The 72,089-nt window shown below is 37.9% G+C and overlaps 1 protein-coding gene across 1 annotated transcript; it reads right to left on the bottom strand.

Annotated features, from left to right (window-relative positions):
* Positions 1-24,519: 24,519 nt before the first annotated feature.
* On the bottom strand, positions 24,520-61,688 carry LOC114658938 (fibronectin type III domain-containing protein 7-like). Its single transcript, XM_028811084.2, has 14 exons — positions 61,501-61,688; positions 61,075-61,093; positions 58,417-58,674; positions 57,855-58,109; positions 55,790-56,050; positions 51,103-51,354; positions 50,198-50,452; positions 48,276-48,533; positions 43,133-43,399; positions 32,943-33,197; positions 31,462-31,722; positions 29,984-30,013; positions 27,403-27,436; positions 24,520-24,830 (listed from the first exon to the last, which is right to left on the bottom strand). The coding sequence occupies exons 1-13, from the start codon at positions 61,561-61,563 to the stop codon at positions 27,408-27,410; spliced, it is 2,463 nt and encodes an 820-aa protein (XP_028666917.1). The 5' UTR covers positions 61,564-61,688; the 3' UTR covers positions 24,520-24,830; positions 27,403-27,407.
* Between the last annotated feature and the right edge of the window lie 10,401 nt (positions 61,689-72,089).

Raw genomic sequence — 72,089 nt, 5'->3', positions numbered from 1 at the left:
ATTAATTTGATCTGTCTTGGCTACCAATGAGATCTGTGTGCTTATCTTGTTATCTGAGCTCGTGTATGTGAACGATGTCCTGTAAGGCTTAGTACTTTACTGTTAATGGGTTATTCTTGAAATTGTATGTACAGTGTAGTCAATGAAGAGAGCAACACAAGTTTAGGTTGATTTGAACTGAATCAAGGTGAGAGTGAGCAGAAGAGTGGGCGAGTGCGCCCTGTCATGGACTGGCATCTATAATAGAATAAAAAAAATGCATAAAACTTATTTGATTACCAGGAATTGAAATCAGGACAGAGCAACTCTTCTAACTGGAGGAAACCACTGAGCCACATGTAAGTAAATAAAGTAAACCAGATATATACTGCAGTACCACATTTAACTGGGAGAAAAGGCAGAAAAAAAAGAAGAAAAAAAAAACAAAGGGACATTTATTAATCAAATTACAATAAGATCAACCCACCCAGGCAGCAATTGTTCACACCTTTCCTGTGGGCATAGAAACCTAATTGAAGACAACTCTCTGGAGATGTGTCATCTGAAAGACAGTAGTCAGTTACACATCCTCTGTGGTTTGTTAGTCAGATTAGATAAAAAAGCGCCCACAAACCTTTCATTTTTTTATTTTCTAACACTGGCACTTCTCCCTCTTCAGAGATGCAACAGAGATTTGGGTTTCAAGCAAGACAAAAGATGTCCTGTAGATATAATCATTTTGATCTTAAATAATGTTTGTGCCAAAAAATGTTTCACACTTTTGGTTTGACTTAGCAAAACTAGATTTGAAAAGTATAAGCTGGATATTACATATTTTTCTTTATTTTTAGAACATTGGAAATTTAATAAAGGAAGGATACTTCAGTCCATCAGACTCCACCAGTATCTCATCCATAAGACCTTCTGGGTCTTCCCTTCATCGTCAAGACTTTGTTCCAGATTCCCACAACACTTTGAGAAGAAGTGCTTCGGTTTCCATCTTGATTGCACTTCATAAATTCCACTAGGTGTCCTTCAATGAGAATTGAAACCATTTTGTTGGGTGAGCTCTACCAGCTCAGTGCAGCATTGAATCGTGCTGATACCTCACAACTCCAGATCACCAGGGCCCATATATCTCTCCATGTCTACGTTAGGTTTTCCTTTCACATCCCAAAGTCTCTTGTGTTCGTTTAACTGGCAACTCAAAAATGATTATGTATGTTTTTAATGTTCCCTGGTGCCCTGCTTAAGGTGGATTGTGGATTCTTGCTTTCCAACCAGTTCTGCTGGGATAGGCTATACTGAACTATATTATGCAGAGTCACTAATGCAAGGAATAATGACCTTGTTAAGTATTACCCACTGTCACACACAAGTGCTTAGGGAGTGTATTACAGGCTCCTGTCGAGTAAGCAACAGGTGGAAAGAGTTTTAGTGTCTCACAGATAGCAACGTGTCTCTCACTTCTGCCCTAAGAATGGAGGAAGATGTCGTGGAAGACCAGTGAGGTCACTTCCACCCCATCTCCTGGAGATCCACCATTAAGAAGCAGCTCAGCCAGAAGTGAGTGTTCATTCATGATCTAGCTACCCTAGAGGAATGATACCCTCATCAGGAAATCTATACTTTAGAAAAGACCAACACAATGTGGCAGAACTTGCATGAAACTGGGCATCCATTGGGGACTCCAGCACCTTTTTTGCACTGTCTGTATTTTTTTATTCAAGAATGATAATGTCACAGTGAGCCTCAATCTTTACCAACATCTCTAAATACACCCTGGACAGGACCCGAGTCCATTAGAGCACATACTTGTGTACATTTACAGTAAGCACACACTGGTTCAATGTTGACATAATTTATTCCATATACACATCTTTGAGAAGGGTTGGGGGTACTGGATTACTTGGTTTGAAAGAGACCATTGAAGTGTTTGGATACTTTTGGTTTAGTTTCTTCTCTAAAATATCAAGTACTGTGAATGACTTGAAATTGTCTATGATAAAATGATCTTAACCCTGATACTCAATTACTGTACGTTTTATGACAATGTTATAAAATGCTTTGTGACAATAAATAATGTAAATGATCATATTTTAGTTATTTTAAAGCTCTTCCAATTTTGTACATGGAGAAAAACCATTTAGGAAAGAGAAGGACATGGAGACTCTGTTCAGACAGGGACTCAAACACACATCACTGGACCTGTGAGGCAATAGCACTGCCCTGCCATGACACACAGCCTAAAATATCCATTCACTTTTTCAACTGGTTTATGCCCTCTACTCCAGTAGGACTTTTTATGCTAGCTTACTCTGTTAAAAAATAACAAGTACTCCATATTTATATTTACAGTATATAAACCATTCAAACATGAGAAAGGTGCTATATAAATACAATATATTATTATTATTATTATTATTATTAATGGTGTGGAAGCCAGCCCCGGACACAGACAGACAGACACCTCCATGTCTCAAAAAGCACACGTTTATTTATAAAGAACGTTCATATCACACAGTGCCCCTGCACCAATCACCCTTCTTCTCTGTCCTTTACAAAGTCCTTCACCACCTCCACTCCTCTCCACAGAGCACTGTCCTCTTCCTCCCAACTGCAGGCCCTGAATGGAGGGAGGCGGCCCCTTTTATACACTCCCGGATGTGCTCCAGGTGCCTGATGACCGACTTCCGGCAGCACTCCCCAGTGTGGCGGAAGTGCTGCTCTTGCACCCGGAAGCATGCCAGGCATAAACCATCCCTGGTTTGTCAGCACATCCTGGTGTCCGGGAAGTGCTGTCCTCCAGGGTTCAAGGACCGGCCGGGTACCCAGGGAAAAGAGGCACCGCTCTCCCGGTTCCTCCTTAGTCCCGGCATCACGGGGGGGCAGAGCTCCTGGCCGTCTATGACAATGGTAATATGTATTCAGGTATTCAGCCACCCATTTGTGAACCCACCTAACTCAAATGGGAAAGGTGCTATATAAATAAAATATATTATTATTATTATAATTTAGGACTTTATTACAAAAAAATATGAGTACAGAGCATGGGCTTGGAGTCCTGTGAGTTCATCACAGGAAACACTCAATTACAGATAGATAGATAGATAGATAGATAGATAGATAGATAGATAGATAGATAGATAGATAGATAGAGATCAGGGGTTGTGTACAGCTGCCCTAACCCCAACACAGACAGGCAGAACATGAGTTCCAGTCCAGCACACACATTTACTTACAGCCGGGGAGCGCTTTTCTCGGCTCCCCACAGCAGAGTATATAAAGCACAGCACAGTCCTCTTTTCCTTCTCTCTTTCTCTCTTCACTCTTCTTCCACTCCTCTTCCGGCAAACTTCATCCACTTCCTCCCGACTCTGGCTTCTCAAATGAAGTGAGGCAGCCCCTGTTATTCAGCTCCTGGAAGTGCTCCAGGTGGCTCATCCGTATTACCTAGAATCACTCCCAGGTGTGATGGATGTCCAATATAGGGCTCTGCAGTTCCCCCTGGAAGCCCACATGGAACCCAACAGGGCTGTACCAAACTCCAGATCCCAGCGTGCCGTGTGGGAATCCGTGGTGCCAAAGCTGCCCAAGTGGGTGGCCCTCTAGCATCCCCAGAGGAGGTAGTGCCTCAGAGATACTCTCTCCCCTGGACCTTCCATCCAGCTGGTGTCCCAACCAGGTAATGGCCAAAGCCACCCATCATGATAGATAGATAGATAGATAGATAGATAGATAGATAGATAGATAGATAGATAGATAGATAGATAGATAGATAGAATTATTATAAAGAGCCAATTTAGAAAATGTGAAAACATAAGAAATTTGACAAACGAGGAGACCATTCAGTCCTTCAATCTCATGTGTTTAGCTAATGACTAAGCTGTCCCAATATGTCATCCAGATCCTCCTTAAAGGTTGTCAAAGTTTCTGCTTCAACTCTACGACTTGGTAGTTTGTTCCAGATTTCCACAACTCTATGGCATAAAAAGTTGAAATTTGAATAAAAGCTACAGAGTCACAGAGAACAAATTTCATCCAGACAGTGACCATATGAAAACTCAAACCCAGACCCCTGGAGCTGTGAGACAACAGAGCTGCACTCCTGTGTCACCCATCAACTCGCACAGTTTAAACAATTTATGTCGACCTCAATATTTGGTTTCTCAGTTGAAGCAGGGCTGCATTCTGAGATGAGGTTGTGTGTTAACTTTGTTTTCGTCTCGATTTCCTCCCATCATTCAGAGTATGTCCAGATAAGGAAATTGATTATCAAATGGATTTTTTAAAATTAAAACAATGAGTGGGGACCACCTTTAGGTTTAATAAATGTCTTCTTATTCTGCTGGGATAGGCTGGAATGGATGGGCTGATCTTAAGTGAAAGATTCAGGATATAGGGAAAAAAAGAAAGAATAATACATTTAGATTGGATTAAGTGTACTGAAAGTAAGATTTGATAAAAAAAAAGTGAAGAAATCATCACTCGTCCATTTAATATTTCAGTAAATGTAAAGCAAATAATAAATGTATCATTTATTGAAGGCCTGCCAAATTGTTTTGCTGTGCCTGCAGCTTTATCTGTTTATTTGCAACACAAGAATGTCTCAAAGGGTGGACAAGCCAGAAAATCCAAAGGCCTTCAAAAGATAGAGTAACAGAAAAACAAAAGATATACAAAGAATTAGAACTCTTTGTCCACTGTGCAAAAGAATGTGTAACATGATGTTACATTTTAAAGGATGTAATAGCGAATATCTGCTTACAGGTTTCCCAGAGACATCCCGTAATTGTTACAAAGACTTGTCCTGATTCTGTCTTCTAATTGCCTCGGCTCACATCACATGTTTATCTTCCTTTTTGCTGCTCACCTGTGGCTCATAGGCACTAACTGTTATGCCTAGAAATGGTCCTCAAAAAATGATACTGATATTCAAGCGTTAGATGGTATAACAATCAGACCATACAGTAGGCTGTAACTGACAAGTGAGGAATGAGAGTTTGTGTCTCTGGGGGTATCTATCAAGGGTATACACTCCTGAAAAAAATATGTACTTTTATCCCACTGCCAATTGGTAACCCAAAAGCACGCATAGGTGCCGAAGGACTGGCACTTGAATGTCAGAGAAAACTAACTTCTTGAAGCAAAAAGCTGTTAAGACATGGGAAGGCAGCACTACAGGAACCTAAGTGAGTGTCTTATCTGTACCTCAAGAGTTGACCCGGCTGTGTCCAAATGGCTCGATTCAAATGACTCCTCCCCAGGCGAAGCAGCATAAGCTAATCATTTAGCAGTAAAATAGAAATAAAGACTAGTAAGTCTAAAAGATTGTTAGGATGGAAACTTATGTTAGGATCTTAAATTTTAAAAATACCTTGTTTGTTTCTGCAGTTTACAATGGGGATGAAGGATAAAAAAGGCTTAAGCTTATCAAGTACGTCCATTTTTCAAAGCAAGAATGTTATCGGATATTAATCTTGTGATTGCAAAAATATTGTAGAACAGTGTATCCACATCACTTCAGAAAGGAATATAAAAAAAAGTAAACAAATCATTTGCGTGATTCGGTCCTTTTAAAAGAAAACTGGCTTTGCACCTGATTTTGCCATTTGTTTCTCCCTACGTAGCACTGTGTGAAAGGCAAGAAATGGTCATCAGTCCATCACAGGAACAACTTACACACACGCACCCATTCATGCTAACCTGAAATCGCCATTTCAAATGATCTGTCTGGCTTTGTTTATGTGATAGAGAGAACATTAAGCAAACTCTGGGAGGACATGCAAACTCCACACTGGCAACGATCACTCACATGATTTAAACTCATGACGCTAGATCCATGAAGCTGCACCAGTAATGATTATTCTACTTTTTCAACCCACATAAGAGCTACTCATCTATACAGTCTTCAGAGTTAGCTAGTAAAACAACATTTCCTTTATCCACATTTCACCCCACTTCACTAGTAGCTACAGTGAAATGACTCACCTTAAATATGAAAGTGGAGTCGGCTTCAGTAATGGACAATCAGGAAAACGTTTTCTTTCCCTCATGGGCTGCAAGTAGTCATCCACACTGCAATCTCGCAAGTCCGCTTTCAGTAAGTCTTCCATTGGCATGTTCACATCAAATGAAGCACTCCAACCACTTTAAGGTATCGTGATTACCAGAAGGAAGTCAAAGAAGCTGTAAACACTTTGAATTGTTAAGTTTTTGTTTACATCCTGGATATGCATATAAAGGCAAAATTGCTGTGAACAGCTTCAGAGACATGTTCAGTTTTGTGCTGATCGACTTCATTATTAAAGTCTGAATGGCACCTACAACTGCAGCTGGGAGCAGAGAAGCGAACAGCAACTGTATTCTTACCTCAAGAAATTAGTTCCAAACTTATCCTTTAATTGTTAGGGAAAAAAATAAAGAATAGCTGTGAGTCACCTCTAGTAAATGAATCCAAAATGGATGGCTTTTGTTACATCAAGCCTGATGGAGCCTTCCACATGCACTGCATATTGAACTGTGACAAGACTGAATAATCTAACAAAGCGACATTCTTAAATACATTCATTTATATAACACAGTCAAGAAGCATTTCTGTTTACACCAATCAACATACAGATAAATGGTATAGTCTTCTAGCACTGGGGTTGCCAACTCCGGTCCTGGAGGACCACAGTGGCTGCATGATTTCATTCTATCCCTTTTCTTAATTAGTGACCTGTTTTTGCTGCTAATTAAATTCTTTTGAATTCATTGAAATTGATTTACTCTTGAAGACACAGACCCCTTTCCTTAATGAGCAGCCAAACAATAATGAGATACAAAATGAGCCAAAACAACTGGTGTCCATCATACAATATCTGAAAATAAATAAAGGTGAAGGTCTCAGGAACACCGATCTGCTCAAGATCCCAAAACATTTTAACGATGCTCTTAGAAAAGAGAAAATCAGCAATTTTGGAAATGTCTGCTATGGCACAATGAGAGCAGCAACAAGCCAAGGAATTAAAGAACGGGTTTAATTAACAAAAAGACTTGGTGCCTAATGAAGCAACTGGATGGAGTTTGAGGCCCTGACTTAGGTGGTCTTCTGTTGGCTCACTCGCTTCACATTTCATTTCTGTTTGGGTGCCATTTAAGGAAAGATATGAAGCAATGCAGAGGAACGCTAAAGAAATTCAAGTGAAACAAATCCTAAAAAACAAGTCAGTTACAGTGAATTCAAAAGAAGTTAATTCGCAGCACAAACAGGGCACTCATTAAAAAAAAGGATTAGAATGAAAACCTGCAGCCACAGTGGTCCTCCAGGACCGGAGTTGGCGACCCCTGTTCTAGCACACCTATGTTTTAATATTATCTAAAGATCTAAAAATAGTTAAGTAAGCAAATATCTGGTTCATTGATTAGGATTTATTATATGTAAATTATTATAAACACTGAGATTTCATTTTAGAGCTGGTCCCAAGCTGAATAAATGGGGAGGGTTGGCATCTAGAAAGGCCGTAAAAATCATACCGAAACTGCTATTGGACAAGTCTAGTTAAAAAAAAAAATAGCGACCCCATATAAAAATGGGAATAGCTATGTAAGAAGAAGAAGAATTTATTATTTATTATATAGAACAAAATAAAAATCATGAATGTTTCGTCTCATTGTTGTCTTGGTAAGTGTTCTGGGTACAAATGCTACAAAATGTTTCAGTTAATCAGGCAGTCACAGTCTGAAGCACATTATGAAATCATGCAGTATGTTTATCTCTTACATAACAGATTCACCTTCTTAAAAATATGAAAACACCCTTGGATTCCCAGGATAACAATGTAAATAAAGAGAGCTTTGAAATAATAATCTGGGGAACCTCCATGAAACAATGAGCTTGTCTTCTTACAGTGCAGTTCATGACTAAGGAAATATACCGAGGAGTGGCCTCCCGAGGGAGATATGCCTACTGAATGGCAGGTGTCAAGGAAACGTTTCCACACAATGCAATTCAATACTGTACTTGTCAAAATCATCACAGTAAGCAAAGTTAGATGGTAAAAACAATCTTTTGAAATTAAAATAAGGCCAAAATGAAAGCTAAATTTACCTCAAACTTGCAACATCAAAGTGATCACACCTGTCACTTAGCATGCAAGAAAAAAGTACAATTAACAAGTTGTATAAGAAATCAGTCTCTTCTATAGTGCATCCGGAAAGTATTCACAGCGCATCACTTTTTCCACATTTTCTTATGTTACAGCCTTATTCCAAAATGGATTAAATTCATTTTTTTTCTTCAGAATTCTACACACAACACCCCATAATGACAACGTGAAAAAAGTTTACTTGAGATGTTTGCAAATTTATTAAAAATAAAAAAATTGAGAAAGCACATGTACATAAGTATTCACAGCCTTTGCCATAAAGCTCGAAATTGAGCTCAGGTGCATCCTGTTTCCCCTGATCATCCTTGAGATGTTTCTGCAGCTTCATTGGAGTCCACCTGTGGTAAATTCAGTCGATTGGACATGATTTGGAAAGGCACACACCTGTCTATATAAGATCCCACAGTTGACAGTTCATATCAGAGCACAAACCAAGCATGAAGTCAAAGGAATTGTCTGTAGACCTCCGAGACAAGATTGTCTCGAGGCACAAATTTGGGGAAGGTTACAGAAACATTTCTGCTGCTTTGAAGGTCCCAATGAGCACAGTGGCCTCCATCATATGTAAGTGGAAGAAGTTCGAAACCACCAGGAATTTTCCTAGAGCTGGCCGGCCATCTAAACTGAGCAATCGGGGGAGAAGGGCCTTAGTCAGGGAGGTGACCAAGAACCCGATGGTCACTCTGTCAGAGCTCCAGAGGGAGGAAGGACTCTCAGACCTGAAGGACTCTCAGACCACGAGAAAGAAAATTCTCTGGTCTGATGAGAGAAAGATTAAACTCTTTGGTGTGAATGCCAGGCGTCACGTTTGGAGGAAACCAGGCACCCCTCATCACCAGGCTAATACCGTCACTACAGTGAAGCATGGTGGTGGCAGCATCATGCTGTGGGGATGTTTTTCAGCAGCAGGGACTGGGAGACTAATCAGGATAAAGGGAAAGATGACTGCAGCAATGTACAGAGACATCCTGGATGAAAACCTGCTCCAGAGCACTCTTGACCTCAGACTGGGGCGACGGTTCATCTTTCAGCAGGACAACGACCCTAAGCACACAGCCAAGATATCAAAGGAGTGGCTTCAGGACAACTCTGTGAATGTCCTTGAGTGGCCCAGCCAGAGCCCAGACTTGAATCCAATTGAACATCTCTGGAGAGATCTTAAAATGGCGGTGCACCGACGCTTCCCATCCAACCTGATGGAGCTTGAGAGGTGCTGCAAAGAGGAATGGGTGAAACTGGCCAAGGGTAGGTGTGCCAAGCTTGTGGCATCATATTCAACAAGACTTGAGGCTGTAATTGCTGCCAAAGGTGCATCGACAAATTATTGAGCAAAGGCTGTGAATACTTATTGACATGGGATTTCTCAGTTTTTTTATTTTTAATAAATTTGCAAAAACTTCAAGTAAACTTTTTTTACGTTGTCATTATGGGGTGTTGTGTGTAGAATTCTGAGGAAAAAAATGAATTTAATCCATTTTGGAATAAGGCTGTAACATAACAAAATGTGGAAAAAGTGATGCGCTGTGAATACTTTCCGGATGCACTGTAAATACAGTGTTAACTCTGCCACTTCCCATAACTATATTTCAGGTATGTGATTCTGCACTTTTTATGTATTCTTCTTGTTTACAGTATGCTTTTTTCATGTTTTTGCGATAAATTAAAAAATGTATGTTTGGACGGAGGTACAACACATCATGTCATTATCCTGACAGTTTTGCAAAGCACACCTTTATACATTTAAGTTTGTGGATTAAACCAAAACAAAACCATCTACTGCTTACAGTGAAAGAATATTTATTTCATTTGTCACATACAATTATACACACAGTGCAATTCATATAGAAATGCTTAGTTACAGAAGCTCAAAAAACATATATATATTAAATAAAAAAAAACATACACACGCACACTCACAAGAACTTCTTGCTTGGATAACAGAGCTATTGCAGTCAATCACAGGCTTGTGGGTGGCAGCACGATTGTCTGATCTGCTCAGTGCCACGTGTTTATATTTAAAGGCGTTAATATTTTAATAGAGCAGATCCAGCTTGCTTTGTCCACAAATAGAACATGCTGATAGATGTTTGTTGTTTTCAAAGTTCCCCTGGTGGAAGTCACCAGCATTCTATGGTCAGAATGATTCATCATTCAGGTGTGTAGTATATTGTGAGTTAAGGTTTTAAATAAAGTTGTTATGAACCAGATAACCAAGGTAAATATATGAATAGGTATGGGGAGAGGTTAGCAACAGAGAGTAATGGAGATGGGCGTCTTTTGTAAAGTTCTACTTCATGTGCTTTAATAAATCAAAAGCTTTTCTGAGTTAACCATCTGCCTTACGCTGAATCATTTACAGAAGCTTCCAGAGTGAATAAAGGATATTACAAGGTGTTGCTAACAGAGTAAATCATTTCTGTTGATAAGTGATCTTTACGCCTGTCCACAGTGAAAAACTGATGCTACTTTTCAGAAGTATACGGCTCTAGAGAGCATTTTTAAAAGTTTGTGTTTTCAGGGGTCAAAAACGATGGGTTAGTGTTGATGAAAGGTGAAAACGTAGACAAATGTAAGTGTTTTTAAATGAAAATGCATTAGTGTGGAGGTGGCCTGACTTGGCCCCATTTACACCTGTGTGTGTGTTCATCATGAACTATACTGGGCATTTTAGAGTGGTCCAAAAAAAGTTCTAACAGATCCAAGTTCTCCACAAGGCTAGTTTTACTCTTCATCATATTTATAACACCCAAAATTTTAATGAAAATAAGCATTTAGAGGTCACTCCATTTGGCAGTTTGTATGTCTTCTGAACTGAACAACAGAAAACTGTTCCACACTTGTAGGTCTACAACGTTAGCACTGTCTTTGATGAAGATGGAAATTGCTTGTGATGGTCTGTGCCCAGTTGAAGAATAAACTGTTTCTGCTCTTTGTCCTTTCTCAGTATGTCATCGTACTTTATGATGAAACCTATTCCTCTTTCAGCTGCATCATTCACTACCTTCACATGCTCCAACAGTTCACAAAGTTTGTTGAAGATTGGACCATCTGTCCACTATTTTGGTGGTTTCTTGAGAACTTTCTTTGCCTTTTCCCATAAGGACATCAAAGAAGGATGTTGTTCTTTCTCTTACCAGATCCTCCAACTTCAGATGTTCAGATTCATTTGTCAACTTAAGATGTTGAGGAATGTCTGATAATGGTGGCCACTGCACCATCTTTTCCCTTTTTCTGCTGAGACTTTGCTATCAAAAAGTGCTAAACTAGAAACTCCTACTTCCTACTAGAATGTTCTGGGAACTCCACATTAGTACCAGAATGTTCTCTGTTTCATAATTTTTATTGTTTACTAATCACTTAGCCTTTAGTAACCTGGCGTACTTATGTAGTAACAATTTAAAAAAATGGTTTAGAACTGAGCAACCTCAGTCTGCCAAAATTTCTTTGGTAAGCAAACTATCCATGATGGACAAAAATAAGCCTTGTGGAGAAATGACTCTACAAACATCAATGCTTTGCATTGGTTTGTGGACCACCCTAGCATATATCATACACTGGGGCACCTAATGCCTTACTGTGACTGTTCTCTCAAATGTATATCTAGCCAAATAAGACGTTTTCTTGTTTTTGTAATTTTTGTGAGTATTTAAAGGAGGAGAGGTGGTTGTTATTATTTGTTATAATATTTTGTGAGCTTTGCAAAAAGCTACATTTCCCCCTTGGGAGAAATTTATCTGCATTTCCTACAGTGGAAAGAAAAAGTATGTGAACCCTTTGAAGAGGTCAGTTTTTCTGCATTACTTTGTCATAAAAGATGATCTGATCTTCATCTAAGTCACAGATATGGACAAAAGCAATATGCCTAAGCAAATTAAGCAAATAACATATAAACAACTATACAATTTCATGTGTCTGTTGAACACACCCATCAAACGTTCACAGTGTGCTATAAAAGTTAGCGAACCCTTGGAACTGATAACTGGTCAGACCTCCTTTGATAGCAATAACCTCAAGCAAGTGCTTTCAGTAGCTCCAAATCAGACCTGCAGGAGGACTTTTGGACTATTCTTACTTGCAGAACTGTTTCAGCTCAACCATATTCTTAGGATGTCTGGTGTGAACGACTCTGTTGAGATCATTCCACAGCATCTCCATGATATTCAGGCCTGGGCTCTAACAGGACTACTGCAAAAGGCAGGCTTTCTTTCTTTTTTAAGCCATTGTGTAGTAAATTTACTTTGATGTTTAGGGTTATTGTCCTGCTGCATCACCCAACATGGAATATGCTTTAGCTGGCAGATAGCCACCATGATATTATCCTCTTGGATACCTTGATAAACTTTGTAATGTATTTGCCCCTTGATGGTGGTGAAACTGCCCATGCTCCGACATCTCGCCTGTTCAGTGTTTTGTGTATGGTAGAGTCGTGAACAGAGATATTAACCTTTTCCAGTGATTCCTTCAAGACTTTAGCTGTTAATTCATACCTCACTGAGCATTCTGCATTGTGTCTTTCAAGTCATCTTGAAAGTGCTCATTTCTCTGTGCTCATCATCTCTGTACTCATTTCTCTGGGGAACAGCCACAGTATGACGTTGTCTCCATGTATTCCCAGTTTGTCTACCTGTGGACTAGTAAATATCCAAACTCTTTGAAATTACTTTGTAACTCTTTCCAGCTTTATGTAAAGCAACAATTTTTTGATGGTAGATCTTGTGAGATCTCTTTATGGCAAGGCATCCTTCATATTAGCAGATGCTTCTCATGGATGGCAAACTCAAGATGTTTGCGTCTTTTTATTGGTCAAAGTATCTCTAAACCACACCTCCAATCTCGTTTCATGGATTGGACTCCTGGTTTGTTAACTCCTGACTCCAGTTTGCTTTTGTTGAAGTCATCGGCCTAGGGGTTCAGATACTTTTCCCAGCCTACAATGTGAATGGTAGTATGTACAAGAACAATACTTAATTAAACCAGTTAAGTGTTTGTTCATTATTGTAACTTAAATGAAGACCAGACAATATTTTAAGCCAAAGTTGTACATAAATATGGAGATTTAGAAAGGGTTCGTGTACTTTTTCTTGCCATATCTACCTACAGTGCATCTGGAAAGTATTCACAGCGCATCACTTTTTCCTTTGCTCAACATTTTGTCGATGCACCTTTGGCAGCAATTATAGCCTCAAGTCTTGTTGAATATGATGCCACAAGCTTGGCACACCTATCCTTGGCCAGTTTTGCCAGTTCCTCTATGCAGCACCTCTCAAGCTCCATCAGGTTGGATGGGAAGCATCAGTGCACAGCCATTTTAAGATCTCTCCAGAGATGTTCAATCAAATTCAAGTCTGTGCTCTGGCTGGGCCACTCAAGGACATTCACAGAGTTGTCCTGAAGCCACTCCTTTGATATCTTGGCTGTGTGCTTAGGGTCTATGTCCTGCTGAAAGATGAACCGTTGCCCCAGTCTGAGGTCAAGAGAGCTCTGGAGCAGGTTTTCATCCAGGATGTCTCTGTACATTGCTGCAGTCATCTTTCCCTTTATCCTGATTAGTCTCCCAGTTCCAGCCACTGAAAAAAATCCCCACAGCATGATGCTGCCACCACCATGCTTCACTGTAGGGATGGTGCCTGGTTTCCCCCAAATGTGACACCTGGCATTCACACCAAAGAGTTCAATCTTTGTCTCATCAGACCAGAGAATTTTCTTTCTCATGGTCTGAGAGTTCTTCAGGTGCATTTTGGCAAACTCCAGGCGGGCTGCCATGTGCCTTTTACTAAGGAGTGGCTTCCGTCTGGCCACTCTACCATACAGGCCTGATTGGTGGATTGCTGCAGAGATGGTTGTCCTTCTGGAAGGTTCTCCTCTCTCCACAGAGGACCTCTGGAGCTCTGACAGAGTGACCATCGGGTTCTTGGTCACCTCCCTGACTAAGGCCCTTCTCCCCCGATTGCTCAATTTAGATGGCCGGCCAGCTCTAGGAAGAGTCCTGGTGGTTTCGAACTTCTTCCACTTACGGATGATGGAGGCCACAGTGCTCATTGGGACCTTCAAAGCAGCAGAAATTTTTCTGTAACCTTCCCCAGATTTGTGCCTCGAGACAATCCTGTCTCAGAGGTCTACAGACAATTCCTTTGACTTCATGCTTGGTTTGTGCTCTGACATGAACTGTCAACTGTGGGACCTTACATAGACAGGTGTGTGCCTTTCCAAATCATGTCCAGTCAACTGAATTTACCACAGGTGGACTTCAATTAAGCTGCAGAAACATCTCAAGGATGATCAGGGGAAACAGGATGCACCTGAGCTCAATTTTGAGCTTCATGGCAAAGGCTGTGAATACTTATGTACATGTGCTTTCTCAATTTTTTTATTTGTAAAAAATTTGCAAACATCTCAAGTAAACTTTTTTCACATTGTCATTATGGGGTGTTGTGTGTAGAATTCAGAGGAAAAAAATGAATTTAATCCATTTTGGAATAAGGCTGTAACATAACAAAATGTGGAAAAAGTGATGCGCTGTGAATACTTTCCGGATGCACTCTATCTATCTATCTATCTATCTATCTATCTATCTATCTATCTATCTATCTATCTATCTATCTATCTATCTATCTATCTATCTATCTATCTATCTATCTATCTAATATAGTGCCTTTCATATCTATCTATCTATCTATCTATCTATCTATCTATCTATCTATCTATCTATCTATCTATCTATCTATCTATCTATCTATCTATTATTTAGTGCCTTTCATATCTATCTATCTATCTATCTATCTATCTATCTATCTATCTATCTATCTATCTATCTATCTATTTATCTATCTATCTATCTATTTGTTGTAAATATTGGGAAATACATAGAAGAGAGAAAGGTGAAGGGTTAAGAATTACAGTCAGCATCTTCCGAACCCAAAATAAGTGTGAGATGCGAACCAAAGACACTCGAGAATGCATTTAAATAGTAGTAAAGAGTAAGAGGCAACCAGTCAATGGTTAAGTTGACTGATATGTAATTAATTTTTTTACAGTTATCTTAAAACTTTAAGAGATGGAATGGCGTCAAACCCAGGACTAGTTCCTTCCTTTTTTTGATTTTCTAGGCAATGACTTTCCTCAACCCTGTAATGGGAAAAGCATGTTTGGAAAATTAATAAATAAACAATTTTCTTGGATTCTGTGTATTTGTATTGATATTCTGCTTTCTTTTTCGTCTTCTTAAATGCTTGGCATTGTTTGCAGTGGAATATATACAGTTTGTTATATACATTTCCATTGACTGATGAATTTTAGTTTTATGAATATGTTATTTTCAATGTTCTAATTTAGTAAATATTTTTTATGGACCTGTTTTTTTCCCATACATCAGTGGTTGTCAATGACAGTACACTAGTGCCCCTTGGTATACTTCCTTGTGCAGGACCGCAAGATGACTGAAAATAATTTTTCAATTGCAGTAAAATACTGAAATCACTGAAAAATCTAACTACAGTAGGGGAGTCAAACTTATTTTTTTAAAGTGAACCACTTCATCGCTATCCTTAATTTGTTACATGTGACGCGCAATAAATAATAATTTCCAAAGACCCCCATAACACTCATTTCATAGATAGTATCTGTATATAATTAAGCCAGAATACATTTACACCTGCCATTAAAATGTGTCTCCTGTGTCCACTTAAGTTAATCAACACAGCACAGAGCACCACAGCTACTTGGCCTGTAGTTAGATTAAGAATTAGCTGCTCCAAAAAGAAAATGTGAAAAGAAGGTGACATGCCACACTGCCATAATGAAATTTAGTGTTTTCTCATGATGACAAACATGTGGTTCTCCCATGTCACAAATGTGCTGCTCTGCTCACTTTTGAAAGCTGCACAGGTGACATGACTGACCACCAGTCCTCCCATAGCTCACCTGAATGCAGGCACCAGCCCACATGATTCTTTTGTCTTTTCCACTGACTTGATTGTTGTATGTGGAGAGAAAACTGTGAGAGAATAATTTTAGAAGTGACATATTTGTGCATGAAGTGTTTTGCTGTGCAGTGTATATTAAAGAAATACTTGGAATTTATCTTAGAAGAACAGCATGAACAGACTGCTGAAATGGTCAAGTAAATGAACAGAATGATCCAGGAAATAGATCAAGAAACTGGCTGATGTCATGTTCTTTCATGTCCCCAGTAAGATTTAACAGTTGTCACGTATACACATCCCTTAAGAGGGTAAAAGCTGAAATTAAGAAATGTAGATAGGACAAGAATGTAGTAAAATAAAACTTTAATTTTGGGAAATATAATCTGGCTATAAAACATCTCATGTCTTTTAACCAATCAGAGTAAAGTTCAGGATTAGTTCAGCACTGTTATGCATATTCAGTTGTCTATAACTTGAGTCTCCGTCTTTATTCTGTAGCCATTTGCTGACAATGTCTGCTCAGGGCACTGTCCCTTAGTAGACTGCTGTAACAGGGTGCTCGCTCTTCATGAGGAGATAATTAAAAACACATTGAACAAGTTTCCTCCTGCCTGGTTCCTGACTGAAGGAGGTCCTAGTTGAGGACAGATTTCTTTTCTTTAATATGTTTCCATTTTATTTCTTCCACAAAACACATTTGCATTTCCATTTGTGTTAAATGTCACTATCTCTGATAGAACCACTCTGGTGCTGGATTCAGGGGATTACAAAGCAACTTCTGTAATTAAGCTATGCAATAAAAGTCTACAGTACGGGTATCCAACTCCAGTCCTGGTGGGCCACAGCGGCTGCAGGTTTTCATTCTCACCGTCTTCTTAATTAGTGAGCCATTTTTGCTGCTGATTAACTTATTTTGCCTTCGTTTTAATTGACGTGACTCAGACTCCTTAGTTGTTTCTTTTTCCTTAATGAGCAGCCAAACAATAATGAGACACAAAACAAGCCGCCACATGAACCAGCTAACCTGAAAATACAGAAAGGTGAAGGTCTCGGTCATGTTGGTCTGCTCAGGTCACCAAAACATCATGACGGTGGTCTTAGAAAAAACAGAAAATCAACAGTCTGCTGTGGCAGAATGAGAGCGGCAACAAGTCATGATATTCAGTAACGACAGCAAGAATTGGCTTCTCATTAATAAACTGGTTGGAGTGAATTTGGCTGGAGATTGACGTTCCAATTTAATTGGTCATCTGTTAAAAACCTTAAAAACAGGACAATTAAAATGAAGGGAAAAGGAGTTCATTAGCAGTGAAAACTTCTTGCTGATTAGGAAAAAGGGTTAGAATGAAAACCTGCAGCCACTGCAGCCCTCCAGGCCTGGAGTTGGTCTACCCAGCTCTACCTTGCTGGTAATCCCACCTCCTCTTTTCCACCACCCTCGCTTATTGACTGCATTGCTGAAATTAAATCCTGGTTTTCTTCGAATTTTCTCAAATTAAACAGTGACAAAACTGAGGTTCTCCTCATTGGTTCAAAATCTTCATTATCCAAAACCAATAATCTTTCTCTTATTATTGATGACTTTGTTGTTTCCCCATCATCTCAGGTCAAGAGTCTGGGTGTCATCCTCGACAGTACTCTATCCTTCCAATCTCACATTAATAACATCACCCGGTCTGCTTACTTCCACCTACGTAATATTAATCGCATTCGCCCCTCCCTCACTCCTCACACCACTGCCATTCTTGTTCATAGTCTTGTCACTTCTCGGCTGGACTACTGCAATTCACTCCTCTTTGGTCTCCCGAATAAATCTCTTCATAAGCTTCAGTTAGTCCAGAATTCTGCAGCACGTATCATCACTCAAATCCCATCTATTCACCATATTACTCCAGTCTTGCAGCAGCTTCATTGGCTCCCGATTAAGTTTCGTATTGATTTTAAGATTCTACTATTAACATTTAAGGCCATCCATAACCTCGCCCCTCCATATCTGTCTGACCTTCTTCATGTTGCCATTCCATCCCGTAACCTTAGATCCTCTTCCTCCACCCATCTGACTGTTCCTCCCGCCCGTCTAACCACCATGGGGAGCAGAGCTTTCAGCCGTTCTGCTCCCAAGCTCTGGAATTCATTGCCTGCGGATCTCCGAAACATCAAATCATATTCATCCTTCAAATGTAAACTTAAAACGCATCTGTTTAAAATGGCTTTTTCTTTTTCCTCCTGATTATAATGGTTTTGTTTGGTTTTAATTTCTAGATTTTCTGATGTTTTAAGTTTTTTATAATTGTGTCTTTTATTTAATTATTTATCTATTTATTTATTTATTGTTGTTCGGTGTCCTTGAGTTCCCTGAAAGGCGCCTTGTATAAATAAAATGTATTATTATTATTATTATTATTACAGTGATTAATTCTTCATTTCAAAAATTACTTTTTATTTTCAGAAATAAGTCATTATTTTCTGCATAATTTTAAAGCCAAGTGAGCAGCTTTTATTATCAATAATATATTATCCATTATAAAGAGCTCTATAGGTGTCAGACAAAAATAAAATCAGTTTGAACGAATTATTAATCTGTTCAAATGAATTATTAACTTGCTCGATGAATTATGTAATTTATTTGAACTAATTATTTTAATTTTGTTATTATTTCAGTAGCTATTTATTTTTCCTGGTTTGCAGTTTAGTGAACCGGAAGAGTATAGCCAGCCAATAGATTCAGTCTATTCTATGCTTTTCAGTGCTATCATAGACTAGATTGGCCTTTAAATTTATCATTTCTTCTATTAACGTTTCCACCACTGACTCCAGAATATCATGTTCTCAGGGAAAATAAATCCATTCTTGTAACTTCCCCTGCATTTGAAACTCATTTTGGGACTCCTCAAAAGAACCGTTTCAACCGCAGTGTTCCTCCAGCTAATTCCTCTTCCAATCCACTGATTTTAACACACACTGTACAGTTCACTGAACTGTATGGGGCTCCATAATAAAAATTGGACTGCAATGTGGAAAAATAATAATAATCTGGTCAAACAAATTTATAAAGAAGGGGCTCTGTACTACTGAAATAAGAGTCAGGGAAAAAAGTAAAAATAATCTGTTCAAACAAGTTACATAATTCATTCGAACAAGTTAAGTACTTTGTTTGAACAATTTAAATTTTTTTAATTGTTTTTTGCTTTATATATACAGGCCACCATAGTATTTGATTAATTACTGGTTTCTATTTCACTGTTATAAAAAAAAATCTTGAAAAAAATCTTGGAAGGAGACGAGATGTGATTTTCTCATGAGAATGTTGGCGCGGTACACATTCAGAGCAGGTTAGAGATAATGGAAGTATGAAAATTCGAAAGTCTCAAAAAAAGGATAGGAAAGATCCCATTAGCACAAACAAACAGAAATTATTACTTGGTGAAATAGCAGAACAGCGAAAAGAGATCGAATATACTGTTTGGATTTAAAGTTTAAGCCAGAGACTTGTAGATCATCTAATTCGTGTTGCCATCAGGGAAGAAAAAAAGTAGTGTTTCTTCCCAATGAAGAGGTGTACCCACGTGAATTAAAAGATACCAAAAACGTTGGCGCGGTATACATGCAGAGCAGGTTACAGATAATGGAAGTACGAAAAAGGATAGTAAAGATTGCATTAAGTGCAAACAAACAGAAATTATTACTCAGTGAAATAATGGGACAGCAAAAAGAGATTGAATATATTGTTCGGATTTAAACTTTTAAGTCGGACACTTGTAGATCATCTAATTCGTGTTGCCAGCGACAATTAAAAGATTCCAAAAACGTTAGCGTGGTATGAAGTCCTGTGAGATAGAGACTTTTAACATGAGATTCTTTCAAGTCATGCTATTTTCAAACAAGACCACAGTCATCTAACCTCAGTCGAGTGAATGCTTTTGTCAGACACACTTCCTGTGCTCTCAGCTGTTATAAATTTTATCAGGACAATAATTTTATACGTTCTAGATGACACATCAACGAATAAGTGAAGAAGAAAGAGCATGGACAAACATTTGAAAACGATATTCACTCACAGACAGTTATACGTTGCGTTGTCACGATGAAAGTCAAAACACGGAATCAAAATTCAATGCGATCTTGAAGAAAACTTAATTCCAAATATTGTTTTTTCTAAAGTTTTAAAGTAAAAGTGAAAATAATGCATATGTAACAATTCCCATGAAGATAACAATCTCTTTAAATTGTATACCCGTTAACCAAACCCGGGGGTGGGCGAGCGAAGTGAGCAGGGGGCGGAGCCCCCTAGTGTCTAAAAAAATTCCAACTCATTGTAAGTTATGATTAAGAAATTCAGGTACTGGTAACCATAACTTTTCTTGGATACAAACACACAGGTTGTTTTTGAAATGGCTTCTTAGTTTTGTATTATGCTTTTTAAAATGCAAGCAGCAAACGTGATTTTGTTAATCAATGTTAAGTTCAAAAACAAGCACCTTTGTCAAGACTGCAGCAAAAGAACAAGATAGTAAATACCATGGCCAGTGTGGGGGGCCCTCACATATTCTCGTAGTTCACTGGGGGACTTTGGAGGAATGAAGGCTGAGATCCACTGCCATACAGGATTCTGGAGTGTCACATTGAATTCCAGCAGCATTAAGTAGACTTCATAAACTTAAGTTAGACTTCAGTCCATCTTTCAAGCACAGTCAGTGTAGTGTTGCTAATAAGCTAATCTGGGCATCTCTGGGATGAGGCAGGATACATAGGATAGGCATAGGAAGCTCACACAAAGCTCTCAGGTATTTCAACTGCCCACAAAAGAATTGCTTTAAGCTAAAAAGATAGTTATGGAAGTGCTAGAAAAATCTCACAGCAAATTAAACTCTTGATGTAGGCCAGCATGGTGCAGCACCACGAGCAGGATCACTACAACTTTATTTTCATATGATGACTTTGTATCACAAACCTTACAAATCTAACAAATTCTGAAACCAGTTTTTTAATGAGAAAATGGAGTGATTTTATTTTAATGTTATATGTTTATATTTCTGCGGTGGGTTGGCACCCTGCCCAGGATTGGTTTCTGCCTTGTGCCCTGTGTTGGCTGGGATTGGCTCCAGCAGACCCCCATGACCCTGTGTTCGGATTCAGTGGGTTGGAAAATGGATGGATGGATGTTTATATTTAGGGTGACACAGTAAATAATGGTGTTGACCTGCAGATCCAGTTTCCAGTCACTGTCTTGTTGGAGCTCTGCAGTCTTCCTGTGTTTACTTCGATTTTACTTAATTTGTTTGCTTCAAATTAGTTGACAATTCTAATCCTGCTGCCTAAGTGAAAACTTTGCGATTGACAGATATCTTGTCCACGGTTGGTTCCTGCCTTGCATCTGATGCTGTTAGGATAGGCTTCAGCCCCTGTAACCCTGAATTGGACTAAACAGGTTGACTGATGGGTGTTTTATATTTTTGGGATAGACTGCTGCCCTACACAGGGCTGCTTCCTGACTTGGATGCAATGTTGTCAGCATAAGCTCTGGCACCTTGGGGATCTGAAATGGATTGAATTGGATTAATATATTAGAAAAAAAGATGCACAAATCTTTTATTAAGGTAAATCTGTACATGTGTCCTTAGCCTCTCCTCTGAGAAGAGCATTGCCCAATAATGTATTGAAATGAAGATGTTCTGCTGCATAAAGGTAACTGCTTTAAATTACAAATGTTGTGCTACCCATCTAAGGTGGGCTGAAATCTAAGTAATCAACGTAGACTTCCCGTGTTAACATTTGCTTGTTCACCATACAATGTATATGCTTCTGTTTTATGTTATTTGGTATGGGATTCCCTGCATTGGGCTGGCGCCTGCCCGGGATTTGTTTCCTGCCTTGCGCCCTGTGTTGGCCGGGATTGGCTCCAGCAGAACCCCGTGACCCTGTAGTTAGTATATAGCGGGTTGTATAATGGATGAATGGATGGTATAGGATTCCTAAAATCATTGTTAATGTTTGTGATGTGCCACCTGTTGGAATGACAAAGACAGAGCAACTGCACAGACACACAGACATTTATTCTTTTATTAAGGTGGATATTATCCAGATTACTAGGACTGCATTTTTCCATTTAAGAAACATTGCAAAAGTTAGACCTTTTATAAGATGCTGAGAAACTAATTCACACTTTTGTTTTTAGTCAACTACATTACAGTAACACATTCTAAGTGGGCTACCTAAGGAAGACATCAATTTGCTGCAGTTAGTCCAGAATGCAGCATCTACAATCTTAATCAGAAAAAGAAAATCTGAGTACATCCCACCAGTTTTAGCTTTGTTACACTGGTGGTGTTGTTTAAGAATTTAAAAAAAAAAGATGCTACTTATGATATATGGCTTTAAACAATTTTGCTCTTTCCATTATCTTGGAGTGCCTATACCCCTGCATTCCAAGTCATAACCTTAGATCTTCTAATGGAGGTGTGCTTATTATTCTAAGACCCAAGCATAAAAGAAGTGGTGAGGCAGCATTTTGCTGTTATGCACCAAAAATCTGGAATACGTTACCAATTGTGATATACCAGGCTAATAATGTGGATCATTTTAAAAAAACTCCTAAAAACCAACATTTTTAATTTGGCTTTTTCATAGCTACATTTTAGCTCTACTCTTAAAAATCTAGATATTTAGAATGATCATACTCTTCAATAAATCTGCAATCTTTATTAATCTTTACTTTTCCGGTTCTTCCACGACTTGAATGAAGTCCTGTGCAGCTACCTGTGATGTCTGAATGAAAGCAGATACCCTAACTGTTCATGAGACCCACTGCATCGAATCCTTAAGAACGACTTACGAATGTTATGTTAGACACAGTGGAGGCTGGGTGGTCTTTTGGCCTGGAACCCCTTCAGACTTTGTTTTTCTCTGTAGTTTAAATGAACCTTACTTATTTTTTCTTTTCACCCTAGCAAACTGACCTTATCAATGGACCATCACTTAGAGACTTAATAAAACAATTCTATATTACAGGACTCCACTTGTCATAATTATATATCTGTAAGTGTGCATTATTTACTTTTTGTACAATATGCATTATTTTTCTTGTCTAACTTCTTTGCATGTAACTGTTTCTTTAATATTTAGTAAAACACTTTGAGCTCCATCATTTATATAAAAATGTGCTATAGAAATAAATGATGCTATTGCTGTTTCTTTGATACCCATAATCGGAATAGAAAATCAAGCGAATCAATTTCACATACTGTATCTGGCCTAAAATTTTAAAATGGCTGCCTTATACATCTCTTTGACTTTGAAATTAGCACTAATTATAATTAAGTTCAAATGGGAAGGAGTCCAGGAAGGCATATTGGATTTGTAACTCATAACTCCAGTACACTGAGATTGATTCCTGGTCAGTGTGAGTTTGTAGACTAAACCCTTAGTCCATGTGGCTTTCACTCCACTTTGCTGTAGTTTTTCTCTTGCATCCCAAAATGTACACATTTGACTCAATGGCAATTCTACAAATGTTGATGTAGGTATGAAGGTGCCCTGTGATGGTTTTTCAGAGCTGGATTCTGCCATGTGCCCAATGGAGCCAGGTCTTGGATTAAAAGTGATAGCTAAACAAATCTTTGAAACATGGTTTCAAAAATATAAGCAGTTTTAAAATCGTCAATATATACGTCAATCCCCCAGACCTGTCCATTTAGCTATTACTTTAGGTGTCCCAGAATTTCTTCAAACCAATTCCTAAATGTGATCAAGGTGTTTATCTCAACAAATGTTTCCAACTATAGCACAGCATTTGGGTCTAAGTAGCAAATCTCTGTAGGAAAATTTAAAGCTAGTCCTTAACTTTGTTATATTTTCTTTGGTAGTGGTGGTCCAGCTATCAAGGTAATGACAGGAGCAAGAAATTTAAAAAAAGATGAACAAATGGCATACGAAACAAGAGGGACTCACAAAGGCAGTTGGAGACTATCTTCACAAGTCACAATGACCAGAAGGAGGCCACCATGGCACAGTAAGGTCTAGGCTTGTAGAGGATGCCCTTCAAGAGAATTTTTCAAGGACACCAAATGACTGCAAGCAAACCCCAAAAAATAAAAAAAAAATTTTGGGAACCTGCTAGTAACAAGTGAAGACAAGCAGCCTCCTCAATGCTGACATTGGCCTCCTTAAATAATAAAGGAGAGTTGGGGTTTAGGTTCTCATGGGTCCACTAGGAAGTGTTATAGGTTACTCTTGGTATTATAAGTGACTTCAGAAAGGATACAAAGCCTGAACAGTGGTCTTTGAAATGGAGTTGAATTATGGGAGGTGAGTTGGGGAAAAGGCTCAATGGCAGAGTGATGATGAGTTTGTGAAATTCGAGGAAGGGAGAGAGGATTCAGATAGTTAAAGGACGTTGTCTTTGACATTTGTTGGTGGGCAAATTGAGAAACCACCCTGCCAAAGAGGATGGCCATTTTCCATGTGTTACTGTTCCAGTGGAACAGTTAAGAGTGTATTTTAGTGATTCTTTATTTAATGCTTTTTGTTTGGTTAATTTCTTCCTTGTGATTTGGTTCAATAAACATCCTTATTTTTAACTATATTGCATTCCTTTTGGTATTTTTGTTTTCAGTTGAAATGATCACTAGGCGATAGCCCTTGCCACAGTTTCCCACCAGATATTATAACCATGAATCATCTTCATTTTTCAGATATAGACATATACTTTTAATGATCATAAAGGAAGAATTTTGCATAAAGATCTGGATTCAGTAGAATATCATGTCCACAGCTGTCAAGCCTGGAAAAAGATATTAAAAAGAAAATGAAATAGAGCTTTGCAAAGTTTACTTTTAGAAAAACAGCTTTAAAAGAAATGATTCGGGCCAAACTCATTATGCTTAGCACCCTGGGAAGTGTAACAATATTACAACAACATAAAGGTTTGCAACACATAGATAATTGTCATCCGTCTTGTATCTTGACTATTAAAGATACAACAGGCAGTAGATGTTTATACACTTTTCTAAATCACTCTGTACGCCACATACAGTCTGGTTGGTTACATTGGGCCCCTAAAAGAAGCCAGTCCTGGTCCGGCGCCAGGGACAAATCAGCATCTGAAATTCTGAGCGAAACTTAACCTTCACTTTCAGTCCCTGCAAAAGTACATCAATAACAAATACTACTAAAATTTAGTACTATAAAGCCACGCATTTTCATTGAACTCATTAATATTTCATTATGCTTTTAATAGCCTCTGCTTAAACAAAATGCAGTAAGTTTGTATCCTTGACATTCATCAACATTCACCTTCCTTACCGGCTCAATGTTTTTAAATAAAAAAAAAAAGAAGTGTGGACAATACACACACACACACGCGCGCGCACACGCATACAACGATCAATGGCCATTGAAAGACCTGTTTATTAGCTCTTTTGTGATGGGTGGGCCACTGCAATGCCCGGTAAAGTGCTTGAACCCCCTCAGAGGGATTGTGAGCTCTCTTGACTGTGTCGTTCATCTTCTCAGTCTTTTCCTCTCCAACCGGCCATGCTGTACAGAAAACTTCAGCTCCTGTGGCTCGGCCCCCTGCAGTTTTGTTCTTGAGTGTTTCTGGCCATCTGACCTTATCATTGTACTCATCTTCAGAGACTTAAAATACAATATTACATTTAAAGACTACTTTTCTAATTATATATCTATGTTATGTAAGCCGATATTGATTGATTTTATATTTTTTTGCGCTTATTCATTATTGTTCTTACATAATTAATTTTTTTGTTGTAACTATTTCCTTGACCTTTAATAAAGCACTTTGAGCTACATCTTCTGTATGAAAATGCGCTATAGAAAAAGATGTTGCTGTTGTTCCTCACAGGCCAGAGTCACTCCAATACTTATAAATGTTACAACATGGAATATCCACGATTACAGCAGTTACAAAGCTTAACTCACTTACTGAACAAACAATACACATTCACAATAAAAATCAAATTGCCAGGAATGTGCTTTACCTGTGCCCAGAAGGATAAAATCATAATTTTTTGAAACTGCAGTGTGCTTCTATTACAAGTTTGTTTTATTTTTATTTTTTCTCAAATGAATCATGATGAACTATAAAGAACTTAACTCATTTACAAAGGAATGTATAGGACTTACTGTACCTAACTATTTTACAAAAAGCGATTTACAGGAATCTTTGAAAGTCAGTCAGTCAGTCATTTTCTAAACCACTTTGTCCTGAACTGGGTCACATGGGGGCTGGAGCCTATCCCAGCTAGCATAGGAAGCAAGGGAGGAACAAATCCTGGGCAGGGTGCCAGCCCACCGCAGGACACACACACCAAGCACACACCAGGGACAATTTAGGACCGCCAATGCACCTAACCTGCATGTCTTTGGACTGTGGGAGGAAACCGGACGACCAGGAGGAACCCCACACAGACACGGGGAGAACACACAAACTCCACGTAGGGAGGACCCGGGAAGCGAATCCAGGTCTCCTTACTGCAAAGCAGCAGCGCTACCACTGTGCCACCGTGCCGCCCGCACGTGTCTTGATATCTAATTAATTTATGGTACTTTTATTTTAAAATGGTCAGACGGATTACATAGTTTTTTGATGATAAATGAATGGGAAACAACAAGAGATTGCACAGATATGTATAAAGATCGAAGCTTTTTGGCAGAGCCATCCATCACCAGAATAACTAGCCAATCATATGTGTATAATGTCACATGGTCCAGAACGTGTATTTTTGACATAAATAGTAGCCCATCAGAAGGATCACAGAGCAGCAACGAGAAGTAGTGACATCAGAGACTGAGACACGTCTGAAAGAGAGAGTGGACCAATCTAATAATGAATGTGGTGAGTCTCGTCTTACCACCCCTTTACTAATGTACAAACTATTCAAAAACTACAGACACTGTCTTTTTAATTCCTTTTTGCAGTGTTGAAATACACAATGGAGTCCCAGTGAATCAGATTAATCTGTGTTAACACTGCATGGGATTCATGCAGTAGAATTTAAGTTGAAGAGTTCAAAAATTTTTTCATCCAAAAATTATCAGAAAAGATGGTTCAGTTGAGAGGACAAAGCCCACTTTTGCCCACCTTGTTAGTCCATGTCTTAGCCTCTGGTGTCGCTTCTTCTTGTTGCCACTGTCTGACCCTGAGTCAGCCCACTTAGGCTAAGCCATGTGTGGCCTTTCTATTTCTGTCTGTAGCCCACAGTGAAGTGGAGAAGGTTGTGGCACTGCACTTAAACAGAATCCTTAAATAATCCTGGGAGCTGATACTACTGATGAGCATCAAATATAATACAAGAAAAGTAAAAACAGTTTTAGAAATGAAGCATATAACATACCTGTGCTAATCTGTACCTTTTCCTTGATAAATAACTGAAAAGAAACAAAAGAATTCAATTGACATGTGTTTCCATTATTTTTTATTTATGTAAAATAATGACCCCATAATGAACAAGGGGAAAAGGAGGAAATTTTACCTGAACACCGAGAGACAGGAATAACCAATAGCTGCCTGAGATTGGGTATCATCTCTGGGAACCCCCACCACCTCAATGTTGAAGGACCTCCACATCTTGTCATTTTGTTTATGAATGCCAACACCCATTGCCTCCTGCCCTCCCTTTTCCATTGTGAAATGGTTAATGACTCTCTTCTACTATTTTGCTGTCTTGTGCAGAATTGCCAACAGCCATGTTAATTTGGTCAAAAAACAATGATGCGCCAGCTTCATCTTCTCTTCTTATTGGGACCACTACTGTTGACAGGGACACTTCTTTTAGCCATGAAATATCGAAACCCTTCTCTCACTTACAGCCAAAACTGTTGATCCTTTTGCCTTTGAAGTGTTAAAAGCTCTTTTAAATGTATTGTAATTCTGTCCCCAATTACTAGCTGCCATGACCCTTCTTGGCCATGAAATGCTGATGTCCCTCACACCTATTTTACTATTAACATTCATGTCCCTTTTGGCCTCTTCCTTGTTTTGTGATTTTTCTCTATCACTGCCAACAGTAATGCCTCTTTAACCAATTTATTTAAGCCTCCTCATTCCCACCTACATAACATTCTCAAACCCACTTATTTTAATTCGGGGTCACAAAGGCCCACAGCCTATCAACGTAGCACTAAGTACAAGGCAGAAAGTAGCCATGGACAGAGCACCAGTCCATCTCAGAGCCCACTCAAATACAGACCCAGAAGTGGACAAAATTATTATGTATGTGTTTCGAGTTGTGGAAGAAAAACTGAAACAAAAAGGGGAGAATGTGAGAAAGCTCCATATGGACAATAGCCACATATGGGATTCAAACCCAGGATGCTGGATCTGTGAGGCACGGGGACTAACCACTGCACCATTGTGCCACCGTTTCTCACCTAATTGGTGATTTGACCCATGATTGGCAACAGCCATGCCATTTACAGCTGCGAAATTTTGAAGACCTCTGCCCCCTGGTTTGTGACTTCATTCACAGTTTCCAGTAGTGATGCCCATTTTCCCCAAAAAATGTTATAAGTTGTGGCGGACGGCCGGGGTCCATGACTGGCCAGGATGCCCCTTTGTTATATGCTCGGGGGGAGCAGCCCAGGACGGTGCAATACCTCCCCCTGGACGCTGGATGGCTGCCCCCCTGGGTTGGAGGGGTGCCTCGGTTTCCCGCAGGGCTCCATGGGAATTGGAGTTGGGGGCAGCCCTGTTGGTCCCGCAGGTGCCGCCAGGGGGGGCTGCAGCTGGAACTCCTAAGCCCTTGTGGGCAGTGTTTTCACCACTCCCGGAAGTGCAGCCAGAACTCGGCAATCAAGCATCAAGAGCACTTCCAGGTGAACTATAAAAGGGGCCAGCAGCCACCACTTGAGGAGCCAGAATCAGGAGGAGGAGGAAGAGGTTGCCAGGGAGGAGTGGTGGAGGAAGAGAGAGTGCTTTATTGTGTGTTTTTGCGCTTGGGACTATGTACTGCCTGTGGGACATGGGGAAGACGTGCAGCCACAGGTGGAGAAGAAAAATAAATCTTTGTTTATTTTATGTGTGCCTCCGTCTCCAGTCTGTGTCAGGTCGGATATAGCGCCTTTTTCACAAAGTCCTCACTAATCTTTTCCTTCTCAGGTTTCATGATTTACTTGTCCACTGGATATGTCTCTTTGTCAGTAAAATATTGTTGGTGCATGAATTTTTTTCTCATATTGGGGTACTACAAGAGATAGCTGTGACCTTACCTAACTATGCAGAGTTTTCTATATAGCAGAGGTCATATCTGCTGTTTTACAGCATACATGAACATTGATAACATGCAAATTTGAAAATTACGCTTGTCTCCAATGCTCTTTCGACAGTGGAGGCCTTTATCACCTCTTCGGATCGATTCACAGCACACATACAGTGACTCGGTGGCTCTGAGGAGACTGCCGCACTGCTCAGGAATCTCTCATTTGTTATAGGAAGCTGCTGACCACTTTGCAGACAGAGACGCTGCTTCAGCCATGGTCTCCGTTGGCTGTCAGAATGTTATTTAGCATACTGGGTTAACTCCAGTCCACTACTGACACTACCAAATAAAAAAGCTCTCCGCAATGATGAAAACATAGGACTGCCTTTCAGAAATAATATAGTCACCTGTACTAGCCAATGTAGCAAAATAATAAATGGAAGGTAATAAATAATACTATGTCAGTATAAAAAACATATTTCTGAACTGTCATTTGTGATTATTTGGAATTTTAAAAGAAAAGCCTGTCCTGACAGACTTGATTTAGTGGCCACTGGCGTTTGGTTGTAGACTTTTCCTCTATTTTAAAGAAGTGGCAGCACGAAAAAATACCACACTAGACTAGAAAACAGGAACTCAGCAGAGGCGTTACGTGATGTTAGAATTGCATCATCAACCACAACTTTTTTTACCAGTAAAGGAAATTAGACTAACTTACCCATCCCTACATTGCTTCCTGAACAAGAAACTGAAAGGCAAGAATAAACAAATCACAAAAGATCCTTCAGAGATACATGCAGTTTTACTAAAATGTATTTAAGATAGATAGATAGATAGATAGATAGATAGATAGATAGATAGATAGATAGATAGATAGATAGATAGATAGATAGATAGATAGATAGATAGATAGATAGATAGATAGATAGATAGATAGAGGCACTGCTTTAAATATAATAGATAGATAGATAGATAGATAGATAGATAGATAGATAGATAGATAGATAGATAGATAGATAGATAGATAGTAGATAGATAGATAGATAGATAGATAGATAGATAGATAGATAGATAGAGGCACTGCTTTAAATATAATAGATAGATAGATAGATAGATAGATAGATAGATAGATAGATAGATAGATAGATAGATAGATAGATAGATAGATAGATAGATAGATAGATAGATAGATAGATAGAGGCACTGCTTTAAATATATATATATACTGTATATATATGTGATCTTTTCTTTATCTTTATCTACTATATGTATCCTCTTTTGGTGGACCACCAGAACTCACTGCAGTTTGCCTATTCAACAATGATTGAAGTGGAGGATGCAATTATCAGTCTGGTATCCCTGTTAAGAGCTAAACTCAGAGATGTGCAGGTGGATGAGCCCATGGTGTCCTGGATAATGGACTGTCTGTTGGGCAGACCACAGCTTGTGAAACTCAATGACTGTTTTTCTGATACGGATGTGAGCAACACTGGAGCACCACAAGGAACAGACCTGACTCCTTGTCTCTACACTCTGTACACCTCCAACTATAAACATAACATAGCACCAAGTCATGTCACTCACGGATAATTTTGTACTTATGAGGTGTATTGATAAGGAGCATGACATAGAGTATTGGAGTATAGGAGTCAGGTGAACAATTTAGTTTTTTGGTGCAGAGAGAATTGTCTGCAACTTAACATCACTTCAGTTATAGGACACACTCTGGACCTCCTGGAGATAGTAACAAAGGAGAGAATTAAAAAAAACTGAGTGCCATTATGAACAATCCTCTCTCTGACACACTTACACTGAGGACTTTCAGCTACTGAATGATTCAGTAGAGAAGTGTCAAGAAATGCTACGGGGGCTCCTTTAGACAAACAGCAATATGCCTGCATAAGGCCTCACTGTGACTGGGACAATCTTTTTAAATGTTCTTTCTTTTTTAGTCATTCTGGTGTGTGATCAGACCATAGTGTCTATCTATCTATCTATCTATCTATCTATCTATCTATCTATCTATCTATCTATCTATCTATCTATCTATCTATCTATCTATCTATCTATCTATCTATCTATATTCACTGAGCTTGACTGAATGTCTCACATTTAAAATATAAGATAATAATGCATGGATCTCTGCTTACAATAGGGTTGGATTACAGGTTTTGCTATATTATGTGTATTATATACCTGAGTATAATTTTCTTGGGCAGAAGGTAACTTTGGATCCATCACTGGAAACTGGTGACACTACAACAGTGTAGACATCCCCACAGGATATCTCTTTAACATCACAAAAACTGGATCCGGTTGAGGGAGTGCAGGAGAAATTGGCTTTGGATCCAAACAGGTCAACCTGGTAGTCCTGGGAGAAGACAGCTGCCCGCCAGTGCACTCTGATGACGCTGTTTGCCATTCTATACAACTTGACACTAGATGGACAACAGGCACCTGTTTTAGGAATAGGAGTGTGCTGTTCATAAAGGCCAATAATCTCAGTTAGTTAAAAGACAATTAAACAATAAGCATGTCATTTTATTCTTTATACATTGTGAAGTGCTGTATTTATAATACATTAATTAATATATCAAAATAATAAAGCATACATACAACATATGAGCGTTAAGTTCCTTTAGATGTTAAAGACAGTTATGCAACACTCAATCCCATATGAGAAAATGGATTCAAAAAGTGATTAATCCGCATTTAGCTGTAATATTTGTCAGCCGGCATTTCATGTGGCTGCTGGTGATTCTTTCATAGTAATGTGGAGAACGTTTGGCCTGCTTTTCTTTGCAGAATTGGTGCAAGCTGAAGATGCTTTTAAGTTTTTAAACAATAACTACTTATTTAAATTGATGTTCAAAAATCTCAATGAGTTTCAATTCTGAACTTTGACTAGCACATTAATAGATTTTATATTTCTTCGGCCATTCTAATGTGAACAGAACAGTGCACATAATGAGGTTCAGCTGAGTAATGGATCTTACAGACAGTGGCATGGCTGAAGACTGAAGCTGGTCATTGTTGGTTGACAAGTGATGTTGCAATTGTTTGTTTTTTTTGTTTTTTTTAAATCCCTTCCTAGGCTCACAGGCATCTGTATGCTTCTATCTGAAGGCCTCAGAGAACTCTTTTTGATCTAGGCATAGTGATAGCAAACACTTCATCAACAAAGGCTAAACCAAACTAAATGTCTGAGGTTTGAATAAGGCAGGTTCCTCCAAGATCTTCTCTAATGAGGTTCTAATTATTTGCACCTGATCCGGTAGCGGTGATTCTAATTTTAGATATTTGAGGTTGTGATAAATGTAGGGGTGTACTTAACTTTCAACACATGCACAATCTGAATTAATGTTTACTTAAATTATAAAAATAAACTACAAACTGTAAATGTGGCATGATGTTTGTTACATTATATCACCTTTATCTATTGATAGTATTTAAATAAAGATCAAACCTTGATATGTTCACATCATATGTTAAAAAAGAAAAACAAAAATTACTTTTTCACATGGCTGTGTATACCTCTTGAAACAATTGAACTACACTTACATTTTTCCCAACTTTACTTTTAGATCTACAGCATTCTTTTTGTTAATAGTGGATTACCTTTGATGGAGAGCTGCAGCAATTAACTTTAATAAGGTAAGAAAAGTGTTTCAACATACTGGAGGAGTATCCATGGTATCTGCAATGGGTCATCAGGCCGCTTTCACTTATCGAGTTTAACGTCACTGTGTAGTTTGTTCCACAAGTAATACACCCCAGCAGGCAGTGCGTCTGAAGAGTGTGGCACTGGGCTTTGCCACGTGACGACTCCAACACTGTCACATATGACTGTGCTCTTGTTCCTTCAGACCAGCTAACATTAGTCATTGACTGTGTCACCTGGGTGACTGTCAGGTTCTGAGGGCAACATGGGTCTGTGAAAGAGAGAAAGACAATAATCAGCAAAAAATGTTTTAATATTCCATACATTTTTATCACTGTCATAACCATTACATCTGAATTTTTCACATTCACTATTTCAAATTCCTCAAGTCTTCCCTACCATGCTTAACTAATGACAGCTCCTTGCCTAATTCTGTGTCTTTACAAAACAATAAAATACAATACAATTTATTTTTGTATAGCCCAAAATCACACAAGAAGTGCCGCAATGGGCTTTAACAGGCCCTGCCTCTTGACAGCCCCCCAGCCTTGACTCTCTAAGATGATCTTTCACTGATCATTTTCATCTATGAGTCACAGTTTTCCCTCCTAGTACTGTCAACCAATAGCTAAGTCTTACCACTTCCCAATGACTTATTTTGTGGATTTCATTGGCCACAATCAGCTGCCAGATTTCTCACTAGCGTTTAGCAAGTCTGTTGACCAGTTCTTAAAGAAAAAGCACGCAAAAACATTCTATGCAATCTTTTGGAAGATCTAACAAAGTGGTTAGAAAATTAGAGTCATGAACGGTTTCCCATCTACTTCCAGTGAACATCCCTGGCCTCAAATTCAGTCAATGTTTAGACTGAAAATGAAAAATCAATTGCCATATCACGTGTTATCTTTGTACAACAAAACAGTTCCATTTCTAATATACTGAAATAAAAATTAGAGGTTGCTTCTGTCCTGTTGTGTAGCTAGCTTGCCAACTTATTCTCTAGGTTTTGTCAAGCTTCTGAGTTCAGGGAGTGTCTTATGGGTGTGTCTGTACCTGAAAAAACAGGGAATGGTTTGGCCACTAACCACTGTTTTGTTTCCCTAAGAACAGAGAAGAATTCCCCGGAAGACCAATAATGTCACTTCCGCTTCCACCTGGATTAGCCCCAACCCTTCCACTTCCACCAGTTGTTATTCATTTTTTGGACCCGCTTCAAAACAAGACAGCAACTTCAGACAGCCTGAGGAAATGTAACTGATAAGCATTCTCAACTTCTTTTTCTTTACTTTTTTCAACCAGGACAAATGGGGTATCCTCAGGGACCCCATATCCTTTTCTTTGTTATTCTTGGTTGTTCACTGTATATAGCAATCTCTGCTTGTGTTCTGAATATCACTTTCGTATCAGTTAGCACATTTACATGTGCTTGAGTAAACTGATTATTCATAAAAACCTGAGCTCTAAAATGCATTGTTAACCCTTATTCCATTTAGAAAAATCTGGTTGTTGGACTCTGAGAAACTAGATTAACAAACGTAGATTTTTCCAAGAATAATCCGATTATGTGGCCATGTAAATCCTTAACCAAGTTACTGTTAAGGATGTTGTAGTCTACACATGTATGTTGAATTCTGTCAGCCTGCACATGTATTTTCTTTGCACTCGCTTTCAGCAGCCATGGGTAGAAGTGTCCACAAAATACATTTCCAGAGGCAAATGATCGGGCAATCACATTATTCCTTCTCCTGTCTGAAATAATCATTCTAAATATTTAAGATATCGCTAAATTTGTGTTGGTGAGCTGAACGTACAGCGCTAAACTCAGCAACACAATCTCGAGAGCAGTAGGGTAATGCGTTAAAAGTAACACACATTACATAGTCTGATTACATTTTGAAGTAACAAGTAGCCTGATGCAATACTTATCTTATAGAATAAAAATCCACGTTTTTATTATTCTAGCAGCGCTGAGTGTAAGGCAAGAGGCACATGTACCGCGTTGGTCCTTTGCAGGGCTCAGTTGCACAGCCAAGCAGAAAACAGTTTGCTACATGCAATCTGGTAACATAAACTTATAAACAAAGTGTCAATTTGACTAAATATACAGTATTTATAAAACACAAGAAAAATAACACAGGCGTCATGCCTATTTTCTGATTCACATAGGCCCATGATGACGTTTAATTCTTTTCTGCACAGTTTAATAATTTTGGAATGTTTTGACAAAGAAGAGCTTTAGAAGATTACTTGCACATGTAAATTCACATTATTAAGAATCCAGGTTTCTGCCTTAACCGGGTATTCAACTTATTTGTGTACATGTAAACAAAATGATTGTTAGCCAAGGAACACCACTAATTCACTAGTTATGCTAGACAACACTGCAAGTAGTTGATGTAAGCGACTGTGTGATTTTGATGTCCTATGTGAATTTCCCCTTGGGATTAATAAAGTATCCTATCTATCTATCTATCTATCTATCTATCTATCTATCTATCTATCTATCTATCTATCTATCTATCTATCTATCTATCTATCTATCTATCTATCTATCTATCTATCTATCTATCTATCTAAATGAAGAATTAGTATTCCTAGTACTAATAGGGGTATGCGAAAACTACCAAATTCCTAATACAAGAAATTGTATAAGGCAAAATAATAACTGTATGTAGCTCAGTCTTTCAGAATAATAGATTACAGAAAGGTCCCTGAAAGTGCGTGGATTAGAGCGTAATATCTAGCTAGCTCTCTTTACTTAAGTTACCATTTAGGGATGGCTGTACATTAAAGACAGCATTTTTGAAATGCAAAAATCTGCAGTCTTTAGTTGTGCGCAGTCAAACTTTTTGGAAAGATTTATAAGCATTTTAAAAACAAGTTGGTTTCTATAAAATGCACACAACACTACTTAAATTCAATGTTTTAATTATTTTTTAGGCCATTTCAATTTAATGGAAGAAATAGGTTTAATAATACTACAATGCTCTGTATTTTTTAAAGTGTTGAAAAACTTATGTTCGTTATTATTTCAGTGCATTATAGGAATACTCCACCCAAAAAAAATATTTGTTTAAATGTTACTTACCCAATGGAGTTTGATGTGGTGACCAAGAAAAAGTTGTAATCTCATGTTTTCATGCAGAATGGAGAGAAAGAAGTTTATATCGTAATAGAAATCAACAGTGACCAATGTTGTACAAGCAATGAGGAAAATGTCAATGCATAAAAGAAAAAAAAAATCTCACATTACTTCTGTTGCATAATCCACCTGTCAGTTATCCAGTTGTATGCTCAAAATGCACAAGACGCATGCTTTTTTTGCTAAAATATTATTAGCTAGTTACATCTGGAACAATCATCAAGCATCATAAACGGGAAACTAAAGCCTTATGGGATTGTCTTTTTAAATTGAAGACAGGACTCTTGACCAATGAATGAGGTGGAGAGGCGGATCTTCAATTCTAAAATTCTTTCCCATAAGGCTTTAGGGTTACTGTTTATAATGTTCCCTGATAATTCCATAAGTAACTATTTTGAAACATTTTAGCTAAAATGCATGTGTTTTGCAGGTTTTGAGCATAAATAAAGTATCTATCTATCTATCTATCTATCTATCTATCTATCTATCTATCTATCTATCTATCTATCTATCTATATGACTGAATAACTGATACATGGATTATGAGATGCAAGCAAATTGAAAGTTTTTGTTGTTTTTTCCTTGGACATTTTTCGCATTGTTTGTCATAAACATCTTTCTCTGCATACTGCATGAAAAAATCAGATTAAAAAAATTTTTGCCCATCACTACAAACTATGGGGTAAGTGACCTATAAAAAAATATCATTTTTGGCCAAAGTATTCCTTTAATAGACTATTTTAAAACAATGTAACCTGAGTCATTTTTTGACCTGATTGTTTAATTTTGCTTTTTAATTTTGGCTGATTACTTTTACTTTAACTTGAGCAATATTTCTTAAAGTAATAGTACTTTTATTTGAGTTCTGGCTTGGGCTTTTCTACCCACCTCTGATCCTGGGTTGAGATGTGATAGTAAAAAGATATTTTTCTATTACTTAATTAATACCACTCTTCTTGCTAACACAATCAGAAATATTCCAAAGTTAGCTTCTGTTCAAAAATCAGAGAACTCATCGCAGACATACAGATAATAGTCAGATTTGAACAGGAACAAGTAGCTGCTGGTTTTCACTCCAGCTAAACATTTCTACTAGTGTTTGAGTTCTTCATTCAAAGTGACTTTCTGCATTAACTTTTTTTAACTAAGTCTCTCAATATAAAAACACATTTTAGAAGCATTATCTTCTTCTCTGATATCTATTAAGAAATTGACAGCATGCATTAAGGTTATTTTAGCTCAGCCTGTGACCCTCCCTCTTATGATCTAGTTATTATATTAAATTTGAGCTTGTTTGTAGCATTTTAATGGCTTTGTTATACCCAGTTAGGGTTTTCAAGGCCAACGATTCAATATATAGCTTTAGTTTTCCTAAAATTCAAGTATTCAGAGATTTTTATTTTCTGACATTGTTTTGTTCTGGTTTGGGTGCCACCAGTTTGTGTACTCATTGTTAGGAGGCGGGCATTTCCCCAGAGGTTGTGACCTTCATGTTACGAGTACAACGCTATCCAAAATAGTGGATAACACAAGCCTTTGGTAACAAATTGCCTTATTAAAAATATCTCTCTGGTTTGGCTCCCTTGCTTTGTACTTTTGATTTTTGCTTAACGTTCCAGTTGAGACATTTGGATTGTTTTGGTTCTCACAGTTATGATCCCAGCTTTGTTCCTTGACTATGTCTCATGTTGAAATTAAATTTTTTCTTTCAGCTAGTTTTTACCAATATAACACTGCCTTGGGTTTCACTACATCTGGTTTTAAATTCTGTTTCTGATTTTCCAATGAAACATTAGAAAAATGACATTGAGAACATTCATCCCAACATAGTATAATAATGTCTATGTTCCAAACTATTTCTAACATAATATGAAACCAAGTTTTGCAAGTCCCCAAAGACTGTCAACCACTCTATTTTGCATGCTATGATCTAATGTAAGATTTTCTATGTGAATTTGAAGGTCTTAGCCAAGGTCCTATCCAATGAACCTAAAGCAATCTCCCTTCAGTTCAAGTGGTGCAGTAATAGTTGCAGTAGGAGCTCATTTGTAATAAAAATCATTTCATCTGAGCCATGTCAAACTTCTTGCTAGAAGCTCTACAGACATTTTCAAATAAGTTAAGAAGAAAACTAAAGACACTTTGTGCCCATCTTGTTCTCTGCCAAGAATTTCACTATATCCAAAAAAATGTTTTCCTGTGAGCCAGTGTCTGAGGGGAAAAATGTGCATAATTTTGAGAATTTATTTTAACAATCACAAACCACAAAGCCACATAAACATTTCTAAGTAGATGAAGACAGAATGCTAGAGGCTTCATTTAGATAGATAGATAGATAGATAGATAGATAGATAGATAGATAGATAGATAGATAGATAGATAGATAGATAGATAGATAGATAGATAGATAGATAGATACTTTATTAATCCCAATGGAAAATTCACATTTACTAAGAAGGTTGTTAAAATGCCCCATTTGTGGATACACATTTTCAATTTATCTTCTACCCTACTGAAACTTACTGTGTAATTACAGTAAATCAAACACATATTTCAATTTTTTGACACACCATTTTCTCAGCAATTATTTACCTTATAGTTTTTTATAAATCTGATTCATAAATCATGAGTGTGTAGAACAAATGTTTCTATATTTATATAGTTAAAGTGTTGCCATTTTAAATGACTCACTTCTGGCCACACAGTGAGTCACCGTTGGGGACTAAAGTGGCAGATGTATGGTTTGTTATCCATTACCTTAAGTGTCAGGAAAAAAATCCAAAACAATGGCAACTGTGAAGCCTGTGTGACTCAGACACATACGGTATCATGGGGATTTTTTTTTTTTTTTTTCTTACATAAGGATTTTGTTTAGTTTTCACATACTCTTGGGGGTCAGAGCACAGTGTCAGGCATCGTACAGTGCCCCTGGAACAATTGCAGTTCAAGGGTCTTGCTCAAGGACCCACCAGAGTAGGATCTCTTTTGGCAGTAATGGGGATTCGAACCAGCAACCCTAACCCTAACCGGCACAGATCCTTAGCCTCAGAGACACCACTCCATCCTTATTTGTATAATTCTGTTATGATGCCTTTAAAATACACATGGATATTGCTTGATTAATAGTGTTTTTTGTTTGTACCATAAATACCAGTTTTTTTCTAGTAGAAAGGATCTGCTGAACATTTGTCTTGACAAATTCCCCCTGTACCTTTTTTGGAAAGTTTTACTTTAATTATTCAAAACATCTTGTTTTCATAACACAAATAATTAGAAAATAGCTATAGTGTGGTATTCTCCCTGAGTTAGTTGTATAAAACAGACATCTGGAGAAAACTATGAATGTATTTGGCCTAAATGTGGGTGGGAACAATTAGATGGTTCACTCAGTTTGAAATTCTTAAACCAATTCAACGCTTCATGAAGGAGGAGCTCAGATTAAATTACTCCAGGGGTGCTATACAATGGCTGACCCTAAGTTCTGATCCCCAAAGCTCATGAGAAAAGGCAATTTCCCCACAGGGAATAAGAAAGTGTATGAAATCAAAATCAAAAATAAGATCAGAGGTTTACATAGCAAACAGAAACAGTGCACATGTTAACCTGGTGTGACAGACAGCAAGCCTGTGGTTGAGATAAATAAATCTTGTATGGCTGAAATATTTCCTAAAAAGACTTCTGATAAACATATAAATGTGTGTAGTGTATGTAGAGAACACATTACATGTGTTAAAAAATAAATGAAACCTGTTGCAAAGGAAAAAAGCTTTCTGGAAAACCAGATTACACTTTGGCATTGAAAGACGTCACTGGCCTAGGATAAAAGTGAACTGTCGCCGGGTGTATGTGACGTCTGTCACTCTCAGTTATGACAATAATGCCGCAGTCAATGTGAAATTGAAATAAACAGTCTGACTGGCACCTTCTAGTTGCTGACTTGTGTCCAATGATTGCTTGGGTAGACTCCAGTCACCCCATGATCTCCATTCAGAGTAAGATAGGTTATGATAATGGATGGATGGATTAAACAGAAAGGTGAGAAAGAAGAACCTCAGGACATGTTATTTTCAGTCCTCTGCACACTAAATGTTCCTAACGACACAGATACCGCTCCAGGAGAACTATGGAGAAGGCTGCATAGCACCCAACATCTCACTGCACATGTAAACGAATAACAAAAGTAAGTTAACATTACTGTGTAATTGGAAATGCCAAACATGGCAAAGCTTAATATGGACACAATGTTTTAACACATAGAATGATATAGATATATTATCTATCTATCTATCTATCTATCTATCTATCTATCTATCTATCTATCTATCTATCTATCTATCTATCTATCTATCTATCTATCTATCTATCTATCTATCTATCTATCTATCTATCTATCTGATTTTTATTTAATAAATAATAATCTTTTATAATCTATTACATGTATATATAACACTGAAGCTATATGCATGAAGCTATAACAGAATGAATTTTTAAACATAAGGAAAGGGATTGAATATAACCAAGGGTTAACTAAATGTAAATTAAAGCTTAAGCACGCGAAGTCTCTAAAGAAGCTACCAATGTAAGGTTAGAATGAGGTAAATGAGTAATGAACACCCCTCGAGAAAGCGGAGATAAACTGATGGATAAGCTGATGGAAGAGCCTATACACTCCTCCTATAAAGTAATGATAAGATCAATAGAACAATCTGCAAAACACCCCTCTTAATGAAGCAGTGTTCAGAATAATGGGAGAATTGACAAGAGGCAGAAATTACTGGTGGCATTAGTTGATCAAGGGAGATGATAAAGTTGTGCATATTAAGAGGCAGGAGATGTGATGTATCAGATAAGGTAATTTAATTAAAAAATATAAAAGGAGAAGAATTGTTTGATTGCTCACTGCATGGACTGAGACATTTGTGCATAACATAATTTGTGCAAATAAAGAGACAGTTCTGCATTCTCTGGACTGTGTAACTACCTTCTTTGAAGACGGAGAATTTTTTTTTCACAACACTATCAATCTATTTATAGATGAAGATATATTCAGACCATAATGCTTATCTAAAAACTATTTGCTTCTGTTATGCCACATAGTGCTGAAATAGTCAAAATGACAGCAAGATATATAAATTAATCATTAACCTTCAGGTTCTGAGTTTTAAATTGATAACAGCAATTTTAGCCTTCCATTTTCTCTCTGTATAAAGCCTTTTTGTTCAATATATATATTTGTCTCACTCTGTTTTTCCATAGTTGTTTTACATATTTGTCTAATTTATGTGTAGAAGTGGGACACTGTAACCCTGAGTGTTTAAAGTGCATGGACTGGAGGAAATTAGGGTGGATGTAGCAGATTTCACCACTATTCACTACATACTTTTACCGAATTGTCCCCAGACATTCAAGACTCACGTCTAAGCCACACAAAGCTAATAATGTAGTAGCTGATTTAACATTGTTTACAGGACCAGGATTGGCACAGGATGCATTGAAGTTAACCTGAAATTATTAAACGAAGAGCAGCTATACATTTTGCTTATGCAGGAGCAACATGAATTCTTTTAAGAACTCAGGTATTGCATGATCTGGTAGACAGTATCATTTTAGAATGGTTGCTTCTGATGATTGCATTTGTACTGTGATGTCTGATGGTGTCATGGTGTCTATAAAGACATTATTAACTCTGTGTGCAGGTTTTATAAACACTGTGTTAATCTCAGAAGCACCTTCTTCCCAGAAAAAAAAATCACCCATGGATTCATCCCTCTCCATTTCACTTCTTCACACAGAAAGCGTCCATGGGCCCGACCCTCTGAGACAGAAGCAAATACTTATGTTGTTTAAATAAAGAAAATTTCCTCCACATAGGTGTGTAAGCAGGCCTTTTGATTTTCTACACACTGAATCTGGAAGGATATCGTATTACAAAGCAATGACAGGCTCTATCTTTCTTAGCTTTGCTCTGCTCTCACCTCCTGTTACAGACCTTGAATAAAGCAGCAGTAAATCATACTATAAGTTACATTTTATTCATCCAAATGATCTTTTCTTTTTCTCATGTATGCAGCCATTCACTGGAAATCTCTTTAAAATACAACTACCAACAAACAGGAGCTTAGTTTTGTTTGTCTTCTTCCCTTGTTGAGGTGGCACACAAAAGTGCCCTGACTGACATAAAGGGAGCGTGTTAAATTTTTATTTTAATATTAATTTATTTGTCTTTTCATCCTTCTTAATCCAATATAGTGTTATTAGGAGTAAACTTTAATCATGTTATTTTGTACTCTTTTATTTAATTATTTCTATCTTCCTATTTTATTCTTCTTGTAATGTAGATGCTCCAATTAAAATACACTGTGTATCACTCCAGTATGCAAGGACTTGAGCTAGATATATATATATTTTTTTCAATTTCAAGTTAATAGCTAATCCAGTCAGGATTAGTCCCAGTATAAGTCATCGTTTCTTCAAAGGGAACACTCATATGCAATGGATCAGTTTTCAAGTCACCACACACAAAACTTTGACAGGAAGTGAAGCTAAGAATCTCAGGAAACCCCATTTAAACACTAAGGTGACATGGAAAGCTTACATAACTGAACAATCTGAGAGTTTAACCCAGCTCAGGCAGTCTGGAGTTGTAACACAGTAGTGCTAACCATTGTACTACCTTGAAATAATATATAAAAATATATAAGAATAAGGGCATGTGAGAATAAACTGAACTGGAACTGTATTATATTTGGTAGTGACTTTGCTTATCTGCAGACCTTTAAAAGATTGCATCTTTGTTTGTGTAGCTATAAGTACAGTAATTCAGCCTAAGAACCACCGCAGAAGATTACACTAGATAATGCCCTGATTTACCACTGGGAAAAGACACTTGCATATGGCATTGTACAACAAGTGGCGCATATACAGTACACTCAAAGCCTTACATGATCTTCATGCTAGATACTGTAGCTGCTTTTTATCACATATTCTCATTTAATTGATAAAATGTTGCTTCATTCCGTGTAAAGCTACTCTATTTTCCAAAAAAGGATATTATACAAAGACACCTGTCTCAAGTGGCACAGTATAACTTGGTAGGCTTTCTCCTGCAGAGGTGGCTGCAATGGCGCTGACTCCAAAGGTGGCACCACAAGGCAGATCATTGAATTGGCACGACCTTCCTGTGCTGTGACAGGTTTGTACTTTTGCTTCGGTGTCTCCTTCTGCTTGAATCCTCACAGTGTAGTTTGCTGCATCGTTGTCTGATATCCAAGAAATATTGAAAGTGGATACATTGACTTTTGAAATGTTCTCAATCTGGGGACTGCATGGAGCTGAAAAAAAGGAAACATAGGACATGTTTATAAAAACTTTTAAAAGTATAGTAGATTTTTAGGTACTATTTTTCTTCAACAAAACTACAGCTTTATGGAATTTTCTTGATTACATGTGTTAAAGCCAAAGACTTTACCTGCCAGTGGGGACAGTAGATTTATTACATAAGAACATAAAAGATTTGACAAATGAAAGGAGACCATTCAGTCCATCAAGCTCATTTGTTTAGCTAAGAGCTAAGCTGTCCCAGCATCTCATCCAAATACTTCATAAATGCTGCTTCAACTCCATGTCTTACTAGTTTGTTCCAGATTCCCACAACTCTTTGCTTAAAGCAGTGCTTTCTGGCTTCAGTCTCAAATGCCCTTCCCTATAATTTCCACTGGTGTCCTGGAGTATGTGGGTCACCTTTAAAATGACAGGCTTCTGCTGGATCTACTTTATCAACACCTTTGAGGATTTTGAAAACTTGGATTAGGTCCCCATGCAGTCTCCTCTGCTCAAGACTAAACGGATTTAATTCACTGAGTCTGTCAGAGTAGGACAAGTCCTTAACTCTTGGGATGCTCTTGGTTGCTCTCCTCTGCACAGCTTCAAGTGGCACTATGTCTTTATTATGATCTGCACACAACATTCCAGATGTGATCTCACTAGTGCATTTTACAGTCTGAGCATAACGTCTCTTGAGTTATATTTAACAGTTTTTGTGTTATAACCTAACATTTTATTTGCCTCTTAATGGCTTCTGTGCATTGCTTAGATGATGAAAATGTTGTGTCAACATAAATCCCTAAATCCTTTTCAGAGGTTGCCTTCTTTAGGAAATTGTCTCCCATTTTGTATTTGTGATTGACGTTCTTTTTGCCCACATACACTTTTCCACATTAACCTGCATTTTACAAGTGTTTGTCCAGTTCTGAAGGTTGTCTAAGCATTTCTGAACTGTTTTGCTGCCTCCCCAATGTCTGCCATTGCTCCAATTTTACTATCATCTGCTAAATTCACAAGTTTACTAACTATACCTTAATCAATTTCATTATTATAAATCAGAAAACAGAACAGTCCCAGGACAGACCCCTGTGGGACTCTGATGGGACACTGATGACCTCACTCTATGTGGAGCATTCTCTTCTGCCTGTACTCTTTGTCTCCTGCTCGTAAACCAACTTCAGACCCAGTTACAAATCATAATGGTAATGCTATGAATCACTAGGCAAGAGGCAGGTGTTTGGGGTAAAGCTAAGCCTCAGAAAGACCAGAAAATGCAAGGAATGAAAAAGAACAGACAGTATAGCAGCCACGATAAAAGTAGCGGTCTAAAATGCAAAAGGAGCACAGTAAATCAATCATCAAAGCTAAAACAAAATACCAAAATTCTAAATCAGAGAAACAATGCAAAAGGTTCTAATGTAATACAGGTAGATATTGATTTTGTGCGTGTTCTTCCTATTTATTTATTTATTTATTATTCTAATGTTTTGGACGTCATTTTGTGGCACTGTAGTTCCTGCATACCACCGTACTGTTTTGAGGCCTATTGTTATCAAGTAACAGACTGGCAAGTAACATTAGAGGTGCAAGACAAAAATTCATAATGGAAAAGGCAAATGATCCAATGTATGAAAACAACAAACCAGAATATCAATTACAAAATGACAAAATTGATCCAGGAAAGAGAAGGCTACTGTGGCCAGATGGAAAGAGGCACATCCTGCATGGAATGGAGACGGGCAAAATGACTGGCAGGAAAACAAAGGTTTTTAGCAGGCCATATGCGCAAAAATTCTTTACCAGAATCAAAGGAACATGAAGGAACAAAAACAAAATTCATGTCAAAACACAGGGGTTGAATTAAGAAGAGCAAGAGGTCCTGACCATAAATAAATATCCTTTTCCTATTACTAATTTTGTAAGCCACAGTTTGATTTTGGTTAAATCCACAAACTTGGACATTCAACACTGAAGAATGGGTAGAAACAACAAACAAGATGGTGTCATGCATGGCTGTCTCAGGGTCACCTTCTGGGCTCAAACTAGGTGTGCAATACCCCATCAGGCCAAGAGGGGCTACAGTCTTTAACTGTGTTGTCCCTTTTTACCACTGCAGTGCAGAGAAGATGTTCACTGAGGGCATCATAACCTGCCCATTACCTTGGAAGTCCCACCTCTAATGGTTGGGATCGTATAAAGCCAAAAGCTCCTGAAAGATGGTATCTCACTTCGGGAAAGCAATCCCCTCATGTCAGATCTCCTGGAACTCGACCCACTCAAGAGAGCTGATACTTAAGACAAGCACTACAGACTTAAAAGACTTTTGTTAGGCCTCTTTTGTGTTGCGCCACCACATGTTCCTTTCTGTTTAGTTTTATGGCACCCCCCATTTTCGTTGGGTCTCCTTTGCCTTCTCCCTCACTCACAGTGGCCACATCCAAAATAAACAAACTGCCATGACATAACAAAATAAAAACACAGCTATTAACAAAAGCAGAGAAGTCTGGGCTAAATTAAAACACTGGTTGCTTAAATGGTATATCTGAGAAACTCACTTAGTCTAAGTGGAATAACTATTCCTGTTAGTGGTAGGGCAAAAAATATTGTCAGATATATAAGCAATAACATTTGCAAAGTTTTAATTCTCTTTAATTTAGATACACTCAGGTTCATGTTCCTTTCCTTTTCATTTAGTGACTTATTTAAAGTGGAAAATTTACATAGAAATATTTAAAGACATTTTCTTTCACTGGCCACAGTATTCTTTCATTGTACATTCATCCATGTATAAATATTCACATTATCAAACTTGTTTAATCCAATTCAAGGTTTCAGAACTGGGTGCAAGCTGGAAGTTGGGAATCCACCATGAAGAGACACAGGGCTCACACACACGCACATCTCGTGTCACAAATTAGCCTAACCTCTGCATCATTGTGGATGTGGAAATAAAACTAGAGCATTCTGGGGAAAATCTTCACAAACATAGGGAGATGATGCAAACACAGAGAGTGCCTAAGGTCAGAGTTCAGACTCTGGATCTGTGAGGCAGCATCACTAATCACTGCACCACCGTGCCGTCCATATTCTTTACAATCCCGTCTGGCCACTTTGCATTTCTACTTTTTCTGGTTAAAGTATGGGAACGTTCCAGGTAATTATAGCAGCAGGGAAGAACCTATAATCTATATATACTGTAGTATATTTAAAGCTCTGTCCAATCAGTGTCTGTGCCCTTGCCAGGCATAATGTTCTATGGCATCCACAAGAGAGCGGGAAAGTGTGATGAGCAAAGGCAAGTAGCCCATGTAAGAAAGTGAACTGTGGGGCATACATCCACAACAGGACTGGAATGTCCGACAAAGAAAGGCAACAAGAAGCACAAAGAAAGAGGGATGTAAGGCTTTTCATATCAAAGAGAGTAGAGGTTTATAAACTCAGGACTTACCATTGTACCATTAAGCCAGCTTTAATAAAATGACTTTTTGTTATACTAGTCATTTATAAAGTCATTATAAATCCATCATAAGAGTTGTGCACAGTTTGTCCAGAACTTTGACCTCCACTGTAGATTGAGGTGAGTTGGCTGTGTTCAAACAGCTAACTCTAATTATCAATTTAATTGGGTTACTTAAACTAGAGGGCACACAGTCCCAGTTGTACCACTGTACCATTAAGTCTGTTTATTAAATCGGGTTTAATGGTACAACGGTAGATCTGTCTGTTTTGATCGTATCCTGCATTTATGAACCTCAGTTGTTAGATAATTGTGTTCATTAGCCAAACTCATTAAAAACATGTATGATTTATTATTGAATATCACATTCTGGTTGCAGACCTTAGGACATTCAGTGTCATGAATTTGTTATGATAAAAGAAATCAGGAAGGGAGCAAATACCTTCTCACAAAATTGTAACATCATTGATGTCAATGAGCATTTGATTCTGCAAGCATATTATTTTGCATGTGTATTTGTATATGTGTTGTAAAGTACCCAAGAGGATGGAGGGGCATCCCAGCCAAAATGGAGGAAGATTTCTTGCTCAGCTAGGAAACCATAATGGAAGGATGGATTGGTTACACACACTACCTGGGTGGGACGCCTTATAATTTTCATCATGGCTGGGATACCAGAGGGACTAATGGACTGAGGAGAGCTGGAAGCCAAGAGCAGTTCATCCCCCAAGTAAACAGGTGGCAGTGTTTGGACACCCACAGGGCTGCATAGGAAATGGAGTCTGGAAGTACAGCCCTATAGGGGTCCTTGGGGAACGATAGAGGGCGCTACCAGGGGAGGTCATCCCTGGTGACCCGGAAGTGCTTCTACTCAGCCACAATATGCCATCGGAAGTGCTCCTAGGTCCAGCATAAAAGGAGCCCACTGCCACACCTAAATGAGTCAGAGTCAGGAGGCAGCAGGCAACACTCATGGGAGGAGAGAAGAAGAATGAAAAGAGAGACAGAGAGAGAAAGGAACAACTAAGGAAAGTCTGTATTTGGCTGGGTTGATTGTTATATTAGACTTGTGTGAATTAAAATACTTATATTTGAACCCTGAGTTGTGTTGGGTCTTGTATATCTGGGATTTGGGGGCTCAGTGGCACCCCCAACTGTTCACCGTGTGTGTGTGTATACAGAATGTATGGCTGTTTCTGACCTTTTTATGTCCAATTTTTAGATCCTTGATCCTTCACCCTAAGGATGCCAAGTACAGGTTTATGCCTGAAAGTGTCCCTTATAGAAACAGTAAAAATGGACATGGTAATGAAGAAACTTGGATTATGAAGAAAAACAAAATGCTTGCACTTGTGTTGAATGAACAGGTTATTGTGCAATTCTGATTGGTTTATCTGAAATCTCAGAATTAAAAATCTCTTGCCTACCTGTTTCCACATATTGAGGCAGACAAGAAGAGTTGCAACCACGGGCTTCGCTGCAAGAGGTGACAACCACTGTGTACCTGGCATTGCACTGCAAATCAGTCAAGGCGCAAACAGTCGCTGTGTCGTTGCACTGAAGTAAATGAGCATCGTAACCTGCTTTGGTCTCATATACTTCAGCTCCACGGACGGCAGACCAAGTGATTTCCAAAGTGTCACTGGAGACAAACACTGGCAGGATGTTTTCTGGGCAGCAAGGGGCTGAAAGAAAAATGTGATACTAGCTTTATGTGAGAGTACTAAAGTACATTGGTAGTGTGGCAGCCATACTTATTATAATTAGACAGTATAATGGCAAACACTTCCTGAATAATGTCTATAATTTCATTTCTTCAGTTTGTGGTACTTGTCATATAATTTCTCTTTTCTCAATGGATACTTGCTTGCAAGCGGCTACAGACTTTATGTCAGCCTGAAAGTATCTTATTAGCTGCTTACTTGCCCAAATGTTTTTGTTTCAGCTTTCAGTAAACATGCAGATGTAAAACAGAAAGTCCTCAGTCATCTTGATTTCTGAGCGTCCTTGAGTTTTTCACTCCCAAATACAGGTAGAAAAAATGCTGAGCTGGCCACATTTATTTATGTCGTGACTTCGGTGTGGTTGCTGTTGGTCCAACATCTTACAGTCACCGTTTTATATTAATTTATAGAAGATATTTCACCAAACTGGAATTCTGTCTTGTTAGCACCTTAATGTACTTGTCATTTATAGCTACATATTTCTGATGAGCACCTGTTGTTTCACATGGCATTGCCACTCTGCTTTTCAGTTCAAGCTGTAGATCAAGGTTGATGTGTTTTATACTGCACAATATAACCATCCCACCCATGTACCCCATGAACCTGTACTCACTTTGTCCAATTCAGGACTGTGGTGGTCTGATCTCATTAGTATGACATGTAAGACATGAAGTCCATCAGCCTGGGATTCATGGCCGTCTTAACATATGGGCACAAAGGGCACTGGCCAGGGTGCATAGGAGCCCACGATGTTTCTGATGCCCACTTTGCCTGGGGGCCTATGATGATTTTAAGAAAGCCCTGCCTGGATTGGCCATCAGTTTACTGCACACCCCCACACATTGGCATATACTTAACCAGTTAAGATTGGTTGGTTAACCTAACACCCCCTTTTTTAGAAAGGGGGATCAAAACCAGAGAATATAGACAAAAGCATCACACAGACACAGAGAGAACATGTAGACTCCACAGTGGCCAGGCCAGAATTCTAACCCAGTCTCCATCCAACAGCAAAACCAAAATACTGTGCCATCGCACTGCCAGTTATTCAATTGCAAGTTATAAAGTATTTCTTGAATTTAATTATTTATGCATCTTAACCATTGTCACACATGTGCTCCTTGGGGACACTTAAAGGCTCTGGTGGTGGCGATTCCTCCTACAGAGTGGTGCTGTATACTATTCCCCTCTTCTCTTCCTCCCTCTGCAGACCAGATGATTGACAACCTTACCACTTCTGATGTCACTTCAGGTGTCAGTCCACCTGGACCCACCTCTTCCTCCTTGGCCTGTACTTAACCAGACGTGTCACCATCTTGGACAGTCTAATTTCAGACTCAAGTCTTCAGAGATGTTATTTTGCTGAAAAGCACTGTATTATTTTTCATTTAAAATATACGGGGTCATGGTGTCACCCCACGCCATTATCTGTCTTTGTCCTCTTTTACCCCATGTATACTTGTGCTCATATTAATAAACTACTGCTTTATTTTAGTTTGTTCAGGTTCTGCCAAAGGTTATGGTTTCAGTTCTTCCTTTATAAATATCATTTATTGTTCTTGCATGTCTTGACAATGTATTTAAAAAAACACTTAACTTAGACAAAGGAAAAATATATCACTTACCAGTGGTGTAGTTAAAGTCATTGCCTAATGGACTTTGCCCTGCTTTGTTATATGCAAAAACGCTAATAAAATACATAAAGCCACACTGAATCTGAAAATAGCAGATGTTCAGCCCAGTGCTACAGGAGTTTTCTAGGCCGTCATCTCTTTTCACGAAAGCTGTGTAATTCTCAGCAAAAGGCATCACAGACCAAGACACAGTAAGGTTACTCGGAACAGCCTCTACAATACTGGTTACATCTGGGGCACAAGGAACTGTAAAAAAAAATAGTCAAGTACTACGGTATTTGCATTAATGATATATTTTGCTATTTAATTAAGACATTGTCATATAACATGATTTCATGCTGCAAAGTATTTTCATCATCCATCCATCCATCCATCCAAGCATCCATCCGTTTTCCAAGCTTGCTTATCCAGAGCAGGGTGGAGCCCATCCCAGCAATACCTGGACTCTGTTTTCCCAAATTTCTTTTGTAGCATTCGGGCATTTCTTCAGTGTTTGAGGCCTATATTCATAGTAATAGCCTGTATGTACCCTGCAAGAATACGTACCATTTCTTTAACAAAGTAAATGGTCATGCAGTTTTAATGGCGCTTCTGCTGCACATCCAGCGAGCTTACAATCAATGTTTTCAATGACATTTCTAAAATCTTTGCTATATAACTTCAGACACTTTTACCAAAATCCTGAAACCACTAGAACTGTCTGAAGTGTCAACATTATGGTTCAGCATGCACAATTTAATTTATCTTAGACTATGCCATGTAGAAATAGTATGAACATACACATGCACAATTAAAGTGTACGTATTCACACACACTTACATGTTCACACACATATTAAGTAATGTTTTGTATCAGAAAAAGACAACTTATTCCGCACAATTTATCCACCTACCTACCTGTTAAAAAGTAAGCTGGTAGTGATGGAACACTTGGCCCAGCTCTGTTGTAGGCTAAAACGCTGACCGAATAGTTGTTTCCACATTGCAAAGAGTCAATCTGACATTTCCCATCAACACCAGTGCAATTCAGTCCATCAGTGCTGTATGCAGTGTAGTTATCTGCCCCTTCAACCTTTGACCAAGACACTTCCATTCCTATAGCCCTGCTGTAAGCCAAGGTCACCTGGACAGATTCTGGTCTGGCTGGTCCTACATTAAACAGATTATGCACTCAATTAATCAATGTTTAAATACATGAGGTGCTTTAAGCACCATCTCACACAGTCTAATCAATGAGGTACTTGCTACATATACTTTAAAATTTTTACAATCTTTTATTTTATTTTTTTATGCCTCATGGCATATTTAGATGGCTTCATACTCATTATAAAAAGAAAATTAAAACAGCACTATATAAACCACAACAAAACCTAGCTATGTGTTAAGACATTAATAGAACATCATTAAAATCTGGTGATAAAATTAACATTTTCTGATTCCTATATATAATATATACCTAGACATATCATACTTCATCTATTCATCTTATATTTTAACAGTAGACAGTAATGAAGAACAATGACCACCAATAAGTTATAGCCAAGTTAGTCAAGTTAAATCCAGGATTTAAGAGCGCAAAAACAAGAGATAAATGTCTAGGGAAAGAAAAAAAGATAGATAGATAGATAGATATGAAAGGCACTATATGATAGATAGATAGGTAGATAGTTATGAAAGGCACTATATGATAGATAGATAGATAGATAGATAGATAGATAGATAGATAGATAGATAGATAGATAGATAGATAGATAGATAGATAGATAGATAGATAGATAGATAGATAGATATGAAAGGCACTATATGATAGATAGATAGATAGATAGATAGATAGATAGATAGATAGATAGATAGATAGATAGATAGATAGATAGATAGATAGATAGATAGATAGATAGATAGATAGATAGATAGATATGAAAGGCAGTATATGATAGATAGATAGATAGATAGATAGATAGATAGATAGATAGATAGATAGATAGATAGATAGATAGATAGATAGATAGATAGATAGATAGATAGATAGATAGATAGATAGATAGATAGATAGATAGATAGATAGATAGACACTATGGTCTGATCACACACCAGAATGACTAAAAAAGAAAGAACATTTAAAAAGATTGTCCCAGTCACAGTGAGGCCTTATGCAGGCATATTGCTGTTTGTCTAAAGGAGCTCCCGTAGCGTTTCTTGACACTTCTCTACTGAATCATTCATTAGCTGAAAGTTCTCAGTGTAAGTGTGACAGAGAGAGGATATGCAGCATTGTTCATAATGGCACTCAGTTTTTTTTAATTCTCTCCTTTGTTACTATCTCCAGGAGGTCCAGAGTGTGTCCTATAACTGAAGTGATGTTAAGTTGCAGACAATTCTCTCTACACCAAAAAACTAAATTAGATAGATAGATAGAAGTACTATAGGGGAAACTTACCTTTTACAGATGTTTAAGAAATAGCACAAATTTTATAACAAACAATAACAACCCCCTTAAACACACACAAGAATAGGAAAATAGAATAAAAAAACTTCTTAGTTCCAAGTAAAGATAAAAGAGCAGTCATAATGAGGCAATATAAAGGAATATTGCCATAGGTACTGTATAGAGGGCCCCATTAGTGCTTATTGACACACTTCTCTTGAGCAATTTGTTAGCTAAAATTCCTCAATGTTAGTGTGTCAGTGAGATGATGTACATCATTGCTCACTGACCCTCAGTTTTGCTTTAGTTTTCTCCTCCTCCTCTGCTGCCTCCAGTAAATTGAGAGAGCCTTCCCATAACTGAACCTGCCTTCATAATCTGCTTGCTGATTTGCTGGGCCTCTCTTGAAGTGATGTTACCAGCCCAGCCACCACAGCACAAAAAATCACACTGGCCATCACAGAGTCTTAGAGTCTGTAGTCTCCTAAGAAAAAAAGAGTCTGCTCCACCCTTATATTATATTCTTATATTAGCTCATCTGTGTTATGAGACCAGTCCAGCCTATCATTAATGCGGACTCTCAATTACTTGCAGCAATGTACCTCCACATCCACTCCCAGTTTTTGTTTTTTTGTTGATGTTGAATTGACAATAATTTCCTTTGCACCATGACATAACCATTTCCTTCTTTCCTTTTAATGAAAAAAAATCATATAATTTGACAACTTTGGATTTGCACCTAAACTAGTCAATAAATATGAATATTCTGTATGTGTCACATTTATCTCTAAGCTGTATGATAAATGTAGATTATCATCAAATATAGACTGAAACAGACTTTTACAATAATTTATTACAGTAACTCCTCTCAAAAATAAGGTAGTTATCATCCAAAGAATTTAACCTCTTAAATAAGAATGTTGAAAGCCAGACCATAAATGAAGAGCATAACAATTTGACACATTTTTAGTCAGTATGGAGTGAAATCATTAAATATTATAAGAAAGCATACTATCTGGCCTACTTGATAAAACACTTTCTATATTAGTATCACTGATTTCACAGGTTTCTTTAACAATAAACCCAATAGCATACGATTGCAGATAAAAATAATTCTGCAACATCTAATGCTATAGAATACCATCACCATATTTTAATTTGAATACCATTGCCTTTATGACATACTGTGCATCAAATTCCATAAAGAACCTAAACTAATCAAAACTAAACCAAGAGGCATTTATCTACCCAGCAGCCCAGAATTCCAACAATAATGTGGCTTACTGTAACCTAGTACAAGAGAGGAGATGCAGGTTTTCACTCTAACTCTTTTCTTAATTAGTGACCAGTTTTTGCTGCTAATTAACTATTTCCCTTTATTTGAAATTGACTTTTCTTGAGACTCTGACCACTGAATTGATTTTTTTTTCCTTAAACGGCACCTAAACATAAATTTGATGTGAAGTGAGCCAACAGATGGGGCCTCAAACTCCAACCAACTTCACTTAATTCAGTTTCTTAACTTGAAGCCAATTCTTGTTGCTGAGTAAACCAGTTATTTAATTCCATGGTGCTCATTCTGCCATGGCAGACATTTCCAAAACTGTTTGCTTTTCTTTTTTAAGAGCGCTGTCAAAATGTTTTGTGGACCTGAACATTACTGAGGCCTTCACCTTTCTTTATTTTCAGTTATTGTTTGATGGACGCTGGTTGTTGTTTATGTGCTAGTTCATTTTGTGTCTTAATATTTTTTGGTTGCTAATTAAAGAAAAATGAAATAATTAAGGGGTCTGAATCTTAAGTTGTGCATCAATTAAAATTAAGGCAAAAACGTTAATTAGCAGCAAAATCTGGTCACTAATTAAGAAAAGGGTTAGAATGAAAACCTGCAGCCACAGTAGCTCTCCAGGACTGGAGTTGGAGACCCCTTCACTAGACCTACCTATGGAGGTGATTGACTGACTCTCTGACACCTTTATTTCTCTCCCTCTCCCTCTCTCTCTCTCTCTTCACCTCTGACCTCTGCCATACTCCTATTCTAAATTTAAATTGAAACTGCCAGAGGACTACGTACAGTACCTGCCAAACCCCACTATTACTTCCATAACCAGGACTTTGCTACAATATTATAGAGTTACAGTATAAACTCTCAGTGCCACTTATAACTCCATGGGTGAACCATATTCCAACTGTTTACTGGTCATTAAAATCAGCTTCCTGGAGGATGTCTTCTCTCTGTTTTGGGCAGCATGGTCCCATCTTCCCCTGCCTAAAAGATCTATATCAGCCAATTACTCGTTCTCTGACCTCTGTTATGCTGGAGAAATATTGGCTGCTTATTCCCCTGACACAAAACCATTTATTTTTCTCTCTTTTTTGCATTCAGAGACAAACCTGCAATGATGGAGGACTACTAGTCTAGTGGCTGTGGTTGTCCCTCTCCATCCACACTGACACAAGAAGAAACTCTCCCTTCTCCTATATGAATATATATATATTTTTAATTTTAAAATGTCTCTCCATTAAGAAGCCTTTTCCTTGTTTAGAACCACCCTGGAATAACCTCTGCTCCCTCGGTCTCTTGTTAACCGTGAGTGCTCTAAAACACAAAATCAAAAATCTATTTTTCATAACACATACCCATCTAATAATAATAGTCACCTTCAGCATTTGTTTTTTGCTTACCAAGTTAGTCAATGAATACTAGATGCTTCAGTCACCAATATTTTAGTACAATAAGCAAATGTATGACTTTAATCATAATATAGTAAAGAAAACACTGTAATGGAATTATTTACTTTCATTTAGTCACTTCTCCAGAATGCACACTACTCTATATGTTTTATACTTAAAGGAGGTTGTGTATTTACAGTTTTCAGTCAGAACCAGGCAAATGAAGCAACTTTCTTTAATTCATATAGTAAGCCAATGAGTGGAATTCTGTCTTCAGTCTTGTTTCTGTTTAACTCCTTAGTCACCAGACCATACCACCAGCCTTAAAAGTGACTCCTAACATGGATCAAAAAGGCAGCATAACCTGTCTAAACACTAGTCACACAGAGAAGTGGAACCACACATATTTCCATTATACATACATTTTAATTTCACATAACAGGAACAAAAAAAGCAGAAACAACAATTCAGAAGTAATAACCTTACTTGTTATTTGACTAACAGTAGCATCATCTCCCAGGGTGTAATCAGCATCATATGCATTGGCCTTTATGATATAGGTGATACCAGCTTCCAGTCCAGTAAATGTGACATAGCTCTGTGAAGCATTGGTCTTCATTCGACTCCCCAATCCATCAGACCTCATGATGGACAGCTGACAACCTGCTGCCATGAAGACGGGGCTCCAGGATACTACTATGGTGTCATTGCTGGGCGAACTCAAGGTTAGGTTAGGAGCTGCCAAAACTGATGGCAGAAAAGAAGAAAAAAAGAACAAATTCAGAGCTGGCAGGAAAAGTCCCAAATTGCAGATATAGTAATGGGATAAGTTTGCGTTTTTGTATCTGTTGCTTGTACTAACAGGAATACCTGGATAATCTTAAGCTGCATTTGTTCTCCCCTGAGAATTATTCAATGTCAAACCCATCTTACATGCCTTAAAAAGACACAATGCTCTTTTCTGTGGCTTCAATCATTATTTTAAATTGAATGCCCATTTGATTTCATTTGTTAACTGTAGTAGCATTTTCTGTTATTTACATTTTGAAATCCATGAAATATTAATGGGCAAATTCCAATGTGTGCTGGATGGAAGCACCCTGTTATATCCTGTTAACTGTATGAAAATGACGAACTGGGGTAAATTGGTAGAGAACATAAGTAAGTCGTTGTTTTTTTTAAACAGTCTGCATTAAAAAACAAAAAATTTTGGTGATGATCGGATTATTTAAATCAGAATTTAGGCCATATCAAACCTAGAAATGTAGAAGGAAAATAGAAACTCTCAAATGTCCAAGTAACCAATACACAAATTGGCTCAGGGTATTGAGTATTATGTACTGTATACACTATGAGGTCAAATATTTAATGCCATGGATTTCAGATTACATCACCGTCAGCTCAGTTTCAACATCTGACTTATGGTGTGCCCCTGAGCAGCTCAACAAGCCTGTAGAAAAATACAAGCAATAAACCTCTTCTTGTAAAGCGACTCTAGGATGGTGTTCACCACATAAAGGTGCTATATAAAACAAATGCTGTTTGTGGCCTTTTCAACATTGGCCCTGTCATAATGCACACAAAAAAAACGGAAATTCCCTTTAAAGGACTCTGGAAAAGTTTGGAATTTGTTCCTTTTTTAATTATTTTTTGTGTTTATAGTGTGTTCTTCCAGACATTGAATGTATTGGCTTGCATCTTCTGTTCTTACACCAAAAGCATCTTGAATTTCTCCTCCACGTTGACACTGATGACCCACTTTTTCTGATCAAAGTCACAAAGAGCAGGAGACTATCTTGGCAACAGCAGACATAGGCACAAACTTACCCTTGATGTTATATCCCATGCTATTACATATACAATACATAAAAATAAATCCAATAGCATGTCTTCGGACTATAAAAGGTAACCAAAGAACTCATAATAAACCTAGAGAAATATAGGAAGAATATGCAGACTATGAAAGGGATGTAAATCAAAGTAACTGATTTAAAGCCATGTTTCCTCCTCAAACTATAGTATCCCATACAACAATAGGATGATACAAAATGCAAATACATCCATCCATCCATTATCCAACCCGCTATCCTAGCTACAGGGTCACGGGGGTCTGCTGGAGCCAATCCCAGCCAATGCAGGGTGCAAGGCAGGAAACAAACCCTGGGCAGGGCACCAGCCCACCACAGGGCACACACACACACCAAGCACACACTAGGGACAATTTAGAATCGCCAATGCACCTAACCAGCATGTCTTTGGACTGTGGGAGGAAACCGGAGTACCCGGAAGAAACCCACACAGACACAGGGAGAACATACAAACTCCACGCAGGGAGGACCCGGGAAGCAAACCCAGGTCTCCTGACTGCAAGGCAGCAGCACTACCCACTGTGCCACCATAATACAAATACACGTAAATTCAATTTTCCAGATTAGTCTTGCTAGAGATAGGGATGAATATTCAATCACATAAGCCCAGGCTTCAAAAGGACAATATCTGGAAAGATATACAGAACGGAAATTTCATCCAATCTTTCTACATGCCACTATACCTGTCTTTGCTTTCTTTGGCCTGGATGGCTGGCTTCTTCCTCCTGTGTTAACAGACATGACTGTGATCGTATACTCTGAAGCAGGCTTTAGGTTACTCAGTGTTCCAGGTGAGCTTCCGACTGTGGTTTCAATTATGGATTTACCAGACTGGGCTCTTAAAATATAGCCAGTGGCACCAGTACGTGTTGTCCATTCTACTGTGATGCTGTTACTCAGTTTGGAATAGGCCTGCTCAATGCTGGGCACGTCAGGGGCTGGAAAATGGTAATTTGTTAGACAGGAATAAAACTGTATTAAATGGCTAAACATTCAAAATAAGAAATATGCATTACTTAAACTAAACCATTTAATTATGACTACTTTTTAAAATAAATAAATTCATGTATATTTAAATTACACACTAAACATTTATCACATATAATTCTAAGCACATATTAGTATTTCCTATATACACAATTTATGAGCCAATACTCAATGGGGTTATTTCTTTTCAGTTGAATAATGTCAGTATTTAATGACATACTGTGCAATGTAACTCTACTCTAGAGTTTCACTGCCTACCTGTAAGCTGCTCCATCTCTGACTGGGCCAAAACATTGCCAGAGGAGTCCAGTGCTTCCACTCTAACAGTATAGATGGTGTTTGAAAGCAGAGAACCAACTGTTCCAATTAATATTGCTTCATTGAACTGAACAAACACTGGAGTACCAAGGACATTTTTAGGAGTAGCAGTGACCATGAATGAGTGGGTTCCTGCCAGCTTTGTCCACTGCACTGAAATGCTTTTCGATGTCACTGTATAGAGAGAAACCTGAAACCCTGCAATACAGGTTAGAAATAGTGTTAGCAAAATGAAAAACACCAACATTCCTCACACATTAATCCACCATTCATGGACATATTGCTATTATGGGAAATTGTAACTTTTTTTAAATATCACAATTATCATAAATTAATATGCTAGAACATTTTCATTAATGAAGAACACTATTTTTTAACACTTTGCATTGAATTGTAAAACGATTTCAGTGATTGGGTGAAAGTGCTGCACTTGTAAGAAAATCCATTTTTAGTTTTGGTCTATCTATCTATCTATCTATCTATCTATCTATCTATCTATCTATCTATCTATCTATCTATCTATCTATCTATCTATCTATCTATCTATCTGTCTGTCTGTCTATCTATCTATCTATCTATCTATCTATCTATCTATCTATCTATCTATCTATCTATCTATCTATCTATCTATCTTCAGAACAGAATACAATCTCTTGGGTGGGATGACTCTTTAGAGGTGTTAAATTTGAATAGTTTCTTAATCATCCATAGCTTTCAAAACAGAAGCAGATTTAATAATAGCTTATAATAATAATAATATATTAATAATATTATAACAGCTAATAAACACTTAAATCTCTGGATTTGTCTATCACATTTATGAGTATTGTATTGCTTCCCTATGATCCTGAATTGGATTAAACAGGTTGGATAATGGTATATTATAGCTAGATTGTTTTCAGTTATTTCCCAGTATGTAATACATTTGTTCCTGTGAAATGTAAAGTTGCATAACAAAAATGTAAAGGATCTTTCAATTAATATCTCAGAAAAGGAGTGGAAGGTAGCCATACAGAGAATATACTTTAGCTCTATATAGGCAAAGCATTCAATCATTTGACTTAAAATCTTTCATCGAGCACATCTATCTCATTTAAAATTGTCCAAAATGTTTCCAGATCAAGATCCAACCTATGAGCATTGCAATTTAGCTCCAGCCCAGTGGACCACATGCTCTGGATGTGCACCAAATTAATGACGTTCCAGACCAAAATCTTTGAATGCTTATCAGACAGCCTTGAGGTCACAATCACTTCTAACCCATTAACAGCCATGTTTGGGGTACTCTCAGATGGGCTTAAAGTGGAGAAGGACAAATTGAGTATACTGTAATTGCTTATACCACACTACTAGCACGTAGACTGATCTTGCTTAACTGGAAGAATCCCAACCCAGCTGTAAAAGATACTGTAAGATAAGATGTACTATACTATTTGAAATTGGAAAAAATCTAATTCTCACTTAGAGTATCTGTTTGAAACTTTTTTTAAAAATATGACAAGATCTAATTAATACATTTTAGAATAAGCATTTACATCAGGGGAAAGGAACAATTTCCTTTCTTTTCTTTTTTTCTTTCCTAACTATTTTTTCCCTTTCTCTTGGCTCTCCTCCCTTCCTCATGGGTGGGGATTGAACGTTGTTTGTTAGTTTGGTCTCTTTTTATTCCTGCTTTCCTTTTTAACGTTCTTATTTTTTTCTGCCTTTTTTTGTTTGACTTTAAAGTCATTTGTTGTATAAGTTCAACTTGATTGTATGCAATGTTATTTTCTTCAAATAAAATTAAAAAACACACAAAAAACTATCAATAGTATAAATTGATATTACCAATCTTTATATGAACGTTCCGTTTTTATGTATGGCTATAACTAGTAAGTTTACAATTACAAGCAAACTTAGGATTTAATTCATCGTAGCAATAAATTCTACTGTTATTAACAATTGGGGCTTCAAGTAATGGAAAAAAATCTTATTATTATATATCGCACATCTGGGATTTAAATTTCTAGAGAAAACGTAATGTTGCTGTGATTGAAGACATTAAAGTTTCAGAAACGGATCGTTTCAACTGTAATTGTTTTCAACTCTTATTACAAAAAGAATGGGAAATAGGCAATAAACAAAATGATACGTCATAAACCAATAATTTCTAAAAAAAAAAATGTAACGATAAACGGAACCCCAAGTCCCCTTTGTTGAGCTTAGTAAATAACACAAAAACAATATCTATCTCAAACCATGTTCAAACTATACTGTTAGTTAAACAAAACTTATAAAACCCATTAGCTGTTTTTTTATGACTTGTCACGAATAATTTATTCTATGCATTAATTAAAGTTAACTGAAATGTATTTGGATAGTTTACACAAACGCATAGATATAGAAATATTTTAAAATATCCAGTAAATGTAAATGGTGTAATGTACTCAAATGTGATCGTTGGTGGGTGTCATTTTTCGTGTATAGCGTTTTCATTTGTTATTTATTTTTTATGTATGCTTTAACTGTATATTAAGAGAAAACTTACAAATAATAGAAATGCGCCTGAAATTGAAAATTAAAGTTTTGAAATGAATATGAACTGAATATAAAATTTACCTTTTTGTCCAGCCGTGACCTGAAATTGAAGAGAACATTGTAAAAACTTGTGTTTCTCGGCAGTGTCTACTATTTTCAGAGCAAAAACCCGCACACGAATGCGGCACACACAGTCTTCGTATTACTCACACTACAGTTTTTAAATTCTTACCCGGGATTCAGTTTCTGGTTTCATTTTTCCCTGAATGAATTTGTCTGTTGACCCTGAAGCCAGAGGCACCGAGTCGCTGACAGGCGTGGATAAAGGAGCAGTGTTCGCGTTTATAAATCCTTTCCTTTTCTCTCGGGTCAAATTGAAGACACGCAAACAAATGACAGCTCCTTTTCTTTAATTTATTATTAGCTAAATTCCATAAAGTAGTCTAGTTTTATTTTTGCTCAATAGTGTGACGATTACTGGAAAGATGTTATATTTCGGGTACTCACCTGTTTTGTTAAGAAGCAAATTAAAGTGATGAAAATAAGTACATTTACGTTATGAGTTCCCATGATGATGATTACTAATTCTCCTTGGATCCAAAAGTAAATAAGACTAATCTAATTCACGTCTAGCATTCAACGTGAACGAATAGATAGGTTTAGCACTTTTTCTAATACCTTTTGGGCTCACTACTCTGCCGCTGGGAATAAATAGAAAGGATGAAACCCCGCCTCCAAGCGTGTCTATGGACCTATTGGCACTGTAGCCACGCCCACACCTGCGCCAACAGAAGTACAACGCGTCTCCTGCTCTTTTTCGTGTTTTTACAGTGAAGTCAGGGCTACCGAACGGGCTCGCGTCTGTGTGGCGTTTTCTTTCTGTTTCCAGCACATTGCTGAGATTTTATCTGCCTTGTCAGGTTTTGATCTCACATCTCTAACCCGTGCGTGTTCGAATAAATGGATGCTCCACCGTGCAGGTGTGTGTACTCGGAGAGTATCCGAGGTGGTCCTAGCTACAGCATTCTGGAGTGGTCCTGCCTGGCGCAGAATGCTACACGGATAGGCTCAGTGTGGCACTGAATTTTTCGGAAATTATTGGATAGATTGGCAATAATGGATACAATGAGGCTATTAGAAATAAACTGGATACATTAGGATTAAAAGTCAAGACGGAGGTAAAAACCTTAGGGGTAACTGTTGACTGTAATCTGAATTTTAAATCGCATATTAATCAGATCACTAGGGCAGCATTTTTTCACTTAAGAAATATAGCAAAAGTTAGACCTCTTATATCACTGAAAGATGCTGAGAAATTAGTTCACGCGTTTGTTTTCAGTCGACTAGATTACTGTAACGCAATCCTCTCAGGAATACCCAAAAAAGACATAAATCGTTTGCAACGAGTGCAGAATGCAGCTGCTAGAATCCTAACCAGGAAAAGAAAATCCGAACACATTTCTCCAGTTTTGATGTCACTACACTGGTTACCTGTGTCATTCAGGATTGACTTTAAAATTCTGCTTATGGTTTATAAAGCCTTAAATAATCTCGCCCCATCTTATATATCAGAATGTCTGACATCTTATGTTCCAAATCGTAACCTCAGATCCTCAAATGAGTGTCTCCTTAGAATTCCAAGAGCAAAACTTAAAAGAAGTGGTGAGGTGGCCTTCTGCTGTTATGCACCTAAAATCTGGAATAGCCTGCCAGTAGGAATTCGCCAGGCTAATACAGTGGAGCACTTCAAAAAACTGCTGAAAACACATTATTTTAACATGACCTTCTCATAACTTCACTGTAATATAATCCTGATACTCTGTATATCCAATTCATTATAATAACTATTCATGGTGGCTCTAAAATCTGTACTAACCCCTACTCTCTCTTCTGTTTCCTTTTCCGGTGTCCTTTTGGTGGTGGCGGCGTAATACTCAAAGCACCGTGATGTTCCAACAGTGATGGATTAAAAGCCAGAAGTCTGCATGACCATCATCATCATTTTTTTTCTCCTGTCCCCCATGGCCATCGGACCTTACTCTTTTTCTGTGTTAACTAATGTTGTCTTATGTTAATTTCTTATTTTGTCTTTTATTTTTCTTTTCTTCATTATGTAAAGCAATTTGAGCTACTTTTTGTATGAAAATGTGCTATATAAATAAATGTTGTTGCTGTTGTTGTTGTAGATGGATACAGACAGACAGCAATTAAAATGAACACATAAAGTAAATGCATTGTCCTAACAGAAATGTTGATACTTAAAACGTCTTGTTGGGTTTGTTTCCAATTCTGTTGTCTTTGAAGTCTAAGCTAGATTTACAGATACATAAAAGTCATCAATCGATACATAAACAGAGAGGTGCGCTATAATGTAACATAAATAGTTGAAGACAGTGTGATTCAGTGACTAAGCCGTGTATCATTTTCAGTTTCCAAACTTGCCCAGAACGGCATTCATTGCATTATTGTAAAATATAAAAACACAAATTCCTTGCATGTGCTGAAAACAATGCAATTTTGTAGATGACACTTCTATTTAGATAGATAGATAGATAGATAGATAGATAGATAGATAGATAGATAGATAGATAGATAGATAGATAGATAGATAGATAGATAGATAGATAGATAGATAGATAGATAGATAGATACTTCATTATTAAGTCTGATAGAGATACTGTAAAATTAAAAAAAAATTCTGAATGTAAGCACCCTCTAATTTCAAAGTTAAAGTCAAAGCGAACTTTATTGTCATCTCAACCATATACAATAGATATACACAATCAATACAGATAGACGAAATTGCGCAGCTGAGGGTCCACAGTTTTAACATCATGAAGTACAAATAACAATTAAAAATTAAATTAAAATTAGAATTAAAATAAAAATGTAAAATTTAAATTAAAACACAAACTAGACATTGTGTAAAGACAAGACAAAGAAGTAGCAGCAATATTGACGTGTAGTAAGCAATATGAACATTGATGCAATGTATGGTATTGTGCAATCTAGATACATAAATATAGTCAATAAATGTGTAATAAATAAATAATAGATATAGATAATACAGCACAGTGTGAGGTAGTATAGAAATGGCAGCATGACTCAGTTATGATAATAGTTGTTTAAGACATGTGTAAACAATGACAGGTCAGAATGTTTTACAGCAGAAGGATATCAAAGAATGTCAAAGTGCAGTGTGCAAAATGCTTAAAGGTCAGTATGAGATTTTCAGTTCTTTTCACACTCGTCTTTGCAGGAAAATGGCTTGCATGTATAAAAGTTCTGTTTTTAGAGGTGGTTAAGGCAGTGTGGAAGATCCCAGGGGGCAGCCTGGTGTTAAGGAGTCTGACAGCTTGGGGGTAAAAACTATCCTGCAGCCTGGCAGATCTGGCTCTGATGCTGCAGTATCTTCTCTTGGATGGCAGAAGTCTGAAAAGTCCATGTGAGGGGTGTAAGGGGTCCTGCACAATGTTGCAGGCCTTGCGGACACTGCATTTGTAAAATATGTCCTTTAGTGAAGGGATTGGCACCCTAATAATGTTTTCTGCTGTCTTCACTATCTTTTGCAGGCGCTTGTGGTTGGACATATTGCAGTTGCCATACCAGGCAGTGATGCAGCTGGTCAGAACACTCTCAATGGTGCCTCTGTAGAACATGGTGAGGATGGAAAGGGGAAGCGACTTGCTCGCTTCAGCCACCTCAGAAAGTGTAGTCTCTGCTGGGCTTTCTTGATTAGTGATGAGGTGTTATGCAGCATGTAAGTTCCTCAGTTATGTGCACACCGAAGAACTTGGTACTCCTAACAGTCTCCACATCTGAATCGTTGATGCTGAGTGGGATGTGGGCAGGATGTGATTTTCTGACGTCCACGATTATCTCTTTTGTCTTGTCGACATTGAGAGGAAGATTATTGTCTTCACACCATGCGGACAGCCGTTCCACCTCATCTCTGTATGCTCTTTCATCATCCCTGCTTATCAGTCCCAGCACCGTCGTATCATCCGCAAACTTGATGATGTGGTTGGTGTTGTGCGTGGCTGTGCAGTTGTGAGTCAGCAGGGTGTAGAGCAGTGGACTAAGCACGCAGCCCTGTGGCGCTCCTGTGCTCAGTGTGATGATGCTGGAAGTGTTGTAGCCCATCCGAACTGACTGGGGCCTCTCTGTTAAGAAGTCCAGGATCCAATTGTAGAGGGTGGTGTTCAGGAAAAACCTGCTCAGTTTTACAACCAGCTTTTGAGGGATGATTGTGCTGAAGGCGGAGCTAAAGCCTATGAATAGCATCCTGACATGTGTCTTTTTTTATCCAGATGTGTCTGTGAGAGGTGAAGGGCAGAGCATATGGCATCCTCAGTTGACCTGTTTGAGCGGTATGCAAACTGAAGATGGTCGAGGGAGTCAGGGAGATTAGTCTTTATGTGTGACATGACTAACCTTTCGAAGCACTTCATGATGATTGGCGTGAGTGCAACTAGTCATTCAAGCATGTCACTGATGACTTCTTCAGCACTGGTATGATGGTGATCGACTTGAAGCATGCTGGGACTGACGACTGGCTCAGAGATGTGTTGAAGATGTCTATGAGGACACAAGCCAGTTGATCGGTGCATTATTTGAGCACACGCCCAGGTATGTTGTCAGGTCCTGCAGCCTTGCGTGGATTGACTCTGGATAGAGTCTTCTTCACGTCAGTTGTGGAGAGACAGAGTACCTGGTCAGTGGAGGGAGGTGTTGCTTTTCTCATAGGCTCTTTGTTCTGCGCCTCAAACCGTGCAAAGTTGTTCAGCTCATCTGGTAGGGAGGCATCACCATCGCTGCTGTGTGGGTTGGGCTTGTAGTTTGTAATTGTCTGAATGCCCTGCCACATACGACATGTGTCTCTGGTGCTGCTGAAGGCCCACTTAGCTCTCCTCATAGCGCGAGACATATTCATATATATTCATAGGAAATGTAATGATTTACTTCATGAGGTAGAATTACATAAGAATATGAAGAAACTGAAGAATAGTTGGGTCAGATATTTAAATTATTAAAATGTTTGTTTCAATGTAAATGTCCTCAATTGTAATAGAAACCTGTCATTTTGTTCCTCTGATAGAGGTCAATAGAGGGGTAGATCCCTATAAAGGATCAAAAATGTAAATTAACCTCATATTTATAATTACTGGTTTTGAAATACTTCAAAATGATACCCCATATGCTTATGTTTGAAATCTGCCACTTTTAACCTTCTCTTAGATAGCTATGATCACCAGTAAGCAATCAAAATATCAAAAATTGTATTACAATACAATACAATCTATTTTTGTATAGCCCAATATCACACAAGAAGTGCCGCAATGCCCTGTCTCTTGACAACCCCCCAGCCTTGACTCTCTAAGAAGACAAGGAAAAACTCCCAAAAAAAACCCTTGTAGGGAAAAAAATGGAAGAAATCTTGGGAAAGGCAGTTCAAAAAGAGACTCCTTTCCAGGTAGGGTGGGCGTGCAGTGGGTGTCAAAAAGAAGGGAGTCAATACAATACAATACACATAACAGAACAAATTCTCAATACAGTATAAAAATAAAAATTTTACAAATACGGAGTAGAATTTAACAGTAGATGAAATCACATAATAATAATAATAATAATTTGGATTTGTTTAGAGTCCTGGAGACCTCAGCCATCAAGCTGCCTCCCCCATTTGGCCATTCCACAGCTGAAACAGCGCTGGGCCAGCCAATCCGATGAAAGGACCCCTCTACCCCACGATTCCTGCAATCTTCCATCAGGGATGACTTTACCTTAGGCAGGCAAAACAACTTGGCAGGTGGGCCGTGGTACCAAGTGCCACATTTGAGTACCGAGAAGAGAAACAGAATAGGTCAGTGTTAGTAACAAATTATAACAATCATGTCACTTATGTTTTAGTGCTAATGACTAACAACTGAGATGCAGTCTGTACAGTTAATCAGCAGCTCTAGACAGGATATGCTAAACTGAAGTAGTGAAACTTCAGCTTGGATATAAAAGCTGACACCGAAGGAGCATCTCTTATAGGAGCAGGCAGACCATTCCACAGTTTAGGGGCCCTGTAACTAAACGCTCGACCTACCACTGTTATTTTATTAATTCTTGGAACCATAAGTAGACCGGCATCTTGAGATCTTAATGTGCGCTCTGGTTTGTAAGTCATGATAAGTTCAGACAAGTAAGCCGGACCTCGACCATTTAATGCTTTATATGTTAAAAGGAGGATTTTGAAATCTGCCCTAAACTTAACCGGGAGCCAGTGTGAGGATTTAAGAAATGGAGTTATGTGTTCATATTTTCTTGTTCTTGTAATAATTCTTGCAGCAGCATTTTGGATTAACTGGAGGCTGTATAAAGAACAGTTTGAACATCCAGTGAACACCGCATTGCAGTAGTCAATCCTACTAGAAATAAATGCATGAATTAATTTCTCAGAATCCTGTTTGTTTAGAAAGCGCCTTAATTTCCCAACATTTTTAAGATGGAACAAACATAATTTGGACAACTTTGTAATATGCACTTTAAATGACATGCTAGAGTCAAAGATAACTCCTAGATTGTGGACTGATTCAGTAAAATTAATGGTGATTCCAACTGAGTTAAATAATGACAAAATATTGTTGTGATCAGCATCATTCCCTCCAACAATTAACATCTCTGTTTTATCTGTGTTTAAAGACAAGTAGATCTCATCCATCCACTCCTTTAATTCACTAACACAACTAATTAAAGACAACATTGGAGAAACTTCATTTGATCTAAATGAAATGTATAACTGGGTGTCATCTGCATACAAGTGAAAATTAACATTATGTTTCCTAATGAGAGATCCCAGTGGAAGCATGTAAAGTGAAAACAGTAAAGGTCCCAGTACTGAGCCCTACGGGACACTATAGCTCACTTCTGTGTATAATGATGGAGTACTGTCAGCACATTTCTGTACATATTGGAATCGATTTGATAAATAAGAGCTAAACCAAGCGAGCACAGTGCCTGTAAGGCCAACATCATTTTCTAGCCTGTGCAGTAAAACAGAATGGTCAATGGTGTCAAATGCTGCACTTAAGTCAAACAACAAAATTACAGTGGAATTTCCTTCATCAGAGGATATCAGAATGTCGTTTACAACCCACGTTAGTGCCGTTTCTGTACTATGACCAGTGCGGAAACCAGACTAGAATTTTTCAAATAAATTGTAATAATAATAATTTATTGCATTTATATAGCGCTTTTCTCACTACTCAATGCACTCAGCAATTGCAGGTTAAGGGCCTTGCTCAAGGGCCCAACAGAGCAGAGTCTCTAATGGCATTTACGGGATTCGAACTGGCAACCTTCCGATTGCCAGCGCAGATCTCTAGCCTCAGAGCCACCACTCATCGATTGTAATGTATAAGGTGTGACTGAAGCTGATTGGCGACTACTTTTTCTAGTATTTTACAGAGAAAGGCTAAATTTGAAATAGGCCTATAATTATTTAGTATGTGTGGGTTTAGGTCTGACTTTTTAAGTAATGATTTAATGACTGACAGTTTTAGGGCATCAGGTACTGCGCCATGCAATAATGAACTGCTGATAATGTTTAGAATAGGCGCTGCAAGAACATCCATTGCACTTTTTACTAGTTTTGTTGGCACTGGATCTAGGGAACAAGTAGTGGGTTTCATTTTAGAAATTAAAGTTAAGACTTCCTGCTCAGTTACAGGATTAAAATTACTAAAGTGCTGAATGCAATGTGAACAGGGTCTGCTAAGCTAGTATGTGGTTTGTACTGTGATGCTGAGATCTGGGATCTTATATTTTTAATTTTTTCATTAAAGAAGTTTATAAAGTCTGTACTGCTAATATCTGTTGGGATTTTGCACTGTAGATCTGAATGCCCATTTGTTAATTTAGCAACTGTTCTAAATAGTACCTGAGGATTTTTATTATTGCTATCTATTCTTGTAGAATAGTATTCTGAGAGAGCTTTAAAGAGAGCTTTTTAATATTTATTAACACTCTGTCCATGCGATTTGAAAGACATGTAGCTTTGTTGTTCTCCATCTGCGCTCCAGTTTTTGACACTCTAATTTAAGAGCTCGAGTGTTTTCATTAAACCAGGGAGAGTTTTTATGTGCTTTGATCACTTTTGTGTTAAGGGGAGCCACTGCATTGTATTCTGCAGCACAAAATAGCATAAACTAATAACTAAATAATAACACTCCTTGTGCCAGTTTATCTTTGCCCATTTTTTATGCTTTATGAAAATGAATAATTTTGACCCCTTGTATCTCATTAGGGTGTGAACCCCTAGGGTTGTCTGATGTGCCATGCACAACTTCAGGTCCATCTGATCATTTTGCTGAAGACACCTATTGGTTATCATAACGGTGTAATTTTCTGCAGAAAATTTGGTTGAAAAGTGGGTTAAAAATGAGGAAGTTTTGGGTCTAGAAGGACAAAAACAGGGGAGAAACCCAATAAGCTTGACATCTTGTATAGGTAGACAGCAAGACCCATTGAGCAGTATATCATATATGGGGGTTTTCTCATACAGGTGAGTCAGGAGACACTGGACTGAAAGAAACCGAAGAGATTTGAAAGTATTCATAAGTAATTCTTATAAACGCAATTAAACTTTTTTTGTGTTTTGTTTTGTTTACACATTACACATTATTCAAATGAAAAGAAAAATTCAAAAGTAAAAGTGTGAGAAAGCAAAATTTTAAAATATCTTTATTATATTTGCACTACATTTGTTAACATTCTTTTTAGATTTATAACAATTGAAATGCACTCCTAATTTCTCATAACATTTCATGAACTATTGTAAAATGTTCAAAAATAAAATCATAAGTTATTTTTCCTAATTTTCCACATGACAAAGTTAATGAGTCCATCTCATATGGCATACAACTCGAGGTGGTCCATCTTGAGCCAGTAGAAGACAGCCACTCAAAAGACCAAACAATGCCTTCAAATGTTTTGGAAGTTTGTGGAGAAGCTAACCACTATGTAGAATGGTCTATGCGTTTTGGGACCAACTGTTCCTTCTTCAGTGCCAATAATTCAACAAATCATTAATCAACCATACACAAACAGGAAAAATTACAAAATAAACAATGATATTAATAGTGTAAAATAATACTTACAACAAAGTTTTTTATTTTTCTTAATTATTCATACATTTTTGTAATGAATAGAATAGACTATGGATCACTGGAAATCATATACCAATGGACTGTATAAACATCTATAAATAATTCAAACAATTCAGCACCAATAGTACATTATAGCCAAAAAAGTGAAACAGAGAAAAGGAATTACCTCAAGCAGTATACTCAAGATACAAAATTAGGCAAAGACCAAATGCTCTGACCGACGATGTAAGTATGCACTGACCTTCAGTTACTTTTTGACTTAGTTATAAGTAGCAGGTTAATTCATTGGTCTCATTCATGAGTGAATGGGCCCAGTGATGGCCTGGCACCTTCTACAAGTCTGCTTCATACTTTACCCTGATACAGCTGGCACAGGCTCCAGCCACTATGACTCTGAAGTGGGTTGAACAGGTTTGATAATATGTAAATGATGTTATCAATGGGCCTGTTACACCAGTGTTAATCTGGATGCATTACATTAGTAAGGATGTTGTAGTCTACAATCGGTTGACCAGTCATTTCATAACATTCTGTAATTCAAACAGAGGACTTATATGTGCCCTAATACTGCCTCTAAAACAGCCAACAAGTATGGACCAAGTACATCCCATAGCTCTTTATAAAATCCAGCTTGGAGGCCATTGTTTTGCAACATCTTTCCACTATTAAGTCCTGCTAAACATCAGAAAGTTAATCTAATATCACATCTTCATCCAGTCTGTCTCAATCTGCTTTAGAGGGCTAAGCAAATTCCTGAAGAAGAAGCTGCCATTAATAATTAAAGACTGCTATCCTTACAGAAAGAGAAGTTTATACAACTTGTTAGTATCAGTTGGTTAGTTCCACCTGATACCCTGTACTAATGGAGTTTTATCTCATCTCTTATCCTGTACAAGAACACCACAAACAGGAGTGGAGACAAGACACAGCCTTGATAGAGCCTGACACCTACAATGAACAAATTCAGCTTAATGGTAGTGGCCACTGTCCCGTTTACTCTTGTTTCACTTGGAGGTGTAAACACTTTGCCATATGCACTTCTACCCAGTTGTGAAATATTTTTGTCTAGTTTTATACAGTAATGTAACACTATATTCTTAAAGTCACTTATTGTAGTCAAGGACCAGCACAGGACTGGAAACAACCCTACAGTCTATCACAGGGAAAAGTAACTCACCCACAGTGAGCCAATTTGGAATTTCCAGTTAACTTAGCACATTTAGGAGGAAATTTTACATACTGTAGACACAGGGGAAAATGCCAACTCCACAAGGCCAGTGACTGGATGCAAGATTCCAACCAAATGCTGGATCCATAAGACAGACAGACAGACAGACAGACAGACAGACAGACAGACAGACAGACAGACAGACAGACAGACAGACAGACAGATAGATAGATAGATAGATAGATAGATAGATAGATAGATAGATAGATAGATAGATAGATAGATAGATAGATAGATAGATAGATACTTTATTATCCCCCAAGGACAAATTAAAATTATATAGATGCCCCCCCCCCACCAAATAAATAAAAATAAAAACAAACAACACATAATATTATCAACATTTAGAAAGGTTCTCTGCAAGCTAGTGTAGATTAACTTTGTCCTCCAAAGGGCTGTGAATTCTGTTTGTGCAACTGACAGCATGAAGGTGAATTCATAGAAAGTGGCAAGATGACAAAGTGATGTGTTAACAGTACAGGGAAGACAAGGTGTTTGCTGACCCCACAAAGAAATCAGTATACACTCCCTACAAGCAGATGTGCCTTTTATGCCTATATCATGTATGACCAATGTAAGCATTCTACTGCCCTTATGATGACCAAACTGAAGGGGATATGAAAAGGAATGGTGTGTAAAGTCGGTACTCTTATAACTATCATATTTTCCCTTAGTGCTGTAGTTGCTGATCTAGAAGACAGACCACTTCTCTC

The sequence above is a fragment of the Erpetoichthys calabaricus genome, chromosome 10, assembly GCF_900747795.2.
Source record: "Erpetoichthys calabaricus chromosome 10, fErpCal1.3, whole genome shotgun sequence".
Lineage (NCBI taxonomy): Eukaryota > Metazoa > Chordata > Cladistia > Polypteriformes > Polypteridae > Erpetoichthys > Erpetoichthys calabaricus.
Note: the sequence above shows the minus strand (reverse complement) of the source record. Positions and strands in the feature narration are given on the sequence as shown.

Coding starts and splice junctions, on each gene's coding strand:
- LOC114658938 (XM_028811084.2), bottom strand. CDS start 61,563: ATGGGAACTCATAACGTAAATGTACTTATTTTCATCACTTTAATTTGC. Junction 50,453..51,102: donor ACCAGCTTACTTTTTAACAG/GTAGGTAGGTGG, acceptor TTTTTTTTACAG/TTCCTTGTGCCCCAGATGTA. Junction 31,723..32,942: donor ATACCATGGATACTCCTCCA/GTATGTTGAAAC, acceptor TTCCTAAAACAG/GTGCCTGTTGTCCATCTAGT.